Below are 60,948 nucleotides of genomic sequence, written 5' to 3'. Positions count from 1 at the left end.
TGGAACTGCCTATGTCTCAATGTCCTGCAGATAGGTTTACAAAGTAAGCCTTCCTCATGAATTGGATATGAAAGGCCGCGTTTTTTTGTTTAAATAATTCCTCTGATCGCATGCAGACCTGGTGGGTTTCATACAGTGATAATCCAGTGTTCTTCCGACTGCGGAATACATTAAGATGTTTCACTGGGCCTGCGATGGGAGCCCCCCACCCCTGTGTGTGTGTGTGTGTGTGCGTGTGTGTCTCCTTGTGACACTCCCCTTTGAATCAGTGGTACCAAGCTAAACTACCTCAGTGTTTTATTTTTCATAACATTATTTCCACACCTGCAAGGGCGCCGTAAAGTGTGGGTAAGCTGTGGCGATTCAGAGGACCCCTAACTGACAATGTGGAGCATAACTGGACTGGTCTGGGCTGGGGGCCCAATATGATAAGTTTTCATGGGGTAGCGGTTCCCCTGGTTCCGTGAAATGAGTCTCACTGGCTGTTGTCTGTGATCCTGACATTTTTATACATCATTTACAACGATATATCTCATCCATAATTTTATAAACACTTTTTCTTTAAAGCAGATATAGAATACTTTCCAATTTTTGCTTTTGCTGTGGCTTTCAGCAAAATGTGCATCGCTGTCATATTGCCTGTCCTCCCATAGGCTGACTGACTTTTGAACTGACTTTTTTTGACAGCATCTGAACCGTACAACGTCATATCAAGAGTGTGAACTGACTGTACACATCGTTTTCGAGACCAAGATGAGTTTGCAGCGTTCCCGCTCTGGACAGTTAGGACCGTGGCTGTCCGACGTCTCTCCTTTTTCGGAATAACCCTAACCCTAACCCTAACCCTAACCCTAACCAGATGTCCGCGTTTTCTAACACAGGCCCTAAGGCCTTGAAAAGGCCTGGGACACCGGTGGTGTGACAATGGCATGTACAGCACAGGAATAAACAAACAGCCCTTCAGGTGGACACATCCAAGCAAACCAGGATGCTAATTACACCAGCCGCATGTCTCCGGAGAAAAAAAAAAAAAAACAACCAACCCCGTCTGAACATCAGCGCGACCTGTACGTGCTTGGCTCAAAACGTAACGTAACGCTACGTCCGCTCGATGGGGCAGGTACCATCCCCACAGCCCAAAAAAATATACCCTCCGAGCAAACCCCTCCATCTGCCTCGACTCTTGACGCCCTGCAGTGTACTCTGCACCCCTCCCCACCCCCAACGACTGGTGTCAAAAATAAACACGTCCCCCAGTAACAGAGCGCCAATTAACAGCGGGACGCCATTGCCGGACACCTCCCAGGCGAGGACGCCTGCAGCGCAGCCTGATCTTGCGGCTTTAACGGTATGTGGAAAAAGGCCGACGTCGGTAACAGGTCCTCGCCGGGCAGCCCGGCGACAATCCGCACGCCACATGGCGAACGAAGCTAATTAACGATTAGCCAAGATGCTCCGTCTGACGCAGCACCGTACATCATGCCGCGTACGGACGTAAATCAGCGGGAGGGGGGAAAAAAATAGCACCGAATGCAGAAGACCGACCTTAAAGCCATGATGCCGTTATGTTGCCTGTGGTTCGCTCGTTTTAACTGGGAATCTTCTCTAGCGTCTGGGAGAGAGCCATTTGCCGAAAGCCGAAGCACATGCTGGAGAGCTGAGCCGCTCGCCGTCGCTCTCGCGCGTAGGGAGTTCACCGTCCACTGCACTCATCATACCGCCAGCAAGAGAGAGGTATCGGCAACGCGCGGCAGCGAGCGTGACTGCACAGCACAGAGCCCCCCCCCGGCAACGGTGGTGCTGGGTAATGATTCATGAGGGGGGGGGAGGAGGCAGAGTACAAAAAAAAATAAAAAAACAGCTCATTTAAAAACCTAGCAAGCAGGATAATGTGCTTACCATGCATACACCCACACGCCAAACCCAACCCCCCCCCCCCCCCGAACCTACACTCTCGCTCTGAACAGATGAAGAGCCAACCGGACGCAGGAGGGGGAAGCCGAGGGGAGCAGGCGCAGGACTCGCTGCGCTGCTGCTGCTGCAGCTTCCGAGTGATGCGCCGCCGGCAGCCCCGCCCCCTCCTGGGAGGGTGAGCTCATTGCGAGGCTCCCAGCAGCTGCCACCAACGGCCCTGAAAGTGTCAGAGAACTGACCAGGGCCGATGGCATAGTGGGAGGGCGGGGCCAGTATCATTAAATGTGCCAGAGACTCACCCGATTAGCACCAGAGCCCCCCCCCCACACACACACACAGACACACACGTGCTCCCACCCTCAGATGCAGGCCGGTGCAGTGAAAACTGGGAGCAGGTGAGCCTGAATCGTTAAGAGACATCAGAGGAATTCAATTCCATGGGTCCACACGGGTAATGTAACCGTACCTTTGAAAAGTGCTCCCCCAGCTGGTATTTCCAGGAACTACAGCCCTCTGAAAGCCTGTGGGCAGGAACCACATGGGGAGGGGAGGGGGAGTGATAATTCGTGCTGAATGAGATGTAATCCCATCAGTCTAACAGATAAACTCATTTTCACATTATACATGGTACGGTTCTGCTGTGTTCAAGACTATCCTAAAGGCAGCTATTCTTTGGTGGCAATCCAATTTACCTAGGAGAAGCAAGGAGGAATACAGCGCTGCTGTTTTTAGGTGTAGACTGAGGTTTGGAACAGAAAGAGTGTGCTATGTCATACGAGGAAAGGTTATTTGAGCTAAATCTGTTCAGCCTCAAGCAAAGGAGACTGAGGGGGGACATGATCCAGGTCTATAAGATTCTAACAGGTTTGGATGCTGTTCAACCGAATAGTTACTTCAGCATTAGTTCAAATACAAGAACTCGTGGCCATAGGTGGAAATTAGCGGGAGAACATTTCAAACTGGATTTAAGGAAGCACTTCTTTACACAGCGTGTAGTCAGAGTATGGAATAGTCTTCCTGATAACGTAGTGCAAGCTGAATCCTTGGGTTCCTTTAAATCAGAGCTAGATAAGATTTTAACAACTCTGAGCTATTAGTTAAGTTCTCCCCAAGCGAGCTCGATGGGCCGAATGGCCTCCTCTCGTTTGTATAGTTCTTATGTTCTTATGTTTGTAAACACGATTTTAAGTCAAAGAAAAATAAATAACTGCCTAGATTTACACATACACAGTGCAAGATTATATAATGTGTTGTGGAAACAATAGAAGAAGATTGAAGAAGTATAGAGAAGCAAACCATAAAAATAAAAATTACTTTGTCCATCATAATATAAGCACTGGTGCATTTGGTGGGCAGATAGAAAAAAAATAAGCCGGCCCCCATAAAGTTTTAGACTGTTAGTCTAAAAGGGAAGAACACGCCTGGCAATTTAACGAAAAAAGTCCGTCGCTGTCATTATGACGCCATACTGAATAAGTGGCAATGGGATGGATGGGTAATTTTGCAGTTCACGGGATCTATACGGTAATTATGCAACTAGTGCCCCTCTTAAAGTTATTCAATTATAAGCCAGGTCAGGTCATAATATGTTGAGTTCATTCATTAATGTGATACACAAAAATGCATCACTTACCTGTTCTTTTCACCCAGACTTCGTATTTTTTTCTTAAATGCGTTCATGGATCTGCAGGTACAAAACCCAGGAGTCGACTCAAATTGAATCCTTTCCCGGCGGCGTGGCTCCTATTCACCAGGTTCATTCCATAAACAACCACATTTCACATTCATGGTTTAAATCGCCCAAAAGGTATCCAGATTGCATCCTCGCGCCACAACTATCCACACAGAACGGGGTAAAGTGAAAATTGACTACTAACGAAGCATTTAAACTGATGCAAGCCCTGCGCTGCCTATCAACACTGGCGATTCCTGTCCCTCTCGTGGCTGGAAAATGAACTGCAGGAAGTATACACCAACTAAAAAAATTAAACGGGATTAATGTACTGTGTGTTTAAGACACGATTGTGATATGCTATCCATTTCATTTGTAGTGAAATTAGCTTGGACGGGTAAATAAATTATTTAGTTCTGTGAAATTATTGCCATTGCAAGCGATAAGACGAGTTCTAGGTATTTTTAGAGCGTTGTGGGGTCAGCTAATGAAGGAAAAGAATAGGCTTAGCATATATTAGAAAGAAAGACGTTAAGCAGCATTGCTTTTTAAGGATATTCATTCTAAAATCTATGTGTGGGGTGTAATGAGTGGGCGGGGCTAAAATCCATTACGCCTTTGCCCAGTTTCCATAGAAACACTGGCTTCCGTTGCACCCCCTGCCAGATTGGACAGAAGGCATTGCGATCCGTTTTTTCTCCATGATTATATTATAATACGTGTTTCATGTTTATACTTTAATTCATTTACATTTAATATATGCCATACAAAGATACCATAGAACAACTACACAATAATCTTAGCGGGGACCACGCTGAGCAATATATCATTTTCCGCAGAGGTTATATTAACAGAATGAGACATTTTATGATTTCGTATGCTTGACAAGCATCGGTTTAAACCAGGGTTTAAATATTACTCTTCGACACATTAATCCTATAGAACATTTCGTCCACATCACCGATCATCTGCCCACACGTTACTTGTAACATGAGCTGGTAAATTAGCCTTTTGTTTACATTCAGCTCTGGGTGTTCTTCCTGTGAAAATTCGTGGAAAAGGGAGACGGATCGTATAAGCTAGTTACTGGATAACCAGCACTGCAGATGTGCTACATTGTAAATGGAAACAAACATTCAATTGATGTCGCTGATGACGCTACCAACCAAAAAGGTCTCAAATTCCTGAATAGAAAAATGCTTTTTAAACACATACTATGAATGATGTCATTATACATTCCTAAAAATGTATGTCTATACTTTGATTCTGTTGACTTGTGCGTTCTGATTTGTCCAGTCTAAATTTAACAGCACCCTCACTCGGAAAGCAAGAGTTAGGGCTGCCATGTTTTATATGACAAATCCCCCATTATCTTCTCAAGAGCACCGTGTGTTACAATTAGATTTCGGTTGTAAAACCAAAACAAAATATTACCCATCCAGGAAAATATTTCTTTCAAAAATTAAGTAAAACAAATATAAATTGTTCCTCACCGCACCATCAAATAACTTTATAAATACACATATTCAAAAGGGTGATTTCAGCTACATACAATTTACACAACGAACACAAATGTTTATATTCAGATGTGTATTCAGGTAGGAGGGGTTCATATCGGGTAAAGGCTATTAGACCTAATTAAAACCTTACGTAATATGTAACACAGGTTTGTAACGATGAATAAGACGTACAATAAAGACTAATAAGTACTGAATTATTTACATAAATGCACAATGGCATATTTAAGTCTGGGCAATCCAAGTGCAAGTTATTTAGAGTTGTTATCATTCATAATAATAAGACAATCGAGATGATTGCGCGCGAAGCAGTTATGGTTTAAGTTAATGTTTATGCATAGGTTAGAACATAGAATAAGATACCGACTGGAAGGTTAAACCGTTTTATTCTATGTTCTAACCTATGCATAAACATAATCACAATGTTATTATGACGAAGTGAAAATAGCTGTCTAATTCATAGCAAGAACACAATGATTTTGTAAAACTCTCTATTTCATAGGTCTACAGGAGTCTCTTTCTCTATTAATGCATCTAATGTATATATTATTTGAAATTAAGCAGATTTGAATTCGTTTGATTTAGATGGTTAGAAAGTTCTACGATAAATTTTAGTTTACAATTTAAGGTTATGCTTCCCCCTTTGCAACAGATCAATGTATCATATAAGCTGACTACTTCAAAGATAAAAATATTTAAACCAAGTTAACTATATATACTATAGCGATTATATATACACACTGTCATATCAATAAACAGCGTTTTACCCTGCTAAAAATGAAGAACTGGTAAAAATGAGCCCTTCTTAATGACATATCTTTAACCTCTAGCTGTGGAACCAAACCAGGCTGGTTATTATTACAACTTGGCAACCCAAAGCAGTTCCAGTTCCTGTTTTGCAGCAGCCAGACAAGCGTGACTCGCCTCTTTGCGGGGCCAATAACGCCGCTTTCAATGGGCAGGCAGTGAGTTGCGTCAGTGACCGTGTGCAGTTTTTGTTTTTATCAAACGATACCGAGCACGGTGCTGCTCGCCTGCCGTGGCAATAGGAAGAAAGGCGTGGATTTTGGGGCAGTAGAGCCCTTTTGACACCGGTGGGCTTTCGATCCAGAAAATACGCCCAATAACAGGCGGATTGTTTATATTGCTATATTCTGGGAAATTTGCATCGGGATAACATTGTCGTATAGTGTTGTCACCTGACAGTCGATTTAAACAATATCATGTCGACCGAGAAGCAAAGTATCCCCGAGGCCAATTTACAAGGTGAGTAAAATGCGAGGATTTCCCATTTACTTATTATCCGTGCTACCGGGGCAAATCGACATTGGGTTGTAGTTTTTAAAATAATAAACAAAAACGCGTTTCGTAATTCTGTCAACCAAAAATATATAAAATAATAAATTGCTACCACAATCACACCAAATTTGCATACGTGAAAAACTGGTCTGTTTCTTTGCCTATAGTTGTCTGATAACGAATACAGGCATGTCTGTCCGAAACCAATATGTTTATAGCTAGTCTTTGTTTCTCTATCGACCGCATTTTCTGTGTTAGTGTTTAGGCCAATACATTATTACTTAGACGTACATACACATTCAGTGTACAATAAATAAGACGGAGGCGAAGCCTGATCCGGGATCGTTTGTCGTTATCGTCGAAAACAGCTTGTTGGCACTGCTGCATTAGGCAGGTATTTCTGGTATCCTATTGCCTAAGGTGGTTGTGATAAGCTACACAAATAGCTCGATATAGTTGAGTTGGTTCCCCTGTAATAAGTGGGAGGGGCGCTGACGTGATTCTGCCTCTTGTGGGGTTGGGGTTGGGGGGGGGCAGCAGAAGCGCTATTTCTGGATCATCATTGTTTTCCTTCTGGCTCTAACCCGATTAGTTTGTTGTGAAAACATCGTCAAGCAAGGTCTCCATTATTATTCTTCATCATTAGTGCGTGATTATGTAAACATGAGCATATATCGTTTTAAACCCATAACACGGCCAATGCATGACTGTGATTTTATGACCCGCTTTAAATGTGAGATATGCCCGCGATATAAATAAATGGATGCACCCCCCCCCCCCTCCCGTGTGTGTGCATAAGGGTCTTGGGTGGAGCTGCACTTCAGCAACGGGGGCGGCCAGGGGGAAGAGCAGGTGTCCGCCTCCGTGCACAGCGGAGACATGGAAAAAATGCTGCTGGACGCGCAGCACGAATCCGGCCGCAGCAGCTCCAGAGGAAGCCTGCCCTGCGACAGGTGCCGGGCCCCGGGACACGGACACGGACACCGAGCCGCGGCCGCCGGAAAGCGCGGTTATTTTCGTGCACATAGACCGCAGCTGTAGTATTATATGGAAACTTCCAGAGAGAGCTGGTTTTATTACAACGCCCCCTCCCCCATGCAAACACACCTCCCTCATCCTTGTCCTTGAAATAAATGACCTTAAAGTAAAAACGTTTTTAAGATCTTATGGTACAGAAAATCGAGAGACTCTCCTTCACTGAGTATCGCCACTATTTGAACACAGGGATGAGAAACGTTTTACAACGCGTGTCCAGCAAGGGCTGTTTCTGGGTACTGGTGAGGCAATCTCAGATTTTCCTCTAAAGCGTTTTTTGTCTCTCTCACTCATCGCCATGATGATCATGGTCTTGACTGCATTACTGCAATTGTAAACATGGAGTTGCCTGTAATTATAGTGGCCAATGGATTATACTGAAGGTGACTGTCTCTCATTACAGTCCCCCAAGACCCCAGACGCCACAGGCTCAGAGAAGCTCAGAGGCACACAGTACCGGGGAGAAGAATAGTTTTCAGGTATATCACATTTATATATTGGATACCTGACCACGAATGGAGTCTTTAAACACATGATATTATAACTTAAGGTCCAGAACGAGAAAACTGATGCTTTTTAAAATCCAAGTTGGAAGAAATGCAATATGAAGTAAATAACTTACACGTCCCAGGTAACGGATCCGTGTTCCACTTCACTGTGTGACAGTGTCCCTCTGTTTTTGCTCAGTCTGAAGAAGATTATCTCGAGAGGAGACAAGAAGTGGAGACCATCATGAAGAAGAACGCCGACTGGATCTGGGACTGGTCTAGTCGCCCGGAAAACATGCCACCCAAGTATGTGTTCTTTGTGAAATGCACCCCCCGTCAACAGAACCGGTTACACGAAAATCCTTTTTTAAGAATTGCCGTTACCTTCCTGCCCTGAGCCCTCTGCTAGTCAAACATATCACAGTCAGGTCACAAACTTCATGAAATCAAATATGCGTATGAAAATTTAATTAGGGAAACGTGAACCCTTTGATCCCGTGACCTCTTCCCCTACCAGAGAGTTCCTGTTCAGACACCCCAAGAGGTCTGGCACCCTCAGCATGAGGAACACCCGGGTTATGAAGAAGGGAGGCATTTTCTCTGCAGAGTTCCTCAAGGTCTTCCTGCCATCGCTGCTCATCTCGCACATACTGGCCTTGGGTCTCGGGTGAGTCGACGTCATGGGGTCAGCCAGTCTACAGGGATGGCCCTTCGTTCCACTTTATACCCTAGGATTACATCTCCATCTCTAGTTCACCGCTTCAGCCCGACACGGAATCGTAATTCTGCACTTAAATGTCTGTTATGGAACAGTGATTTCTTGCTGCCTCTAAATATTTTCTGAAACAAAGATGCAATATGAAGATATCATAAGCGTCGTAAACATAAAGTCCAGATGATGAACAAACGGACGTCTGCATAAAATTATTTGATAATCTGGGCTAAAAAAAAGTTCAATTACATTTCAATACGTTATGCTGCAGTTCTGTATATAATGGGTGACATGCATTATTTATCTAGTCCCTACGTCACCTGCAGCTTAAGCCAAAAAAAAACCACAATATGAAACAAGTTCTGTAGACTCAAAGCTGCGTATTCACATTCCAGGGTTTTGTACTAACAATGCTAACGCTATAACATTTCTCTTCTCTCTGTGCTTGCAGACTCCCAAAGGAGGTGCAGGGAGGTGTCAGTAAATTAAGCTGTTCTTTGCTCCTCCTTCCCCAGGGTCTACATTGGAAGACGGCTGACCAGCCCCACCAGCATGTTGTAAGGATGCGCTATCCAGGTGGGATGCATCCATCATCGTTCCCTTCGGCCTGCGAAGCACCCCCCCCCCCCCACCCCCACCGAGTGATGCTTTGTAGATTCCAGTAGGCACGGTGTGAGCCAACCCTCCCCCCAAGGCCTTGCAGCGCTCGTGTTCTCGTGGATTCTGTCGCCCCGGTAACCGCTTCGCACTCTCGGGCGGCTCCTCTGTAAAGTCCCCTCATCCACCCCCTGTGCCACCACGCCCCTGAGGGTTCCCCCCCCACCAGTGTCATCTTCAGAACCACCGTCGAGCACTGCCGTTAATCGGGTAAATGTTCGTGCCATTAACGTTGGGTAGAGGGGCATTTGGTCTTGAGTGACATTTGTAATGGGATGCTGGGCTTGATGTTGGGACATTTCTTGCTGGTAAAAAAACAACAACAAATGCCCAAGGAGGTTATAGCACAGGACATGGAGTAAAAGCTACATGTCAAACAACTCCTTCATAATCTCTGCTCCTAAGAACCAAACTCAAACCACCAAAGGATTATTATTACTGAGGAAAGGATGACAGAAGTCTGCCCAGCAACTGAATGGAAGCTGCAGTAGTAACTGGGTCAAATGCGTACCATGCTGGTCAGTCTGGACGTACTTTCAGATGTCAGGTTACAGACTCAGGATTGTGACAATTATCTTATACAGCAACTCGCCAGAAGTCATCTGAATGTTAACTAGCATCATCTGTATAGCAGCCAGTAGTCAGCATATGTGAATGTAAAGCAGGAAGACCATCAAACGCTTTAGGCTTGACGTTTCATAGCAGTTTTGTAGGAATGTTGGAAACTGTAATCGTTACGTAAAAAAATAAAACAAACTGCACAGCAGATGTTGGTGTTAATTAGCCCTTTTTTGGTGGGTTTTTATGAATTTGCTGCAAAAACTGTGGATCAGGTTAACTTAATTTCTAGCAATTATTTCTGGGATATGCAAACTATACCAAATTAATGCACAGTGCTGTTCTATTAAAGGAGGGGGAGGAGGTTCTTATCTTCACCTAAACATATCATGGGGAAATTAAGGCAGCTAATTTCAGGACCATCAAATGAAGTGTTCTAATTCAGGTAAACACAATTAAAATTTATTTAACTTTGGTCAAAATAATCAAACAAGTGTATACATTTCCACCATGTTAGCATCGTTAATCAACAGGGAACAGGGTCAACGCGGAAAACGTTGGGACGAGGGTGACGTTTCCTCTACGCAAAAGTGTCACGACCAACATACAATAACTTTATACCGTGGACTGTGGGGGTGTCTTGGGTGACCCCAGCGACGACAGTCCGCGATGCTCAATGGCCACCCATGGCGAGGAGTGAGGACGACGACAAAAAGAAAAAGAAAAGGGGGAAGGTGGTGGGCAGGCTGTGGGCCGCCTCACGCCGAGCTCAGCGACGGGGGGGCTGGGGGGAGGGCCAGCGAACGCTTCCTAGAGCGCATATACGTAACACCCTTTCCCACATGTCCTAGTAACATTTCTGCTGTAGGATGGACCGCGATGACCAGAGCTAGCAGCAATTTTAGGAATCCAAGAAAAAACCCCTCTTAAAAACAGTATTAAAATGTACGTAAGGTGTGGTTTCCCATCCAAACATTTAGAGAGCGACTTAGACAATCTGTAATTCTTACACCCCCCCCCTCCCCCATGGTTGGGCGGTATTTTTTTGTTCCCAAAAGCAATACTAATCTCACTAATTCACTGACAGGGGGGGGGGGGGCACAATACATTTCACATTGATTAGTATTGACCCCGCTTTATCGTGGAGAACCACCCCCGGCTAATTTTGAAATATCGCAGTAATGCCCAAAATACCGCGCCATACCTTATTACTGCCAAAGGCTACCCCCCCCCCCCCCCAATGGAAAAAAAATTATTACGGTAGCTGATGACGAGAAACAGAGACAGGTACATGACCAACCAGGTACATTACTGCAGCTTCAAGTAGTTCAAGATCCCCCCCCCCCCAAGCTACCAAAATCATGTGTCGCTTTCCGTCTCTCATACCTACGGTGTACATACATGCACGGCGATAAAACGTTCAATACATACTTGTATCAAATTTAAAAAGACATCTCCGTAGTTTTTGTTACTTTTATTAAGTGGTTGACACCAGACGGTGTGGTTATATAGATACAGTCAGTGAGTAAATGTTACTATGCATGGAGGAAAAAAAAATGGAATTGGGGCAAAAAAAAAACAAAACAAAAAAAAACAAAACAAAAAAAAAAAACAGAAAATTGTCCACTGACGAAAAATGAGACCTGTTTTAAGTTCATAAAAGATTAAACACCAGGGCCTGAAACGACAGCTAGGGGAGGAATGTTAACAGGCATCGACTAGCAAATTTTGTATCAGAAAGGCCAGATATTACAGTAGAGACTACATTTTTACAATAAAAATGTTATTCCTTGGGCATTTCATAATTTGGTCATGAAATCATAAAACGGAAGGCTCCGACTCAAATAAATAACACTAACTTTTGACAGTTTGGCCTCTGTTGAGTGTTGTCCATCAGTTCTGCTGTGGCTGGCGCCTTCTCCGTGTCAGGAAATCCCTTGATACCGCCCCGCCCCACCCCACCCCCCCCCCACACCGGAGGCTCAAACACACCACTGACCCCCCCCCCTCCCCCCACCAAAAAAAAAAAAAAAAAAAAAAAAAAAAAACAGGCCCACCTTTTCTCCTTCGGCTACACAAGGAGAAAAAAAAAGACGAGTGCATCGAATTCTTCATTAGGACGACAAGAAGACCCTCTCTTTTACAGATAAACGCCTAGGCTTAACTATGCAAGTACAAGAACCAGCCCGGTGACATGGTGGGCCCTAGTTAATTTTGTCCTGGAATATATACAGATTGTTGGTGGCCGCCACGGCGATGACGTTCTCCTTGGGGTGCCAGGCCGTGTGCAGGATCTTCTTGTTGAAGTCCAGGCTGTCGACGCTGATCTCGTCCTTCTTCCTCTTGCCGCCGGTACACACCTTGCGGGGCTTGAGGACGGCCCGCGGTTTACTGCTCTCCCTGGATGCTTCCAGCGTGACGTCCTTCCTGGTGTTCCTGTCGAACATCCTGAAGAAGTTGTTGTAGGAGCCGGTCATGATGGCTCTGCGGGCAGGGAGACGGGCCAGATGGTCAGGCAGACTCAGAAGGGGGCGTCCGAACGTGGCACAACTGCGAGGTACGAACTACACAAAATGCCTGCGTGTATGACCGCTTCATACGGCACTGAGAGCTACTTTGAATTTTAAACCCCCCCGACACAAGTATTACTCGACTTACCCATCTGAACCATTCCAGCAGCACTCAAATTTGTCAAAAATGCAGTCATTTTCATACAGTGAGCATAACTTGCTACGGAGGTATTCGTGTACCTGGAAGCAGAGTGACAAAAAAGCCATCGTGAGAGCCTTGCACTTAAATGTCCAAAGGAAAACCCAAAAGCACAACTGGAACGATGTTCAGTGTCCAGTCACAGGGAACTGACCCCACTTTCAGATGGCCAGCAGCCTGGGGGGCATAGGGGCGGCAAAAGACGATTCATGGTATATTCAACAAAATAGGGCTGAAGACAAACTAAGACCCCCACAGTACTTATTCTGCTTTCAAACCATTTTCTTACTTTCGGCTTTCCTTATTGTGCAGTGTCCAGTGGAAAATGCAAAAATGAAAACCTCTTAGAATGCGTAAACAAGCTGATCCCTACCTTTTAGCAACTAATAAGAAAAATAAAACCAGAATATCCTTAATGTACAAGACTGAAAAAGACCTCTATTTACTCCTTTTTATGCATGTACATTCACAATAAAGCCATTTCTTTTTCTCTTGCATTTTGTTCCTTATTCCGCAGGATCCAGTGCAAAATGCAAAGCAAACCTGAGATTATGCCTATTGCCCCCTCTGGCGTTAACATTAATGAATGATCCTGAGCCCCAGTGCACTGTTACGCCCCCAGTGGCAGTGGACCTTAGGGCCGGCAGTGAAGCGGTACCTGGTACGTTTCTACGGGCCTGTTCTCCATGTTGAGGTCCCACACCTTGACCGACAGATAGTCCCGAGTCATCATGTAACGGCCACTATGGCTGAACTTGACGTCGGATATCGAGGAGATGATTTCGGAGAAGAAGGACCTGCTGCTAGGGTCTTCGGGCTCCTCAAAGACTGGAAGAGGGTCAGATTGGGGAAGGGGGGGTGGGATGCGTTACAGAGCTGACGGGTGGCGTGGAAAAGGACAACAGACATCTAGAATCACCGACCGCGAGATGAAGAAACAGCAATGATCTCTAAAGACACTACAAAAGGATGAATGTTATTCATTACACTGACAAGGAGCCTAAATTTAAGGAGCATCAGTGCTGCTTAGCATGATATTTCAGCTGCACAACATGCATCTACAGCAGATTAGTGTTACAGGACCTAACAAGGCTTATAGTGTCAGATAAACACACAGAAGCCCTAAAATAAAGGTGCCTCCACAAGAGGAGAACAGCAGAGTCCCCATCATGGACACCGACGAAGGACACAGCCTGTGAACATGGTCACCAGGGCTAGGAGAGGGTGCTCACACTTGGTATGCCTGTCGCACAGGGCTGCTGCCCGCATGTCACACAGCCGGATGGTGCCCTTGCTGCTGCTGTACACGAAAACGTTGCACTGGTGCGGGTGGCACTCTGCAGCCGTGATGACCTCCGTCAGCTCCTCCATGTTGGCCGGCTTGATGTCTACAATGTCTGAGGTCACATGATCAAGGAGGACCAACCAGAAACGGGCACCGGTCATAAAACAGGGACGACTGTCGTTCTTACTCTTATCCGACATGCTCGCCGTCCCGATTCCCATGGAAACGGCCAAGATCTCAGAGGAAAAGGATACTAAAACTCCTGTCTGTGATTTCTAAGTGCCAAAGGTTTATTCTTAGGTCGTCAGCAGAAAGGTAAGTTTCGTGATCGCTATTTACTGAAATGGAATTAATGTGATATGTGTGTGCGTTTGCGAATATCCTCCGAGGGCTGGCCTCCACCATCAGGTCCATTGGCATCAGCACCGGTACCTAGAAGCAGCACAAGGTTACCGAGGGCAGCCTGCAGGCACTCCGTCTTCCTGACTAAGCTCAGCGGCATCTCTGAGGTCCTCGAGCGTGCTACTGAAGTAATTACCTGGATAGCAACTGGCTTTTCAGGGGAAAAAAAGAGGCACTAATTTGACACAAATCTAGCTGATCGTGAAAAAGACCCCACAACTATTTGATTATACGAGATGCTTCTTAAGAGGTTGTTTTTTCAGACTGACAGAGGGGGTAACAGGGCCGGATAAGAATTTTAACGTGAAACGAACCCGTAGTGACGTGATTCTAAAGGGGTCTCGGAGTCTGCCGTCTTCATCCTTCAGGTTGTAGCCCTCCGCCCTTTTGTCCCTTTCGCTGATTTTCCATAGCTTAATAGTTTTATCTGCGAGACACAGGGACCGTTTCCGGCGTCAGGTTCAAACTGTGGAGGGGGCATTTCTGCACAGGAACGGCGGAGACACGCGCAGGCGGAAGAGACTCTTACCGTTTGTAGAAAGCAGGAAGTGAGCAGCATTTTGCTGGGGTAACCACCTAATTTTGTTAATTTTTTCCTCGATTTCTAAGCTTTTCAAATAGTCGAACTCCGGCTCGTGACTCTGAAAAGTGCTGTAGACATTATATTCTCCTCTGGAATGAGGCCGGTTTTTACTCTGGGAAAATTAAAGGAAAAAGCCAACATTTATGACCAGTGTTAAAACACGTGCAATATGGCGTGTGTCGACCCCCCTGCTGGTATGTGACCATCTCACCTCTTGTTCTCGCTGAAATATGACAACTCTGCCCCCTTTGTCTCCCGTGGCTAGCAGCTCTCCAGAGTAGTTGAACTCAACCGTTGAAATGATGTCCGCTGAAATAAAGCGAGTTTTCACAAATTACAATTAAAAACAAACCACCACAAACACACAATGCAATTTAAAGACACCGATTCAGCCACATGTCTTCATAGTGAACTGCTGCTTTCAGGAAAAACAGGCCACTCACACATATCTAAGCCAGAAATCGAACCCACAGACCTGGGGGTTTGAGGCTACAAGTGCTACCACCCCAACCAGCTCTGGACCCCCTAACTCACATACATTTATTGCACAAACAAACCAAAACCAAAGAAAAACTAGCATCCTTCCCACCCTGTTTGCGCTGCACCAACTGTGCCCAGATATTCATTTTATTTATCTGTCCCTGACACCTTTCCACCGACACGCAGCCTCGCATTCCACCCGAAACACGGCGCTGTGTTTACAGCATGAAGGAGCCGGTCATTGGTCGGCGAAGAAAAACAATTTTTCCCTTCCTCACACCGCCACGGGCTGCCAGTGCCTCCCCGCCGGACGGCGAAGCGCCGCGGGGGAAACGGAGACGGCTGTGACTCATTCCGACGTCACTGGATCTTTCAGGCAGGTAGATGGGCGACTCTCAGGTGAGTCATCAGAAAATAATGCACAATTAAAATGTAGGAAACATAACAGGACCTCGGAACATAAACTTAATGTTGAGACGGAGGTCCAGCCACAAAACGAGACGTGCGACGTCCCAGCTTGTCACTGCACGTGCATTTCCCCGCCAGGGTCCTGCTCGCAGAGCACAGTGAAGGCTCCCAGTGATGCAACACCAACTGGCTGGAACGGTTCATATCAAAACCACAAAGAATCCCGCACATCTCCTCACTAACAATTACAAGTTTAAGGACAGCATGACGCGGATAAACCCGATCCTTTACCACCAGCATTGTGGTCTAACAGGCAAATATACAAGATGATTAGCACCATTAAAACCAACGTGTTATTTCAAGTCAAGCTAAAAAAAAAACTATGTAAAGAGAAAGTCTAGCCACGTATTTAATATTCGCAGATAGTTACAGAAACACTGCCAAAAAACCCCTCAACACTATCCTAAGAGATCTTGTTCTTCTCACAGTCTTATAAAAAAAAAAAACAGCGATACGAAAATTGTCATTCAGCAAATTATCTGCTTTCCAGGATAGTTTGTTTCCCCCCTTTGAGCTTCTCCTTACTGTCAGACGTCCTGTCACTGAGGCCAGGAATAACGCGACACTCATCGCGGCGTCGCTGCTGAAAGGAGATTAGCTGAAGGACGAACGGGGGGGGACAAACCAGTGGGGGACAGAGTACAGTGTTCGAGCATCCCAGATGCACAGAGAAACAATATCCCCTTCAATCTGTCACTCGCTCATCAACAGCAACACACAGCTTTACATGCCAGAGGTGCCAAAATATTACAGTGCTTTGGTATAACATGAAGCCAACCACCTGACTGGATGACATTCAGTTGGGTGTCGAAGGACACAGAGCGGACAGGTGATTTACTGCTGAAATTCTCCTTTATGTATCTCAGAGACGAGTCAATCGGACATCTTCTGCAGAGCTGCCTAGCAGACAACTTTGCATAGTTTTGTGATTTAACTGGACAAAAATGACCACAATCACACAAAAAAAAAACCAAAAACAAAGAGATGATTACTTAGACATTACGAGACAAGAGAAAAAAAAAAACAAACAAAAATATCACGTGAAACACAGAACAGACCATCCATCCTAACAGGGGGGATAAATCTGTCCTGAATATAAACTGCGACTGTAGAGCGAAACACACAGACACTGAGACACACGCGCCCTCGGATGCAGAGCCGTGACCACATTACTGAACACGCCTGTGACAAAGGACCAGCGATGAGCACAACAACAAATCAGTGTGGGGGGCTGGGGGCGTAAGGGGGGGCAGCGTCGTACCTTGGTTGAAGGACGCAGCGGACATCAGTGTGGCGGACGGAGGGGCGGAGGTTCTAAACGCCGGCGAGGAGCCGCGGGGGACACATGGCACCGTCGGCGGGAGACAAGCTTGGGGGACACTACCACCCCCCCCCTCCCCTGCTGCCGTTACCCCGTACCCGCAAATCGACAACGATGCATACCGCCGGCTCTCTCTCGGCAAACGGAACCGACGAAACGGACCCTGAAGCAGGCGGCTTCAGCACGGCGACAGCCGGAGGACAGCGATGCAGCTGCGTGTGTGGGAGCAGCTCTCCGCGGGTCGGCCGCGAAACACCAGCTTTAAGCCGCCCGTCTCAGCACAGGCCAATCAGAGAGCGGCTGGCCTTACCACGTCCAATCACGAGGGCCCCTTTAGATCACAGGTAATTGTGAGCCATCTGTGTCACTGCTGCTCCCCCCCCAAAAAATACCCCCCCGACGCACGTTCATTTGTAGTTAAACGGGGGAAAAGCCCCATTCTGACCCTAAATCTACATCTCGCAGACCGGAATCCTGCATGATCACAACCTCAAGCTTAAGAGCTACAAAATTCATGTTACATTCAATCAAAATGACACTAAGAAGCACATTACCAGGGACGTGCGTTTCTCATTTTTACATCTGAATACACAAGTCATTTAGACATCAATGAATTTAGTTACATTTCTATGCATGACGTTGGCTCAGCACACTCAAGTACAATGACTATGAGACGCCATAAACAGAGTCTGATATTACACATTACTGTCATTTCCAGAATGGCAATGCTTTTATTATTTAATAAAAAAAAAATCACTACAAAATAAAAGCCTTTCACGTTATTCAACGACCCGGTTACACTAAGGTATATAATTATGTAAATGAACTGACTTGTTTTATGAAGAGGCAGCTGGTCACAGCGCTGCTGCAAAGGCACAGAGCGAATCGCAGCATCGCCCGCTGGCACATCTTTGATGACTGACCTTTGGAGGTTCCGCCCCCCTCTGCCCCCTCCACCACCACCCACACTGCACAGCGTTGACTCACAACCACAGTGACGTTCACCGCCTGAGAAGCTCTGACTTAAATTCCATGTATCCACTTTGCAGTGGTACCTCCAGTGAATCGACACTGGCATGTGGCTCCATCAGCAAGAACCTCCCATGGATGTACACAAGCGCAGCTGTCACCAGATTATGACAAGACAGTGTTCCCTGAGATGACAATGACAGACCAGGAGGACGGAGACACTACCAACAAGCTTCACATTCGCACAACCAGTGGACATGTGACCTCAAAGGACATGTGTGGTCACAGGTCATCACTCTACTGCCATTTGGTCTGAAGAACATCTCTAAGAGGGGTATCAGTTTCAACATGCACATTAGAATCCCAGACAGGTGAACTGCGGTACACCTATACTCCCATTAGAAGAGAAACTTAGATTTTTTTAAGCTTAATAAAAACAATGAGCAATTCAGAAAGTGAACTACACAGGAAATCCACAAAGAGCCCACCTGTTCATTCATGACTGTAAACATCACCCATCTGAACCATGGCTACTGAACAGACACAAACTGCAACATCTTTCTGAAATATCTTGACCTATCAAAAATCTGCCACGGGCATCCTGAAACCCCATCCAAATGCTTTCCCAAAAATAACTGCAGTTTTTAAGTGAACACTTGTAATTCCAATTCTAAAGTCTTATTAATCTCACTTTTGGCACATACTAAACACATAGACTTCATTTCTCACACACTTAACCTCTTTCGAACGTAGACAATAATGTTTTGTCACACCCTTCCCTTCTGGATAATGACATAACATCACCATCCTTTATGAAGTTATTAATTATCTTCTTTAATAATATGCATCCAAATTTGGGATCTTCAAGTGCATCATTTATATAAAGGAGAACATTACAGTTACACATACATCTTGTCCACAATACTCGAGCACAGTGAAATCACTCGAAGTAAAAATGACTGAACTCATCACTTCAGCTATTAAACTGATATTAACGTACTACTTATTTTTTTTTTACCAATCAGTTGCATTGCCTGGTAGAAAAGAAATTGCATGTACTACAAACCAACGCCATGCGGCGAAAATCATGCAGCGAAGACTCATTAGTTAATACTGGAAATCCTGTCCATTGAAACGCGGCCATGAATCTACATGCCATAAAAACCGCAGACAGAAGGCAGCGGAGCCCATCGCTGTACGTTTCCAATGAAACAGTCATCCATCAAATGATCATCCCAATTACTGGGGAATAATAGTACTCGCCAAACAGGAAACCGCCGTTCGGTGTGGGAGATTAACGCTCAAAAACCTATTATAAGATTTAAAAGCGTGCACGATGATGCTGAGACCGACGCGGTCTTTAGACGTCACCGTCAGCGGCGAAGCCTTTAGACGTCACTCCAGGGGACTCGATTCGTTTCACAACAGCCTTATTTAAACACCGGGACACTGTAACTTCAACATTAACACCCATTTAACGAAGATGCACAAGCACACCAAAAATAAAAAAAAGATTTAAAGAGTCCAAATGACCGTGCCACCCAGTGGGGCTCACTTAGACCCTGGGGCCTGCGAGCAGCAGGCAGCCAGGGAGCTAACCCAGCGCTAATGGGGACTGAGCCGTGAGGCGCTCCAGTCAAGCCGCACGGCTGCCCGGCACCATCGCCACGGCACTGACACTGTCAAATGTGACTGTCGTGCACGGGAGAAAACGCAAATTAAACAACAATAATAAAACTTACCTTCTGCCACATCTTCGTCTATAGCTCCTTTCACTTGGGAAAAACACCACTGGAAGTCGTTCCCTCCTCCGACACCTACAAGACACGGTGCGAGCGCGATTAGTACGTTTCATGCTGCACGTCCGATCGCGGCGCCGCACGTCGCATCTCCCCACGGCTCCCGGCACCAGCCTGCGAGCGGGAGCGAGCGCACGGCTCGCGGTGTGTAACTAGCGGTGTGTAACCAGCTAACTAGGCCGCGCTCCGGAGTGGCGCTAAACAGAGGGCCCCCGCCTATAAAGTTCACTGCCTTACCTGCCATCGCTTATTTTCTCCCGCAGCAGACCTGGCGTCACCGTCGGCCTCTCCTAAGTTTATGTGAGCGACGTCCTTCGCGCCGAAGAGCGACCGATCGGGACAGGAAAAGTGGTCGAAAGAGCGGAGAATCAGAGCCACCAGGCTTGCCCGTGATTTTTTTTCCTCTTTCCAAAATGGCGTACACTGCCAGTCGACATGACACGGTGACGTCATTTAATAGACAGTCTTGAAAAGGGCCGCTTCTTCGCGAGCGAGCACGCGCTTGCCCGCCGTGTGTGTGTCTCTGTCTGTCTGTCTGTCTGTCTGTCTGTCTGTCTGTCAACCATTGGGTTCTAGCTATTGGACAATGTAGTTTTTCATTTCTAAAACATACCATTAAAAAAAAGTCATCACATGTGTAAATCCGATCCACAGCAAATCCATTAACACGCATACAACCTAATTACCAAACGAATATTTCCCGTTTTTTACCAAGTGTAAATGTATTAAAATGCATTTAGTTTGGTGAGGTAGAAGGCATTCGGGTGACGCTCCAGGCGCGATGCATTTCAAACGAGAGCGTCTGATGCTCTGTCGGTCTCTTGCGGAATCTTGTGGCCGGGCCTGGAAATTCAGCTCGCCCATTTGCTTGAGGCGAGTACAAAAAAACAACTGAACACTAGCCCCCTGGCTAGTAAAAAAAAATAAATGCATGTAGGGCTGTCAAAGTTAACGCGTTAGCGTTAATTTTTATGACGTGAAGCATTATAATTTCTTTGCGGCCCATCATGTATTCATTTTGATAGGCCTATCCCAATGGGAGTATAGTATGAGCAAAGAGACCAGTATTGGCAAGCTAGATAGAAAATAAATTGTAAGGGGTCAGTAAATGTAATGCATCGCTGAAGCTTCTTAATGTATACTTACAAAAAGTGGATATGAGAACATTTTTGATTAATTGGATGACGGGTACATAGAGGACGCCTCGTAGATGCATTAGACAGCATTACCAGCACTTGAGGAAGTTTGACAGGGGTCGCATTGCGGGTTTGCGTGAGGCCGGGTGGTCGTATCGTGCAATTGCCCGGCGCGTGGGGCATGCAGGTGTCACAGTCACCTGATGTTGGAACCAATGGGCACATGAGGGCACCCACACGTGAAGGTTTCACTCACCCAAGACAGACCACAACAAGGGAAGATCCTCGTATTGTGCACCAAGCATTACAGAACCCAATGACATCTGCACTTGCCATCTGGAGACAGGTTTTAGACTCTCTACAATACCTAATGTCATCCCGCTCCATGTGTCGGCGACATGCATCTGCCAGACTATGGGTTCACCGTCCCATGCGTAGGTTGCCGGTGACACCAGAGCAGAGACGACGTTTGGAGTGGTGCCGTAACTGGGAGCCATGGACTGATGATGAGTGGCATTGTTCCATGTTCAGCAATGAAGCTTTGTTCTGCATTACTGCGGATGACTGTTGTGTGCGTATGGCTGTGCCGAGGGGAGAGGACCAACCCTGCCGATGTGGAGAGACACACCGGTGTTACTCCTGGCATCATGGTGTGTGGAGCCATAGGGTCTGACATCATGGTGTGGGGAGCCATAGGGTATGACATCATGGTGTGTGGAGCCATAGGGTATGACATCATGGTGTGGGGAACCATAGGTTATGACATCATGCTGTGGGGAACCATAGGGTCTGACATCGTGGTGTGGGGAACCATAGGGTATGACTTCAGGTTCTCTCTGGTAGTGATTTGGGGGACCCTGATAGCACAGCGCTACGTCAGTGACATCCTGTGTCCCCCTCCTGAGACAGCACCCTGGTACAGTCTTCCAACAAGACAAATGCCCATTCACACATAGCACATGTGTCTATGGACTGCCTGCGTCATGTTGAGGTCCTCCTGTGGCCAGCCAGGTTCACGGATCTTTCCCTTGAATTTCCGCATGTACCCAGGCCCGGAGCGGGGGGGGGGGGGGGGTGACATGGGACCAGCAGTGTGCCCATACTGCCAACTCTGTTGTCCGTTTGACCTGATGTAAAAATCATTATGATACAGTCACAAGACCTTTCACCACGTGCAGATTCACTTCATTTCCACTACTCTGTACTCTGTACTTGGTGCTTGACTTTTTTTGTCACTGTGCGTGTTACTATATCTGCTAATTCTGTAAACCTTTGCGAGCTATTGAAGGAACCACTGAAGGAAGTACTGTAGGAACAAATAATGAATAACACGTAAAATATTGAACTTATGTTTGTTCTTCGTTAATGAATTGTAACGCATAATTTATCCCAGGCAGTTACTATAGTCTATTTAATTCTGTAAACCTTCATGAACTAAAGGAATTATTAATGAATAACATGAGTGAAATACTGATCTCATGTTTGTTTATCATTAATTAATCATGACACATCTTCCATCATAGGTAGCGACTATATTTCTTCATGATTTGTACTCAGTAGTAACTGAGTTACTAGCAAGTATTTGTGTCCCCTCCAGTAGTGTTACCATGAAAATTACAGTGTACACTGTGAACTGGTGAAATTATATCTAGGCCAGTACAATTTTTTAATTAAACTATTAGCAAACATTCTAAAGTTTCACCCCTGCATACAAAAAAACATTTTACACAATGCTTGACTTATCAAAGACGAGTCGCCTACTCATATTGTGCATGCTGCCAACATCGACTGAGAGGAGTCTGCTTACTGTACAGGCAAATCGCAGTTTGTTTTTTGCGTCAGTCTTGGAAATAATTCCTAGAGTTAACACCAGCATGTTCACATTGAGATGCTGAGTTTGCACATTTTTGTGTGGCATTGCTGAAGCCGGAATCAGATGTGTGCTCACTCAAAGCCATCTGACTGATAATACTGTATATTACAACACCACTTCTTCCTCTTCGTCTGAGAAGGCGCAGAATTTGCAACCGCCGACGCCCCTGCCTAAGTTCTGAATTACACATTATATATAATTCCTGCCTTTAACATATATTACGGTTTTATATCATTGCATTTTTGTTATGGGTGACCAAACTGGAAAAGCACAATACCTAACTCAGGATCCCATTTTTAATGTATTTTATTAGACAGATTCTACAACTTACATAAATACGGCCGTCTTTGGTTAACACGCTAAACAACTTGTGACTTAAAAGAAAACCTGGTGTTACTCAGGCCCCTAATTCCACTCCACTTTATCATTCATTGTAAAAAAATTAATAGCACTGATTTTGCCATAGTTACCTGTTTGACTCGTTTTAATTAAATAAATGCATATTTTACGTTAAAACGTAAAAACCATGCTTCAGGCTACAATATGCGCAGAGACCCATTTCATAATTTTAATACTTTCATGCTGCCTTAAAAACAGAAAGCTTGTGTTTCTCGCTTTTCATTTGTAAGCCCTGTGAATTTCACAGTTATATTTAATTTAATTTATCGGGAAAATGTTTCAGTTCCCCTTCCTTTCAAAATGGTGAAGCCTGGCTTTTCTACTAAAGGCAGGTTAGGTGTCCTCCAGAATAGAGGGATCGAACCCTTGCTGTTATTTGGAACTGAAAGTTGGCTGCTGTGCCTGTGACCTTGTTTGTAGGTGCTCAGTGCTCACTGACACAGACGCATGATCACCTCCAGCAGTTAAAAAAAAAATCGCCTTGTCAAACAGTTGGTTTTTGGGCCAAAAAAAAGTAGAACTTGCAGGACATTAGGTATCTGGTGGTTAAGGAGAGTAGCTTGTAACCTGAAAGTCATTGGTTCGAATCCCAGGAAGGGTCCTTCTGCAAGCTGCTATTAAGCATCTTTGTATTCTGCCTGATATGTTCCAATAAAAAGCAGGACAGATGAATAATGAATAAAAATGTCTAAATAAAACAATCGTGCAATAATTCAAATGCTGCTTACAGTTGTTTTAGAAAGAAAGAAAGTTTTTATAGCCTTTATAAAATTGCCACACTGTCATCTTGATTAGAACCATGACTGTAAAAGAATTATTGGTATTGGTATTTGGTGTACATATCCATCAGGTTTATGTCACATCTGTCAAGTTGTCTTGCAGAGATGACAGCCATGTTTATAGAGCTGTTACTGACAGGTTTTGTCAAGAAGCTGTCATGTTTTGTACATAAAATGTTCCTCATATTCACTTTTATTACCATTGAGCATAAGCCAGAATCATTTGCTGCATCTTTAGAATTTTGAATGTTCCACTCAACATCCATCCATTCATCAACAGACATACGCATAATTGGGGCAGATTTAATGCATTAACTCTTTTTTTTGGGCCTCATTTTGGTAAATTCACTCTCAGACACATTGATCAGACAAGAATGTTCTGCATTCAGAAGGATCAAGCTGTTGTTTACATGTCCAGAATGTCTATCGGTTGTATAATTGTGATACGCCCTTATGAATTTTTAAACGAGTTCTGTTTTCATTGATATGGAGAACAAGAGAGAGATACGATTTCCATGTTAAAAACAGTGATCATGTTACTTAGTTGTAATTTGTGCTGATTTGATCCCAAATGAAATTTCACACACTTGCCAGTAAGGAATTGCATTTCCTCTTCATATCTAATGTGTAAAATGGCTTTGCTGCTAAGGCACCTACATAAACAATCAAACAAATATGTCAACTGTAAGATTTCCAACAATTTTTAGAACCTGTTTAAACTGAAGGTGTAACATTATTATATTTTTATTGATTTTGTCAGATCAGAACTAAGCCCTGGATGAAACATGCATTTAAACTGCACAAAAATGGAGATCTTGACAGCAGTAAATTTTAAAGAACAAGGCTTTCATTTTGGTAGTAAACAGAAAATAATTAGCCTCTTGAGAAAAGCTTCAAGCCCAGTTAAACAATTTAAGTAGCCTACCTTAAAATAATGATTTGGAAAAAGAAATATTTGAAAGGTCGAGGTTCCAAAGTAACACCACAAATTAAAAAAAAAAAAAACTAGTGATGTTGATTAAAAGAAGCCCAACAGTATGTTATGGAATTTGAGATCAACACCTTCCTAGATCCAACATTAAAAACTGCTCCTGAGTTGTCTTTCCAGTGCTAGGAACGGCTCTTACAGTTTCTCAGTCGGTGGTGTTGTACCCTCCCAGCTCTATTTTCTATGCAGTTTGCATAGTATCCCTTGTCCTTTTCTATTTTGAAGACATGCTATTCAGGTAGATATTTCAGATGTATGGGGATAGAACCGAAGTGTTACCCTGATTTGGATTGACCTGCACCCATTCTCAGATGGGTATTGCTTAACAGCATTTCCTATGCTCCCTTCTCGATTTCTGTAACCTAATCTGGAAAAAGTGATATTAAAATGTATTAGTATCAAATTTAAGGGAATAATCAGCACCGTAACCGTTAACAGGATAATTGACTAGAAAGCAAGGTCGTTTATTCGCCAACAGATGGCAGTATTTAGCTAATAATGGATAAACCTCACGCACACTTTCTATGTTTTCTTTTTTAATGACAAGGCTTTAAGTATAACAATAAAAAAGCAAATAATCTTCAGTGCACTTTATAGTTCTTCAACCCACAAAATATAAAAGTAAAATGCTTGTTTGGACAGCTTGACATAGCTGAAAACAAACCTTTTCAATCTAATTATGGCTTGTTGAAACAGAAATCACGGCTCTTCTGGAAGCCTGGAATTATTTATGCTATTACCAATTTGCTTGTTAGACTTTAAAGGCCGAGAAACAGCCATGGGACTCTTCTGACTTTAGTCAGTCCAGAGATTAACCCTTTTAGTACATGCTGTACATTACTTCTCCTTAGTATCTTCTGCGGTTTCTGGGTACACATCATTAACAAGTAACACGACAGCTCTTCAGGTACACTGCAACCGTAGGGGGTAATGACTTTGTGTAGCCTACACATAACTGATAGGAAGGCTCATTGTTCCAACAAGTTCACAGAGTGTAGAAATCTTCAAGCCAATACTTAATGGGAAACCATTTCCTGCATTAAAATGCACGTGCGCCGCCTTGCATGCAAGGTCGCCGAGAGAAAATGAAATTGCTTAGTATTTACTACACAACAGTGGGGGGAAAAAATCACGCTTGTCTGAAAATATCAAGCTTCGAGATACAATCTTTTCATCAGAAATGTTTGCGGTAATTAAGTCGCCGGTTTTGAAGGAGCTCTCAGCTCATCCATGAGCGCTGAAACGTTTATCTCTGTCAAAGGTTTCCACCGCGGAGTGACTTTATTAGTTACCATCATCATTGTTATAATTGCAATATGCAGACTTTCTTTCCTGATAAGCAGGACGCTTCCCGTGGCTCAGAAACATTTCTTTAAAGATTTTTGATTTTGTCACGGCATGTGAGATCATATTATATGAAGTATAATTTTTGGTCGCGGATCTGGTGACGTAATAATTAGTAATTAGGCCTAATAATATGCAATTGGTAATTAATAATAAACGTAGATTACGTACTGAAGAGAGAGAATTGGGGATGGATTTTCCAGTCAGCGGTAGCGCTTGATATTAAGGGTCCAAAGGAATTAATCAGTGTATCTGAAATCCCATCTATCAGATCATCACAGTATCTTTGTACTAGTTTATACTCTGTTTCTTTAAACCACACATCGCATTGCTGCAAAGACTTTAGTCTTTTCCCACAGCTCCTCAAGACGGACCACGGTTTATTGATATTCTGCCTTTCACCCACGAGTATGAAGCATTCATTTGACCTTTCTGGAAACTGTTCTAACGATCAAGTTCAATGATCAAACGAGGATGCTGGGATAATTGAAACTGGACATTCATAATTTCGTTCGCTCAGAATGGACAAAAATCACTGTTTTGCAATACATCAGGTCCCATTAAAAGCACGATTCCACACTCTTAAGAGAGAGAGTCTATCACTATTCACAAGTTCCAGTAAATAAACACCTACTCAAATTTCAAATATCTAAGTAAACAAGACAGAAATTGTTCCCATAAACCCGTAGTTCCTATAATTGCTTGTGTATGTGAAATGTGCAAGTGCTCTGTTGTGACAGAAGGTGGATGCTTGTAACTGAAAAACACCTTCCGTCTCTGAGTTACCGCCTTGCCAGCACATTATGAAGAATCATTAGTGAGGTCAGATAACAGGATACTTCACCTGAGGAAAAAATGGCAGAAATCTGTCTCACTGTGGGATCAGTCTACAATTAACTCATTCATCTACAAACCGATCCCCAAAAAGATGTTTTTAATAACATTTTCTTTCGTGGTTATTAAAATATGTGATTTCATGGATTATAGCTTAGTGCAGAATGGTTTATCCAAAAAAATTACCATGAAATATTATTAGGCAGGCATTGTTTAAGGGATGTTATGCTAAAAATTAATTTTGAACTAAGGTCATTCTGTTTAACCTTGTGGTACACACAGTAAGTCAAGCTCACAGATATAATGGCTTGGCCTTGAATTAAGATTATTTTCTTGGGGCTTGAGAGTTTATTTGAATATAATGAGCTGATTCTTAATGTAAGACTAGACTTTGGAGACTTGTTTGGGGCTCCAGTGTAAAGCAGTGACATTTGAAGTGCTTATATTGCTGCAGATTTTGTGGCAAATACCTTTTATTTTGCAGTATAAGAAAAACAGAGCAATATGAAAAGATATTTCTCAAAATGTAATTGTTAGTGGATAGTTTATCCAAAATGTACATTTACTCATTTATCAGACACTTTTAATTAATGTGATTTATAGTACCTGCGCTTCCTGGAATTTCAAGTCATGACCTTTGCATTGTTAGCACAGCGCTCTACTTGTTGAGCTACAGGAGAAAAATTCAGATTTTGCCTCAACACGTATTGGATGATGACTTCAGGGCCACAATACTATTACTATAAAGTACTCAGATACTGGACCATATGAAGTGCACAAACCTTCTCGAATGGCCGTGGCCTCCTGGAAACTGCCAGTTGGGTGGGTGCTCTAATTGGAAGATGCTTCCTGTCCCCACTCTCCACGTGCAGTCTGCATGTTCTCCACGTGCAGTCTGCATGTTCTCCACGTGCTTCTGTGAGTCCCCTCTTCCCGGGCATTCTGCACGACTTCGACATTTGTCTCCATTAGAGTTTTTCAGCGAGGACCCTGGTAACGGGGCTGGCGTCCCGCCCTACAAGTGCTCTTCATTATGCACTGAGCTTGCTTCCATATAACCGTGACCCTAATTAGCTAAGCAGTTATTGGAAATGGACGGATGGTCATCTACGGGGCTCCCTGTCTCATAAACCCCGTGCATTTTATCACAGCGTGAGCAGCCTGCTCGCACAGGCGAAGGTGTGATCTCCAACAGGCTGACTTATTTCTGTGAAATATATCATAAGAAAATGGGCCTATTTTTGGCTCCATCTCGTTATATTACATTTTGTCACTGTCCAATGAAAAACACATATCTCCCAAAATCAAGTGTGAAAAGACACATTTTCTCAGAAACTGCTTTGCAAAATAGACCTAAAACAATGTAATGAGACACGCTTAGCACCACAAATAGAAACCTATCTTTACACGGCCGTCAGTGAACGGCTTAATGTTTTAAATGGACTTAATGGATTGCTGTCAGCAAGGCAAATATGTCAGTATCAACAAGATACAAAGTAACCTCACTTTAGATTCACAATTAACAATGATGTCAGGTAGCTAGCTAGCTATCAATGTTGTTAAAATTAGCGTTATAAAAGTAATCCATGCAAATGGACAACAATAATGCAAATGTTAACTAGTATAAACAAAAATATTAGTTAAATAGATGACTTCATAAAACACCCTTTCTTTGGTCAGTTAGATGTCAAATGTTATCAGAAGAGAAAGCATAATTGGCATATTCCATCTATTAGTACAAAAATGACCATAATCACATCTGATAAGAATGATTTACTTAGCACTCTTTTGTCCAAAGTGATATACAACTGAGAAAGCATGTTCACGCGGTCTTTGGCGCACTAGGGGGATAGGCGCCTTCCTTACGGGTCCTCTGGTGAAATAACTTTATCATCTATGGGACTTCAACCATCAACATTCTGATCATCAGCACTAACCTGTAGAGCAGGGGCAGCCAGTCCCACCCGCAAAGGGCCGGTGTGTACGCAGGTTTTAGGGGTATCCTAATATAATATCCTAATCCTAAGATTGCTGCTCCCCCCCCCCCCTGCTGTAGGGGCACACATCATCTCACATCAATTTGCTGCAATAAACAAAAACTACCAAAAAGACCATTTCTGGTCCTAGGCCATATGACTATGTATTAATAATAATAATAATAATAATAATAATAATGATAATAACCAATGGTCACGCAGAACCATCTTCTGAACGATTGCCCAAGTTCCACATGAAGCTTCTCTGATGCCTACACTTAGAACCGCTAGCATTTTACCTCTGTCCTTGTGCAAGTGGGACACCCTGGGTAGACCATGGAGTCTTTCAGGCCTAATTATCTGGACAAACAGCTGAAGATTTGGCTCAGAAATGGACCCAATTTCTCCCCCAACATTAATTAGGTAAGTTTCACGTTTCTGGTTCGCTGGCTCACTTCCTGAGCCTTACACTGTCAATTACTTCATAATGAATGGAACGAGTCTATCCTGAGCCTCCAGACGTGTCCACTGGTAGCACAATTACAGTGCAAACCACTGCGTCCACACCTATCCCCCTTCAGGAGCTGACACTGGGCTGTAGTGCTTGTTCAGCCAGGAAGGTGCATCTGGATGGAAGTGTATCCCATGGGACTGCTCAGGCATTTGAGATTCGCAGCAACAACCCTGGACCTCCAGTTATACACCACTGTGAATAAATGAGGGTGCAGCAGAAAAAAGCAAAACAAAGAAAGGAAATGCCGTTCCCTGATCCGGGGCCGGAACGGGATGCAGAGACACGAGAGGCGAGATCCCAATGTCTGAATGAGAGCCGTATAAATGTTCCAGAGACTGATAAGTCATTTTAACGGAGCTTTGGCAGGGTGAGATGAGTAGATCCACACAGCGCGGCTCGGAATTGCTGATGAGCTGTTATTAAAGCACAGGTAATGCAGAATACTAAGCAATTTTCATCATCTTAAAATGATCCACGTAAAAAAAAAATGGTATTTGAGCTGCAAGTAGCCACTCCAAGAGGCCGCAATGCATTATGGGAGGCAGGCATCGTGCAGGCTTGCCAGTCAGTTTATTGAGGAATTTCATCAGGCAGTCCATAGACTGAGATCTGTTATTGGTAGTAAATGTGTGTTGGGGGAGTATCTTTCTCTCTGAGTGACTGTTTAATTATTTGAATGAGTTGGAGGATGGGCATGGAATTGGAGCAGCAGAAACAACCAGCACCTTCTATATGAAGCCTGAGCAGATGGATCCGTCAAGACTGAAGAGTGTCAGCCTGACTTGATGGATTAAACTCAGCTGCATTTCCCTGTGGAAACCAGCAGCCCTGCCTCAGCGAGGATGTTATCTGTCACTACCCCGCCCCGAACTTTCTGTCCCATCCCCGGTCCCGTGAAGACCACAGGCTGTTAATTCTGTTAGCCGTCACCTGGAATCCACACTAAGCACTCAAGCTCTTGGCAAAAGAACGGTAATGCCAGGTCACGGCAGTGATTCATTGCCCCGAGACACTTCCGTCTTCCGAACTGTGACCTTTTCAGGTTTGAGAATGTGTCCTCCAGTTACCTGGAGCTTTCTGGTCGCGGGCGACCGCAGAAACGAGAGCCGCGGGTGGAGAATTCCCACGAAATGTTCGACCCTGGTAAAGTCGGCTACAATGGCCGCATTTCTGGCTGATGGGAGACGTGAGCAGGTAGTTCTAAAAATAGCCTGTCAAGTGTGGAGTTAGTGGGATGGGCCTCGATCGTTGTGGCTGTGGAAAATTCAAGTGACGTTTACCCACAAACCGACCAGTGGACGAGAGCGTACTGCGATGTTCCTTCATTTTTAACGACAGGGTCTTTCGTCCAACGCCGACCCGAGACAACATGGCTGTTCCGAACGGCCCGGCTCAGAATTGGCACACCTGACTCCTTCTGGTGGCTCCTGTTTTCTGCAAAACACTCACAGGCTGTGATCCTTAGAAGTTCCCTGTGGAATTTAATGAGAGGAACCCACAGAGATGAGAAAAAACATCGTTGCCTTTCAGAACAGATTTTTGCCCCCCTTAATCCTCATGACAATTACTCTAGCAGCACGATGACCCTTAACGCCCGACGGCTGAGCTGCCAGTGATGAACGTTTGTTCTTACGTGAAGAGTGGTGCTTGTTCAGCTGGTGGGGGGCTGTTTGTGTCGTTTATGAAGGGTTCCATTATGTTTCTTTGAATGGCCGCTGAACGAGGCCGCTAATGACTCTCGGCGCACCTGCACCCACAGGAGCCGGCTGGCAGCAGGGGCCGGCCAATCAGGGCTCAGCAAAACTGCAGCAGGCCAGCCACTCACGGAGGAGAAGAACGCGAATGACCATCGATGGAACCATGTGTCCCTATGTGTGAAAAAATATTACAGCTATATTATAGCTCGAGTGCAATCGGTCCATGTCAAACTGAGTTCCATTCTCACGGTAGGAAATTGTCGGGTTTCCTCTTGATTGTGTGTTGGCGAAGACAAAATGTTCAGGGAGTGTACTTGCATTCAAAATGGGCTCGCGGGTCATACTGGTTTAAACATTTAAATAAGTCTGCCTCCTGGAACGGGTGTCTGATGTCGACCGAAGTGGCTCAGCCTCTGCCAAATATCCTGCTGTTTAAATGAGTAGAGCGTAAAAAATCAAAAAGGAATACTGTCTCGATAAACCGTCAGTTACGTGTTTCATGTGGATTAACGACATTAAACCCTTAATTGTCAGATGCTTGCCAGGGTACTTCACTGTACCGTTTCTGCACCTGAGCACTGAACATTTCCAGAAATTAACTTTGTCTTTTAATTAATTATTCTTCTTTTTGCTTTGGCTTCCAGGAAAAAGAGGGAAAACATGAATAATGATATTTGCGCTGTTTTTCTTTAAATAAATATTATTCATGGAAGCTGTGTGGGTCTAACCTATGAATCAGGAGATGCAAATTGGATTATTCTCCAGAATGGGATCCCAGGTTTTAGCAGGAAGCTGCACATGAATACACACAGACATAAGGGGAAATTGGAGTGACCAGTCTCACACTTTTGGGTTGTAGGCAGGAACTAGGTCACCTGGAGGAAGCCCATGTTCATGCTTGGAGAAGAGATCTGGTCCAGGGTTACATCTAAACCCTCGATCCTGAAACTGGTCAAACTGCCCGTGTCAATTACATCGCAGAACATCTTACTTCCCCACAAAAACAAGGTTAGTATAAAATCAAGAAATTCATAACTATTAACGTCATATATTCCTATTGCATATCGTGTTGGATTTTAGCCACGTGACAGTAAGATTGGTGTGGATCATCTGTAATACTGTCTGTTTAGACGACTGTTACTTTGCTTTTTATGGTAGAAGGTGGCATATTCGATAAGGACTTGATGCATTAATGTTCCTTGTTGAAATGAGATATGCAGGGAACTTGCTGTTGTACCTTTGAGTAAGGTAATCTACTCCAGTTATGCTATATAGATAGACAATAATGGAAAGATTAGCGGGATAAAATTCTTAGTAGTACTTGTTCTGAATTTACAGATAGAACATAATGTTATTTTATCATAAATGTACCTAACTTATAGATGGGACACATTCAGTGATGCATTCGGTATATCCAGCATAGTCTGAGAATCTCATGAAAAGACTGAACAGCTGACCTGTACGTAAAGACGCTGGTAACGAAGCGACGCTTAAGAAAAGATAAATAAACAAGCATGCAACGTGGGGAATGCTAATTGGTGAGGAGCGCTAAAAAGAGGGATAAGGTCGGCTGCGATGTAGAGAAATGGACTCACGAAATCGATGTCGGACCACGGCGCACGTCTGGGGAAACACAAAAAACAATTAGGAACCTGAGCTCCCATATGCCGGCGTTTCGCAGCACTGACGATCACACACTGTAGCAGCCAGAGCAATTAGGCAACCGTCGATATTAACGTTAAAGGTTAATAGCTAATTACACTTCTTTTTGACAACGAGACTCACCCAGCAGCCATGACTGCAGAGCTGCTCAGTTCATCGATCAAGTGTACGGGGAAAAAGGGAAGTGGAGATTGATGTCCTGTTAAATATCTCACAGATGTGTAGGTAAAACCTGAAACACACAGGAATGGCAGAGATACCAGAGCTGGCTGTGGCTGGTGGGGGTGGATCAAATAAGCTCAACCAATGGCTGCTAATGCGCAGCACCAGACTTTTTAGTTGATGTTTCCGTTCCCATATCAGTGTCTGTCCTTTTTGTCTTAGCACCGTCCAAAATGGCATCTCGGTGTTTCATGTCCATTTGTCACTGATGAATTCAGCGATGAATTCATTTAGAATGACACTTCTGCTATTGAGAGAGCACTCTGCAATGCTCTCTCCCCCTCTGTTTGACAGTCCACATAATGTGGTTAAATACTACAACGACACACTTTCCTCCTGCCTTGATCAACTTGCACCCGCCAGAACAAAAAATGTCAGTTTCACCCATTCAGCTCCCTGGTATACTCCTGAATTACACAAAATGAAATCCCATAAATGCCGACTTGAAAGACTATTCAAAAAAAGTGGATTAACAGTTCATCTCCAGACATACAAGGACTATCTCCAACAGTATAAGGAAGCCCTCACTGCTGCACGATCTAATTACTACTCACAACTTATACATTCTGGATCCAACAACCCCAAGGCGCTTTTTTCCACCATAAACAAACTATTCAAACCAAATACTGGCACCGTCCAACTTATTCTCCACTGACAAATGCTCAGACTTTTTGACATTTTTCCAACAAAAAATAGAAACCATCTATGTCAGCCTGGCCTCACTGGTAGCGCCCCACACCTCCTCTTCCCCTCTTTCCCTACCTCCTTTCATTTCCCAGTTGGTGTCCCAGTTCTCACCTGTCTCCCTCACAGAACTCACTGAAACCATCTCCAGCGCCAGAACCACTACTTGTATCCTTGACCCCGTCCCGTCCAACCTTATTGAAGACTGCCTTCCAGCTATTGGTCCACTCATTTTATCTATCACTAACTCCTCCCTCAGGTCCACATCTGTACCCTGTTCACTTAAACTTGCCGCTGTCACACTAATCCTCAAAAAACCTGGTCTCAATCCCGACATCATGGCAAACTTCCGGCCCATTTCCAATCTCCCATTTTTGTCTAAAATCCTGGAGCGCGCTGTCGCAGCCCAAATAAAAACCCACCTAAACTCCAACAACCTGTTTGAAACATTTCAGTCAGGATTTCGCTCTCATCACAGCACAGAAACGGCCCTTCTCAAAGTCACCAACGACATTCTCCTCTCTTCTGACACCGGACATCTCAGCATTCTCATTCTTCTTGACCTCACTGCAGCCTTCGACACTGTTAACCACAACATGCTCCTCTCCCGCCTAGAATCGTCTCTCAATATCACTGGCCCTGCTCTCTCCTGGCTAAAATCTTACCTTCTCAACAGACATTTCATCCATTCCAACAACTGCTCCTCCCCTTCTGCTGCCTTGTCCCAGGGCGTTCCCCAAGGCTCTGTGCTGGGGCCTCTTCTTTTTATCATTTACATCCTTCCTCTAGGAAACATCATTCGTCGCCACAACCTCCGCTTCCACTGTCATGCAGACGATGTTCAGATTTACATCACCACAAAATCCGTTACCCCCCAAATCCACTCTACTCTCACCAACTGCCTTACAGAGATAAAAGCCTGGATGCAAGTCAACTTTCTTCAACTAAACTATAACAAGTATGACATAATAATCATTGGACCCAAATCCCTCACTGAGCTCACACAAAACTAATTCCACCTCTCTCTTGATCACTCCAACCTGACCCCATCCCCTCACGTCAAGAACCTTGGAGTCACTTTTGACAGCAACTTGTCCTTCATAACCCACATTAACAACATCTCCAAATCTGCTTTTTTCCATTTAAAAAACATAGCCCGTCTCCGCCCATCACTTTCCCTCTCTGCTGCTGAAACCTTAATCCATGCCTTCATCACATCCCGCCTCGACTACTGCAACAGCATCCTTTACGGCTTACCCTCCAAACTGCTTAATAAATTACAATATATTCAAAATTCTGCAGCACGGCTTCTCACACACTCCTGATTACGAGATCATATCACTCCTGTCCTCCTATTACCCATCGCATACGGTTCAAAATTCTTCTCTATAACCAGGCCCCCTCCTACCTTTCAGAACTACTCCAACACCACATTCCTTCTCGTAACCTTCACTCTGCTGATGCCAACCTTCTACAGTACATCCGCCTTTCAGGACAAAGCACCGAACCAGGGGTGACCGAGCCGCCCCTTCCCTCTGGAACTCTCTGCCACAACCCATCAGACAATGTACAGACCTGGCAACTTTCAAGTCTCTTCTCAAAACCCATCTCTTCAAATCTGCTTATAGCCTCTAACCACTGCTCTCTGACCCACATGCATGTGTTCAACTGGTTCATTCATTTGTTCTTATTTGTGCCGTCTTCCTATGTACGTTTTCAATACGTTTTGTTTTAAACTTTTGATTTTATACAAGTGTTTTTAATGCATATTTTAACTTTATTGTATCTCCAATCTCTATGTAAAGCGTCTTTGAGTACCCAGAAAAGCTCTCTATAAATAAAATGTATTATTATTATTATTTCCGGGGTCTGTTCCAACTGCGCAGCAAGTCTCCAGACAGTAACCTTGTCCCCAAATAAACTGTCGTCCGCTTTCCAGGCCTAATGCTGCCTATTGTGCCAAACCAACTAGAAGAAATTGCCACACAAGTCTTTTTTTTTTTAATACCTTTAATGAATCCTTCAAAGGGTTAGGGTACATTTGTTCACAGATGCTGAGTCAAACCCACACTAGGCGTTGGGTCCATTATATAGAGAACCAGCTGACATAAGCAGCCGTCGCCGAAGTACCGGAAAGACGAACGGCCCTCGAAAGATGAGGCAGCCCAGGCAAGAACTGTTTTTGTTTTCAAAAGCATCGGCTGAGCATCTGAAGGCTAATGCTACCTGGCTCGCGGCTCTCTATCATGCCCGAGGGGGGGGGTCGTATCTATTCGGGGCGACCCAGTGATGTTTGTTTCCTCCGGCCTTTTGGTCCAACAGCTACAGCAGGCATCATTAAAAAAAGAGAGGAACTCAAAACATCCGGAAGTGCGGCTGGCCTTTGCAAAGGTTAGCGGTTAGCAAGTAGCACTTTCCACAAGGCAAGCAGACGACATTTGTTTTTTGAAAGGCAAAGGAGTTTTGGAGGGTAAGCATAGAATATAAATAGCTCATTTTTTTCTGTTATGAAATCCCAAAAAACAAAAGCAGAAACCTTGGACTTCACCAGGACCAGATTTCATGCTGTTTACACTAGAGTATAGTGTAAATGATATATAAGCACATTCATTCAGTAATAAAATGCTCCCACTTCTTTCAAAAGATTCATTGTAAGGCATATAATGTGGTTTAATCTATTAATTTTAATTATTCTCTGGCTTGAAGGACAAAGAAAAATTAAGAAACAGGCCTATTTAATGCTAGAGAAGTTCTTCGGCACATGCATCAGGTAGACGCATCTCGGAAGATTAGTACAGCTAACTAAAAATTCTCCAGGGTTCCATGGCTCTCCCACCGCATGCCTTTAAGGTAAGGCGTAAATCAGAGCGAGTTACAAATATTAAAGGACTGATTAAAGATGCTGCAAAGGTCAGAGCCGGCGTGCGCTGCACATTGCTGCCTAGCGAGAGGGTACAGAAAGGCTGGAGCGACCGCCGTGCTAAATGGCAGTAAGTGCATCACATATATTCACATAACGCTTATTCATCTACCTCACTGCTTCATTGAAAACAGCAGTTTTACCTTTGCATGCATCCATCCAAGCATGTGTGCCTATGACCAGAAGGTTGCCGGTTCGAATGCCATCTTCTGCGGAATAGCCACATGTCTGTTAGGCCTGTCACCCCCCCCCCCCCTGAAATGCTCCAGGAACACCGCAGAAATGTCTGACCCTGCACTCAAACCCCAAGCTTCTCGCTCCACTGCATACGTCTGAGACGACGGGACATGCGAGAACTCAAGATTTGCATTCTACCTGAACTCGAATGTGTGCAAATGAAAAATACAGCATTATTTCATTTCTATAACTGTATATTTATACATAGATACATGCTGGTTCTGCCTCTTCACCTCATGCATTTTGAATTACATCTGCTAGCTAGCAGCCATACAGCGATAACCTCTTAGAACCTCACCTGTTCCCTCCAGAGGTTTGCATGTGTAATTAGAATTGCCTGATCAATAGAGCACACCCATCTAGTCCCCATCTGAGCTTCACCCCATTACCTGACTGGTCCCCAGTAACTCTCCCATCCCACCCGGGTGACTGACGTATCCATCATCCCATGGCCTTTAAGTCTGGTAGCACAGGGTACAAGGTGGGACACAGCTGGGATGGAATACCAGCCCGTTACGGAGAAGATACCTGCATTGGCTCACACACACAATCACACACTAAGGGACGATTGATAGACGCCCAAAACCATTCATGCCCACTGAATCAGCTGGGTCATACACTGGAGCAGAATAGGGTAATTACTTTGGTCGGGTTAAAGATGCTGTAGTCGGGCCGCTTTGGGACCTGAAGCAGCAACTTTGAGGTTACGAGTCCTTAACTACTGTGCTCTCAGCTATTCCCAGCCGCCCCGAGTGAGCAGCGGGTAAGTACTGCCGGACTCCGATGCACTGGCCGTCCTCCAGGCTGAAGATGGATGAGTCTCAGGGACCCACAGCAGAACCTCCACGTTCTCCTCCGACACGCAGATAGAGGGCTGCGGGCGGCCCTCACAGGACAGCCCATGTTCCGTGTGTTTTATGCCGAATTATGAGGTCGTTTCTCAGCCGGGGCAGATCCACAGCACGCTGCCACCGCTAAGTCTTATGGGAAATACGGCATCCATTTCTTCGGAAGGCATCTGTTGGGCCTCAATAATGGCAGCCCTCTAGGAATTAGCTGCACCGGTATGTTTACTTCCGAGCCTGGGATGTGGTCCTTTTTGTTGTCCTGTGACATCCCTGCCCTCTAGTAACTCATTACACACTGTGGAGATGACAGGGGCCACATCACTCAGAGGAACTCTTTAGAGAGGCACTAGACATTCACAGGAAACTGCAGTAATGAGGAACGAGGTCCGCCAGTCCTTACCGAACCACACAAACACAGCTCTACGAAACAAGACTAAATATAGACATCAGTGGTTACAAAGATACAGGAAAACAATCATATAACTGAAGACAGCATGGTTTGTGATTCCATGGATACCAATAATGCAGAATACATGCGTTTCTATAAGTGATGTTTATTAAGGACAACTTAGTGATTGCAGCCAATTGATATGCAGAGAAAACTGAAGCCTACAAGGAGATAGGAAGCGGAGAGGCAGACTAGATGGGAGAGGGAGAGCTTATTGCCAAGGGACGCGGCCAGTGGTTCAGGGCAAAGAGTAATGGGAACCAGTCAGGTAAGTGGGTGAAGTCCATAAGGGACTGGATGGATATCGATCAAGGCGATCTAACTGGATGTGCAATCCTTTGGAGGAAGCAGATGAGGTTTTCAAGGGTTAACACAGTATTTTTAAGCTAGCTAGCTGGTTTAATACGGAGTGCACAAGGTGGAGAGGCAGGCAGACCGGCTCCTTCACCAGCAGGGCAGTGGGTCACGGTCCACCACGCCAATCACGAAAGGAGTCTGCAGCTCCTTGCACCAGCAGGGCAGTGGGTCTCGGTCCACCCCGCCAACCACGAAAGGAGTCTGCGGCTCCTCCACCGGCAGGGCAGCGGGTCGCGGTCCACCCCGCCAACCACGAAAGGAGTCTGTGGCTCCTCGCACCGGCAGGGCAGCGGGTCTCGGTCCACCCCGCCAACCCACGAAAGGAGTCTGCGGCTCCTCCACCGGCAGGGCAGCAGGTCGCGGTCCACCCCGCCAACCACGAAAGGAGTCTGCGGCTCCTCGCACCGGCAGGGCAGCGGGTCTCGGTCCACCCCATAAACCATGAAAGCAGTCTGCACACCTCTCCCCCCATGTTTCCTTTAATTGAATGAAGATGGGATGTTGAGGCCAAACATGCTTTAATGTAAGACACCCTGAGAAAAGCTGGTGTGTGGAACAGCACATGCTTGACTCTGAGGTTCTGCTTCGGCCAGTGCCTAACTGGGAAAGAGGTTATTAGGAATGAGCATGGAGGTGGGATATGAATGATGAAGGGAATAAGCCTGCTACACCCCCCGAATAGCAAGCATCTTTTAGACACTGTTTCCTGATCAGTAATTTTCAACACGAGCTCAGGAATGAAGATCCGATGCACAGAAGCAGGGCCGATCCCAAACGATAATGTAAAGCTTGTTGATATATAAGCTCATACATTAACATAAGATCAGCTGCGGCGTTAAGCCTTGTGCATGAATAGGCAAGCATGCAGATTAGCTACATGTATAAAACATAAATGAATGCACACAGTGCAATACCTGTCCCTGGACAGGAACACATCACTACTGCAAAACAGAATGGTCATAAATTAAAGCACTGGCCATATTTTCCACCCTCGCTATATACATAAGACCCAGAGTCATGGCACAATCACCCCTGTGACCAGACCTTAATTTAATTACTGCAAACACCTGGGCCTAATAGACCAATCTCAAGGGCCGTCTGGAATCGGGCACCGGGCCTCACAGATGGACGGATCTCTTAAACTTTCAGATCGTATCAATTTATTTTTGTTTTTCACTGAAGAAATACCTGTTAAGAGAACATTAACGATGCTACCCGAGGGTTCTGGGCCTTCTGCAAGTTCACAAGTCCACCAGTAGCGGGAGCACATCACATTGCGCTTCAGAATACCACATGGCGCTGAACCATTTTAAAATTCCACGCAGGCATCTCCGCTTCTGCCCGATGCTTTATTAAAAATGTTGCTGTATAATTATATGAGCTGAACATTCTCGGCGCCGATGATTTATAAGTTGCATTCAAGTTTTCCCCGGGAACCTTTTTTTCCCCTCCTGTCAACCATTCTCATCAAGTTTGCAAAAATGTGCGATAATTGGTTCATTACTTGGACTTGCACTTTTAGTCATTCAAATGGCATTTCCAGGAAGACAGATGGATTCCACTATTTAGTGGAATCAATGCGGGCAGCAAACTGCATGAAATTCATTAGGAGTATAATTACTCGGGACATTATTCATTTAAACATGATTAAGACATTATACAACAAAATCATAATTCATTGATAGAAAAGTTCCTGATATTGCTTTGGTGATGAGCCTTCAAACATTCGCATTTGTATACTGAGAGATACAGTACAGTATACAGTAATGAACTAAGAGGTAATTAACCTCTTACTCAGTGTTTTGGGAGGTTGGGAATATACGCACGTGTGTGTTGAAAAGTGCACATTGTAATTAATGTGATTGTTTTTTGTAATTGTTTCTTAAAGCCTGAGAAAGTAGTTTTCCGCATATTCTGTAGGCTCACCATTACGTAAGAGGGTGGTGTAGTGGCTAATAGCATAGCCTTATATAGGCAGAGTGCAGCTTTACATCATCATCTTGCGGCTTTACATCATCATCTTGTGGCTTTACATCATCATCTTGTGGCTTTACATCATCATCTTGCGGCTTTACATCATCATCTTGTGGCTTTACATCATCATCTTGTGGCTTTACATAATCATCTTGTGGCTTTACATCATCATCTTGTGGCTTTACATCATCATCTTGTGGCTTTATATCATCATCTTTCGGCTTTACATCATCATCTTGTGGCTTTACATCATCATCTTGTGGCTTTACATCATCATCTTGTGGCTTTACATCATCATCTTGTGGCTTTACATCATCATCGTGTGGCTTTACATCATCATCTTGCGGCTTTACATCATCATCTTGTGGCTTTACATAATCATCTTGTGGCTTTACATCATCATCTTGTGGCTTTACATCATCATCTTGTGGCTTTACATCATCATCTTGTGGCTTTACATCATCATCTTGCGACTTTACATCATCATCTTGCGGCTTTACATCATCTTCTTGGCTCGCCATGTTTGGGGTTTGCTTATGCTGGGCCCTCTGGTTTCCTCCCAGAGAGTCGTTTCTGTGAACCGGTGTCCCTAAACGCTCCGTAATGTGTGTGTGACCGTGCGCACTATGACGCATTTCCATCCCATCCGGGGCGACCCCTGTCTTGTTGACTATTATTCCCGGGATGAACTTCCAGGCTCACCATGACCCTGTTGGATAAGCAGCCATGGAAGATGGATCATGCAGCATATATGTAACAACAGGCCGGTTCTGCAGGTGAGGCTCTCATTGTCTGAAACACCTTTATATAATATCAGTACCAAACGAAATGCTTCAAGTACTAATAATGAATTAAAGATATATGCCCTTTTGCTAATGGGATGAAAAACGGGATTATTCAAATCCGAAGCTGCTGCTAGTATAGACAGTGGCTTATGCCATGTCCATCCTTGGCTGCGGATTGGCTGAGGTGGTCATGCTCCTGGTCCGCCATACCGCTAATGGCCAACCCTCACCCCAAAGTGTGTCAAATCGACGGCGATGTAATCAGACACCAGAGCATGGTGTTTAACAGAAGACCAAAATCTGTACCGGCTTCAGCTCCCAAGCTATAATACGCACAGCATGCCACCATAATAATAATCTCTGACCAGTTCTGAAGTAAAGGACACAGCAAAACCATTTTCAGCAAGTAAAACAATAGCTTGGGATGTTGTACCTGTGATCAGAAGGTTGTTGGTTCAAGTCCCACAGTCAGCTGAGTGATTTCACTACTGAGCCCTTGAGCGAGGCCCTTAACCCCCAATCGTTCCAGGGACTGGCTGGTCCTGCTTTATGTACATAAATGTACATCACTTTGGATAAAAGCTTGTACTAAATAAATAAACTGTAAATGGCCTTTGATGTAGATGGCACTGGTGGATTGAGTTAGAGTGCAAAGACAAATGTTACAGCTGCCAAAAGATCAGGATGGCCACCGCGGGCTCTGCTGCACTGAGATACTGGTTTAGGAGGTCCTGGGGGCTCCTACCCAGACGCAACATGAAGATGACCGGGGCTGGACTTTGATGACTGTGTTGAATCCAGGCACCAGTGCAGAACTGCAACCACTGTGGGGAAGAAAGGGGTTCGCCCCCATGATAATTGCAACAATGCGATACTTTCACTCATTACTGCATTTTGCCCCAAAAAAGCTGATTGGACACTATTTAAAAAGACTGTTCAAGGGCCACATGAATGATAAAAAAAAATCCATCTGAAAAAAAGCCTATGTAGATATATAACGATAAAACAATATTAACTTTTAATAATTGCCATGATTATCCCATCCATCCATGTTCCGAAACCACTTTTCCAGTGATCATTACTATAAATTTTTTATATTCTCAGTCTAGAAAACTAGATTCCTTATGACTGAGCAAAATTGTGTATTCATTCTTATTAAAATATATTTAATAAAACCAACATCAGGAGACCTTTGTGGCGAAGGAGCAGTAAAGCCCGTGATGATTGGGTACTGTGGGCGGCGCTGTTGTGTCCAGCTTGCCCCAACTCTTCATGCACCCAGGCCAGCGCTCAGCATTCCACCCACAGCAGAGACGTATGTTCCCGGCGGATCGCTCTAAATTGCCCGTAATGTCTGACTGTGTATACTTCTGTGTGAGTGCCCAGTGACAAACTGGCCTCCCATTCGAGGTACGGCCTGCCTTTCCCAGATCTCAGCAGCCCACATTACTGAGTTAGGAGGAATTGTATTTTTACTAGGCTATCAAGGTGGCTAAAGGTGTTTGCCTCACGCCCCCCCCTCGCTGAGTCCAATTTTAAGCCTGTCACACAAGTTCACATTTATTTATTTAGCAAATGCTTTTAGCCAAAGCAACATGCAATTGAGAAACAGAGTCAGCCACTTCCTGGAGCAGCTGTGGTTAAGGGCCTTGCTCAAGGGCCCACCAGTGATATCTCTTGGCCGACCAAACGGTTTTGAACCGGCAACCTTCTGGACACTAACCTCCACATCTCAGCCCAAGGTTTCCTTTGGGTACCGCAGTTTCCTATCATAGTCCTAAGGCAGAATTAGGTAATTTGTGTCTCCAGTGTGATGTGATGGACTGGGACCGGTTCCAAGCCCCCCATGGTAACTGGTTAACAGAAATATGTCATGTTATATTATCTATGTATAAGAATTTCTTGTTTCATACTGCTGAAGGTTGTTCTGCAGAAATATGTTCACTCGTGACTCTCCTTTATAATTTCTCTGAATTTCCCTGTTCCTGATAATTAAAACTCAAAACTCCTGTCACAGCTGACGGACTAAACGCACCACCTGAAATATACACCGCTGTCACAAGGCCGGCCCCCCAGAACCACGTGCGGGGACAGCGACCACTTGACACAAGGGGGATTTCATGTGGACACAGGTGCTCGGGTCACGTGACGCGTGTCTTCCAGAGGCCCCAAGGTGGAAAACATCCCTCACCGCCAATTAAACCTGTGGCGGAACATCTTTCCGGCGAGGACGTGGCCAGGCGTGGGATGAGTGATGGCCGTCCACCGCCCACCTCTGCCGTCCGCCGGGAATGCTATATTAAGAGAGTAAATCTGGGATGTAGTCAGGAGCATCCGTGAAGTCGTGAACACATCTAAACAGCTTTGTGATGAACCATGAGCCCTTTCTGAAAACATACAGCTCCGCCACAAGGACAATGGGGCCTGTTTCATGCTTTAACCTTTGTGTTTGATGAAGAATATATAACACAATGCAGAGCCTACATGATCAATCCATCTGGATTGGGAGGCGGGACAGCCAGAGCAGCTGGCTCAAGAACCAGGCCCCCCCCCTCACGACACCGAGAGCCCCTATTCTGACCATATGCAAAACATCTATGAGAAACAAAATCAAACACATCATGTAGTATTCTGACTTTCTACTGTTATATCTCTCATTTTATGTCATAACACACACACACAAAAAAAAACATTGGGTACAATACTTAAAACAATTTTGAAGTGTAATAGTTTGTAATGTTCTGCAGTCAAACTCTGTTGTCGAGGCGTGTATTTCATGAAAAAAGCACATTTGTAGAATTTGCTAGCTACTGCAGTGCATGATGGGTACGACATTTGGGAGCTACTTAAACTTCATCATCTACAACTACTGCAACTGACTTAGGCATGCAGGTCCTAGATGTAAATTTGGAAGGGGGGGGAGCGTGGTCCATTTTTGCCCCAGTGTACAATTGTTCCGCCACTGATCGATCAATCTATCTATCTTTTCATGTTCAATGAAAATGACCACACCTGTATTTTGGCTGTGCAGAACATGTCAATCAGCGTCTAAAGCTCAGTGCCTTCAGCACAATCTGGTCCAAATGATTCATTAAAGGATTACAGAATGTCTTTGCCTGCACATGTTAGTTTTGGTGGCAAAACTAAACAGAAACTCAAATGCATCTTTCCAGATAGTAATCATAATAATAAAAGCTATTTATGCTGTAACGTGGGCATGTGAGGTGCCTTTGGTCTCTTGTATCGAGTTGAGCTGAGTCAGAATAATCAGAACCTTAACACCCACATTGTTTGTGCCTGTTAATTATCGTCATCGCTCAACCAGGCACATTGTGTGTTAATGAACCGGCCGATGGGCTTGGCATGGCTTTGTGTGTGTTTTTATTGATTAGCGTCACATGACCCTTCTGTAATTCAAAACGGCATTCCATGCCTCCCTTAACTGGCGCGCATTTATAGTGAATAATAAGACTGTGCTCTTTGAAAAGCGGACATTTAACGAGCAAACTACATTGTTGCTTTAGGCTGTCAGGCTTCACCTGAAAGTAACAGACACTACATTTGCACAAATACGCTGAGAAGCAAGAACGATTTTGCATTGCAGGGAGCAGGATAATGATGCCCATAAACCTGGAGGTGGAATTACGGCCGGGTATCACTCAGCAGCGGGGATCTGTCATTTAGGAGGCATAATGCCCCCCTGCATTGTGTCATCGCCTCACTCTCTTCACTCCAACATTTAATTCCCTCCCAGTGCTCATACCGTGATGGGGGAGACTAATGTCTGGTCTCGCTGCCGGATCCTGCAGCTGCTGCCTCTTCCTCCCTGCGATCCCGTACTGCTCCCCCCTCCCTCCCCAGTCTGAACACGCTCCAGAAGCCGGTGACTATAAACGCCTCTTTTTGCCTTTAAGTTTCATTTAATTACCGCTTAGCTGTACATTAAAAAGCAAAGGAGGGGAAATCGGGCAGCAAATGACACCATCAAAGCGTAATGTCTGTAAGCTGCCGCCTTGCTCACCTATCGGTGTTTTAATGACCGGCTGGGAATCTATTGCGGATAAAAAGTCTCTAAATGAAACAAAGAGGGGATTATTATTCATGTTCATTAATTTTTCATCGCCTTCCGTGTAAATGCCAGACAGCGAACCGGATTTAAAAGTTTTTTTTTTTTAAGTATCGTTGGAAGTGTCGTTCTCGGTTTGCGATATCACACCGCGAGGATCTTCTAGCGCTGCCCTAGTTGTTGATTTAACTCGTCGATTTAGCAGCAAATGCGGCCTTGGTTAATTAGATAACGTCGTTCTCCAACCCGGATAAAAGTATGTTTTAATCATAGTCGCTAGCTTTGGTCAGCTGGCTGGAGCGAGATTTTCAATTCTAGACAAGTCTGTGCACACATGCACATGTATGATGTATGCAACATTTTTGATGTAGATAATTTTAGGATTACAATGGAATAATATAGACTTGCCGGAAGTTTTCTCGTGTGAATGTGAGAGTCTGAAAGCATGAGTGTCACGCCAGATGTGTGACAGTTGGCAACTCTGCACTATGGGGGAAAAAAGTTCCAGAAGATAGGCGTAAACGGTTATCGCTCAAAATCTTGTGAAGTAGGACGTGTGAGCGTTGTCGCACATCTATCTTCCTCGTTGAGGTTTGGAGTAGGGCAGTCGGGCTGCTTGTGACCCAGGAATATTTCTGCCAACTGGAGCGTTCTCGGTTGTTGTCCCAGAGCTGTTTAAGAGCTGGAAATCCCGCCGACGTCGCCTCTCAGTACGACTCGGGTTGAGCTCCCTGGTCTAAATAAGGCACTGAACGGCTGGCAAAGCTTTAAACGCGCTCAGATTGTTCCGGCATGCAGACTTCTGGGAGCTGCTGTAACATCACCATTAGTTGGTGACATGGAGGCCCAATGCTTAGCGCTGTAGCAGCACACCTCCGGGGTGATGTTTACATGTTCTACATGTATTTGCATGAGTTGTCTTCCACAAAAACATGTTTTTGGGGAAACAATGCTTCGACTAACTATCATGGCCTCCTGGGGGTGATTCCCAGTGCATCCTGGGATTGGCTTCAGACTGGCGCACAGGGTGCCTGCAGCTTGTGGGAGTTTTACTTACACAAAAATGTGCTGAGGGCAGAAAGAAAAATGATTGGTTCAGAGAGATAACCAATCAGATTGTAGAGGCGATGAGTCCAAGCAACTAGAGGAGGTGGGACCAATACATTTGATTGGTTGGACCCACCTCCTCTACAATCTGATTGGTTATCTCTCTGAACCAGTCGTTTCTCATTCTTCTCTCAGAACAGTTTTGTGTAAGTAAAACTCCCATAAGCAAACCTGCACTGAAGAAGAACTTATGAAAGATGCGTGATATTTGTGTGGTATATTATTAATATTTAGCCCTGATTTCACAAAAAAAAAAACATATTCGTTTTATATCACAGCAACTCCACATAGAACTAGTTTTGGTTTTTAACTGGATTAGTACTACAGCTATCAGACACATCTGAAACATTTTCAGGAGACTTGGCTACAGCTTGAAAATCTTTTATGGAAAAAAAAATCCTTTAAAGAATCCTTTACAGTTCTATTCACGGTACAGCAGCCCTGGTGGAACCACACAGTATCCGTCAGGAATCACAAATTGGGTTTTGCAGTTTCTCAAAGAATTTAAAGGGACATTTGTGTGTGTGTTTTTTTTTTGGTTGCAAGCTCTGCCTTTTGGCGGGAGCCAGTGATGTGCTGCTTTTGATTGGTCGTGTCTACCTCAGGGGGGAAAATGCCTGTGAGAATGGAGCTTTGAAAACAAAACAGTGCATCTTCATGTCTGTCTTATCAGTTGTCAAACAGGACGTTAGCAGGAGTGGCATGCTAGCCTAGAGGGCACAGTACTATTGGAAAGGGCTTCATTTTCACCCCCAGGTCAGTATAAGTCAATATAAATAACTTACATTATTGTCACATCCTGCCCCCCACGTCTGCCTGACCCTCCTGTCCCCTCCCTCATGTGGCCCAATGGGCCACACCAGACACTTGTTGCCCCACGTTAGTTTATGTATTAAAGTACCTGTTTGTGTCATCCTTGCTAGTCCTGTCATTAATGTCGTTCCATCTGCAAGCCTGTGTCCTTCATTTTCGTTTTGATCCCTCCTGGTCTTGTTTATTTACAGCCCCTGTTTGTTTCGTTTTGTTCCAGTAAAGCCCCTTTTGTTTCGCCCCAAAACGCCTGCCCTCCAGTCTTTCGTCCTGCAAGATGTGACACTTCATAAACTACATATTTGCAAGATCACTGCGGAGCTGGAAACGAGTTCAGATAAAAGTCCATTAAGGCCCCAATTGCCTCATAAATGGGGGGAATAGAAGTAGAATTAAGTGGGAAATAATCCCACGTCCGCAACAACGGCAGTGAGGAGTTTGCCGGCTGCGTCGGGCTGCCCGGCACAGATACGTTTGTTTGCTTTGCGGAAATGCATTAGTGGATGTGGTGCAGGCCTGGCGATGGCATCGGAAAGACAAAGAAAAACAAACAGGCGAAAATAGATGCACTGACTCTGGCTGGGAATAAAAAACTAGAGAATTAGCACATTAGTCCGGGGCTTGGAGCCAGAGATCACTACACCGTGAAGTGCACGGTCACCCTCCTCCCAATGGATAAACCAGCTTCCAAGTGGTTCCGTCAGACCCTTTTTCACTGTCGTGCGTGTCTGTGTGCTACTGAGAGATAAGGGCAGTGAAAGAAGCGGTTCTGCTGGGATAGCAAGGGCAGCTTACTGGTGTTCTGTGTTGGAGATGGACAAGGACGAGAAGACTTTGGCTAGATCACGGTTCCTCTGCTTTCGTTCCACCATATGCTGTCTTCGTCTCCTATTCAGACGTCATCACATATATATATATATATATAAAATATATGTGTGTTAACATGGCATGGGTTTTTAAGCTTGCGAAGTTTGTCCTCCTGTGGCATTTTGCGTGCATCTTCTGACCTAAATGCATTTGTAGGGCTAAATCGTTACATCGGAATCAGGTGACGTCTCGTTTTGTTCAAGAGAACATATAAAGCGTGTGATGTTTCCTGTGGGCAAGTTACATCCCGGTTTACACATCCGTCTTACTTATGACCTCGAGAGGATTATTATGCTATTTACAACACTGCCAGTGGAAAATGCTGTGCGTGGGGTTTGGCCATGACTGGCAAGGTGGTATCTCAGCCTTCTACTACTAGCAATAAGCACCAAGAACCAAGCCGTACCCGAGCCGCACCCGAGCTGCACCCGAGCCGTACCCGCGCCGTACCCGAGCCGTACCCGAGCCGCACCCGAGCCGTACCCGAGCCGCACCCGAGCCGTACCCGAGCCGTACCCACACTGACGTGGCCCTACTTACTAAGAGGATCGAAAGCGTGACCAAACCAAGCCCGTTACGTGACCACCATCTGATTGGTCGGAATGCACATATATAGACCTTAATGAAAAAGCATATATTCTATATATCGTTCATCATTAGTAGTACCACACATTGCAATTAATTGATGAATTTAGGCCACAAACAGCCAAATAGACACAAGTCAAAGCCGGGAAATACTTTTCCCTCAGCAAGTGTTTAATGATAACTGACATTCATCCTTGATAACATCACTCGAAAACAGCCAAGAAACCGACGCCAACTGAGCTTCCTCTTCTGAGATATAGAAAAGAAATGAAATGGAATTAATGGTGTAAAAGAATGAAATAGCTATAATCTTTGCACTGGATCATAAACGGCTCAGCAGATTGTGTGAAGTGACGTTTTTCTCTGTCTGCCTTCCAAAGTAACAGTTTTGAAAAGGAGATGGTGGGTAGTAATTCTCATTTGTGGAATAACCGCTGCAGTCAGTGTGGTAACGCTCATTAAGGAAGGGAGGCGAGGGAAGCTGTCAAATCGCTTATTGATTTGTGAATCCAACGGGGCCCCACCTGCATCTAACTCAATCCCAGCAGTTTAGGCTGGTACCAGGGTAACGTGAATCGGAGTCCAGCAGCCGCTGCTCTGTCTCCCCCTGGCAGCGCGACGCGCCGGCACTCCGGGGCGCTGGGTCACCAGGGACCACGGGGAGCGCGTGGCACTTAGAGCAGCTTGCTGAAAGGCATTCTGGGAGCTCTGCACAGATGCTCTCCCCATAGCCGGTTCTCCCGCTGCGCTTCCAAGCAGCTGGGGCTGTGACATGCATCTGCGTATTTATAGAGAACAGAACTTCCAATGCATAAGCACAATTATTCCCTATAAATGCGCAGTTGGTAATAGTTTGACTTTCAGTGCTGCGGCCTGAGGGTTTTGGGCTTTGGGCTTTGGGGGGGGGGGGGGTGGACGGGGCAGAGGATAAAGATGAAATAATAGATAGTCACAGCTTGATATAAAAGGTTACTGTGGGCTTCACTTCACAAGATGATACAAATCAATCTGATGAAAAGCTTTTTACAACTTGGCCCTGGCAGTTCTCACAATTCAATCCAGCTGAAAATGTGTTCTGGGGGTAATAGAAAATACATACTCACACCCTCGGATATTCTGTGTACACTGTCAGAAAAAGGGTACCAATTTGTACCTTTGCTTCTCACTGGTGCTGTACCCTCACGGATCTGCCAGTTGTACCCTTAACTGTAGCTAAATGTACCTTTTTAGTCTAATTTAAGGTACAGAACAGGACTCTGAGGAACATCCCCAAGGTACAAACAGCATTAATGTACCATCAATGATACAAAAATGTTGCTCATAATCCATTTCTGCATCATCAAAGGTACAAATATCTACAGCTAAGGGTACAATTGGCAGACCCTTGCGGGTACAGCCCCAGTGACAAGCAAAGGTATAAATTGTTTTTTTTTTAGGTGGCAGTCACACAAAGACATGGACTGGAATTTTCTTATATAAAAAAGAAACCTAGTGCAAATGCAAATGTGACATTGAAATACGGTGTCCCTCGCGATAACTTCATTTTCCTGTCGCTGAATCCCGGGAACTGTTTCAAAGGTCTTAACGGATCACGGCAAAATCCAAAAGGAAACCAGCGTTCCTCTTTGTTCCTCGGATTCTCTCTAACTTGGGCGCTCCCCAGATCTACGGGCTGAGAATATGAAAATACGAGCTGCTTCCTCTAGCAGAGCCACCACTCAGTGTTTTGATTCAGCCGAGTTTGAGCGTGACAGCGATCTGCTCAGAGGGAGCTGTCCAAGACTGCTAGTTCTGAAACATCTTATATGACGACTTAATCATTCAATAGCATTTAATCACCAGCCATTTTCCCATAGGATCTCCGGAAAACACACTACTTGAAGGGACACAAGTAACTTTGTAAATTAGTTACTACTCATGTAAAAATAATGAACAAATATAATATCTGTTATTATTAATTAATGATTAATCGATTAATGAAAAGATAAAGATTAATCGCCTAATAACACTCAGCTTTTACACTCAGCAATTAGCTGTAGCTAATTATGGATGTTCGGGGTCAGTCTGCGGAAAGGCCCCACACGAGCACAGTGCCTAGTTTTTAAATCTTTTTCCCAGCTTTTAAAGGAGCCTTGGGCCCATCATGTTGGCTATTTACCTCAATTTTACTAGATCGTTTGAATTTATCCGCGGTGACGTCCTCCCCCCAGTAGATAATAGCAGCGAAACTTTGATAGAGCATGGCACTTATCATCAAGTGTAATTTTTAAAGGGAAAAAAAGAAGATAAAAATCATAAAAATGTCTAGAATGATTCGAGCCCTAACATAATAACTGCAATATCAGCGTTTAATGATGTTAAATAACATTCTCTCGTTTCAGTTTGACATTTAAAGCTTTAAATGCATTTTCAGCCATTTCCGGAGAAGGTGTCTGTGTTCTTTTGATTCCAGTTTAAATATCAGTTTTAATGGGTCCAGTTATTTCCAATGTAAATGCACTTTGTTTAGACCGCTTTCAGGCGAGTTATGTTGTTAGTTAAGGTTGCATTTTGTGTTACAGTGTTAAGGATCTTAATCAGGATAAGTGATTAGAAGACGGCTGGGCGGATTTTATTTCACAGGAATGTTTCAGCCTTGCACACATCACAGCACAAAATCTTTGGGAGTCCGAGCTATGCCCTCAGCCCCTCTCAATATTCCACGACATGCGTCAGGACCTAAATTGCAATCTTCCCAGCATGATTGCATTGTGTCGTGTACAAGCTACGTACTTCAGTGAAGTCTTTAGGCTGGCCATAATGTAACCAGTCCACCTTCCGCTTAAATTAGAAAGACATAAAGGGGAAAAAATAGCTCATAGCTCCCTCAGAGACCCTGTTGAGTCAGACAGGACTGGGGAGAGTATACTCAGCCAGGTGTGGGGGACCAAGGGGACAGAGCACACAGCATTTCCACAGAGAGACAGACAAACCAGGGAGAGACTGCAGTGATACCTTTGCAACCTTTCTTGGCTTGTGGGAGTTTTACTTGCATAAAAATGTTCTGAAGGCAGAACGAAAAAATGATTGGTTCAGAGAGACAACCAATCGGATTGTAGAGGAGGTAGGTCCAAGCAACCAGAGGAGGCGGGACCAAGACATCTGATTGGTTGGTCCCGCCTCCTCTAGTTGCTTGGACCTACCTCCTCTACAATCTGATTGGTTGTCTCTCTGAACCAATCATTTTTGTTCTATCCTCAGAATATTTTTGTGTAAGTAAAACTTCCTTGAGCCTTTTCTTGAGGAAAGAGTGAGCCTATGCAGTTCCCCTGCTATCCTCATAGAGTCACACCACTAGGGGGCAGTCAAGGTTGACCTCCAAGTTTTTAAGCTGGTTCTGTCCATGTGAGGCTTTTACAACCAATCATCACAAAGACTGAAAGGGTATATGTACTTCAGTGTCTATTTTAATTGCAATTGTTTTTGAATTTTAAATATATTTTGATTTAAATTCTAAAGCCCCCTTTGAAAATACGATCTGACAGACCCTACTGAGTGAAAGCAGATCAGAGTTTCCGGGTGGAACTTCTGCATATGTTGATTCACACAAAGCTCATTTGCATGCACATGCATATTCATTAGGATTCCTGTGGCATGCGACACACAGTGTTCTTTAGAATCTTATTTCACTGTTCTGTTCTTTCAGCTATAATGCCATGGAAACACATGATGCACCATTCTGATAGGGGGTGCACTCGCTGGCCTGTTTTGTCAGCAATGACGAGTGGAGAGTGAGTTGAAATGGGCTGCATTAAGATAAACAAACAGTCATGAATTTGATTATATGACCGTTGGTAAACTGTTAGACTTTTGTGGACATTCTAGAGTCTGGAAGTATAAAACGATTGCTGTCGCCTTTCAAGGTCACAAAGCAGGATCTTTGAGTAGTGCTGTACCAATGTTTCTGAAAGTTCAGGAAAATCAGTTAAGCACAAAGCCAGTGTACGGGAATAATACAGTTAATCTCTTGAGTGACAAGGCCAGATGGCATTCAAGTGTGAGGAGGGATTCGCTGGCGACGTGGTTTCAGATTTTAAGAGGACATAACCCAGAAAAGGCCACACGCAATGCAGATTCAGTGACATTTCTCTTTGAGCTGGTTTCCGTAGCCAAGGTACTGGATGACTGCCCAGAAATCAGGAAAGGACCTGTTGATCAAGCATAAACGCAGATCTGTGTTTATTTATTTCCCCATTCCTCTTTACAGGCTATAATGAATGAATTTAAAATCATCGTTTTGTAGTTTTGGCCGTGTTGTAGCAAACCTACTGCATCACTGGGAGAACCGTCACAAACAGAAAACGATGCAGCTAAATGAAAGCTGGATTCTTCATGATGTTTAGTAGATAATGGTGGAGCCCCTTCATCATCACTGACCTTCTAGCTAATTATATTAATTCCATGAATTATTGATGAATTAACATCACTTGCTTTTCTGCAAAAACACAAATAGGTTGTCTATTTGTTTAAGGACCCGATTCTCTAAATATGTGACAATAACAGGTTCCACTCTGACCCTCTTAGCATTCTGTAAATCTAACCAAAGCAATGCAAAGCCATCCATCCATCCATCCATAACCCCTTGTGCAGAACAGGGTCATGGTAAACCAGAGGTTGACCCCACGAAGCTCAGGCACCTGGAAGGGAGTCCAGTCTATCATGAGGCACATCCATAGACATAATCACACACTAATCAAACACCAGTTCACCTCTTTTCAGCGTGTGAGAGGAAACCACTGAGCCTTCATACTGCTTGTTAGAATAAAATCACTTTAAAACCACCCGGACATGATCATTACTGATGCCAGTGAAGTAGCGAAAATAGATAGATAGATAGATAGATAGATCACACTAGGCTGCTGGTTCTTCTTTTTTCCCAGAAAATTAAAGCTGATTAACAGGTAAAAAAAGGAAGATTTGAACCACAGACTGAGTGACAAGTAAGGAGTGACAAGTATTTAAATTACAAAGTTAGATTAGTGATTATCAAGAGCGTCTCATTCATTGGCAGGTTTAAAAAGTGTCTGAATATTTCATTATTCATTAGCTGACAGTGCAGCACACACCAAGTCATGCTTCTCAACTAAACTGTTGGAATCTGAATGTTCCTGACACTTCACTTGATTGCACAGACGGTTGCTAAGGAATTTTTGACAGCTGCTGCTTTAGGGCCCAAAACCAGCAAGCATAGCTGGGTACTCTCATGAGTTCCCAGGGCTCCCAGAAGGTGGCGCTATAAAAATAGAATAGAAGGACCCAGCCCACCTTGGGGTTTAAATGCTGTTCCGAAACCGTACTAACGCGGCCTCTCCTCATCGTGGAATGACAGACAACCAAGATAAAAATGAAGAATCTCACATCTCACGACGATAAACACAAACTAAGCGTTTTGAAGAAGGCTGTAAAGCAGCTATACATAAAGCTGTGAGCTATATTTACCCAGAATGCACCACAGCAGTAACCCGCTGGGGAAGTTGATTTATCTATATTATACTTTTAATTGCTTTTGGTTTCATGCTGCCTTGTAAAGCAGACCTCAGCCAGCATGTAAATCAATAGTCTTACTCAAGCCTTCAAGCTAAGAAAGACGGAAATATTTCTGTAAGCATTACAGGGAAATGGGTGATTCATTTACATGGATATCATTACTACACTTCTGCAATAGACATTTCCTGTGGGGCAAATGTCAAATCTTGGGTATGTCTGCATATAATTTAACATTTATTTATATTGTATAGAAGTAAACTTTTCAGTCTGGGATAAATTTGGAGAAAAGTTCCTTTTCCTCCTGTAGTTCTATATAAAGACTTTCGGTTAATTTAGTTTTTAAGCCACTTAAATATGGTAAGAAAAAAAAAAAAACACATGAGAAACCCCGAGAGGACAATTTTAAGGGAAAATTTAAGCATGAATCATAAGGTGATTTCATTATTATGGGGTCTGCACTTTGAATTGTTTCTGGGACAAATATAAAAACCCAACAAACCAAAGCTTTAAACCACGCTATGAAAACGCTGTGAGCTGGCGCATGTGCCGCTGACCTATTCTTACCAAAGCGGAAAAAGCAGAACTCAGCTGAGCCACTTAACCTTAGTTATAATGAGGCTGATTAGGACCAGCCGGGTTGTATTAAGCTAGCCCACCACTTCCTGTTTGCGACAATACGAAAGGGATGCAACCCAACCCTACGCCACGGCTCGGCCTCCTGCCAACAGCTACATAATTTAATTCAGATATTATTATACACAACATAAACTCCAAAATACAAGACAAAAGTGTCCTATTAAAGATTATATTCCCCACTCCCCCTTTCACTCATTTCCTTCCATCCATAGACAGCCACCATTTTGTCTAATTGTTTATTAAACCTCAAATTGTTCATAGAATTCTGGAGAAAGATCAGGCGTAAAATAAATAAAGAATGAGATCCATTGCTAATCGTGGTGATTAATTTAAGCACGTCTTCAGTTTGTATAACGAATGGAAGAAAATCTGTGACATTAGCGACCTCGTTGCTTTGCATCAATGGATGATATCAGCTTTTTCACACCGCAAAATTGCATTCCTGCATCAACATTAATTAAGACAATCATATATATGTCTCACTGTGATAAACAAGTGTCTGGTGCTTGCACTAATGACGTGCTGTCGAGCCTCTTAACAATTAGAGTGATTCCACCTTGTACAATTAGCCACGAGATGCAGTTGCCGAGAAATGAGGATGCGAGGGCTGTGGCACCATGGCGACAAGACGCCTTCCCCTTTCAGAGGAGTTTTGCTGTGTGAATGATTGCTGCAGGATCAAAGAGCACAGAACACACAGCATTATCTTACGCTGCCTTGCAGGCCTGCTATTATGTTACATCATGTGGGCTGTTTTCGCAGCAAACAAGCTAAGCCTGAGGACAAGAATCAATAATGGGCAAAGCAGTTCAGCCTTATCAAATTTAGTTTTATTTTGGGCTGCAATAATTTAAAATATGCCAGAAACATGCAAAAAAATAAAATAAATAAAGGTACGGATGCCTCAGAAATGTTACTGAAATGTATTTGATTGATGGCTACACATGTATTCAATTAATTCCCTAAAAATGAGCCATTGATTAATTTGATTCAGAAAATAACCTGGAAAGGAAATAACATTGTTTTTTTTTTTTTTTTGCGCGAATATGCTGGCAGAGTTGCGTGGCTCTTAAGCTCAAGTCAGCAATTCTGTCTCATCTACTGCTTGCTGGGATTTGAAGCTGATTTCTCAGGCTTTCATCGAGGAGGACCAGACCAGGCTTGGTTTGAGAGCATATTGATGTAGGACACAATTCTGAGTGATATTCCTCAGGTCCCCCTGCAGATGAAAGAGCACGTCGCGCTTCTTATTAACGGTATGCCACTTATGGCCTGGGGCGCGTTTCTCGAAAGCTCCTGTTTCCAACATACATAGCTGGACCCATTCACTTGCATGGTCCCAACCATGTAAGCTGCTAGCGTAATTAGCAGCTATTCTTTTGGGAGATGCATCCCGGGATGCTGCCTTCGGCGTTGTGTTTCGTCCCTTCTTTGCCGAAGACCGAAGACAAAAGTTGATGTCCGCGCCTGGCTGAAGCACACAAATCTTTGTCCACGAAAAAGCCCTTTTTGTCGGTGCTGATAAGTAGCCTGTGATTAGGTTCTGACCTTAACAGCTAAAGAGGTGCCGGGCTGACTTTAAAAGGGCGACATCATCGTTTTTTCCTGACTTGCCCTTAACTATACTAGATAACCAATTCTTAGTAAGTAATCTATTGCTTCAAAATAGACAATGGCTGTCATTGGACCTGGAAATGCTGCCTAATGTCCTTTGTAGGCAGGGTATCTTTCGCCGGGGTTATCGATTTACAGCAGACTCATCGCTGAAGAGTAAACCGTAAACAGATTATCACTGCCATCACCGTCCTACTATCACCCAGCACGTCTGTATTATTCTCTACCTGTATATCTGCTTTCAGTCGCTGCTTTTCCACAGAAGGTCACAGTGATCCAGTGTCACAGCTGCTTGATGGGGACAGAAATACATCTTGAGACCCTTTTCACACACACTGTCAAACAGGGAGCTCAATGGACTCTCTAAATCGCCTGAAACGTTGTCTTTGGACAATGGGGGGAGTGGGGGCGAGTCTGAAGAGGACTGCCTACAGATATAAGGGGAGAGTATGCAAATCTGGGCAAGAATCAAGCCCAAAAATCAGTATGCTACCTGTATGCAGATATAATAATATAGATCCGTGTTTTCCAATCCGGTCCTCCCAGACCCTCATACAGTCCACGTTTTTGATCCCTCCTAACTCCCAGTAACAACTGATGTAAGGGGAATATTTGGGCCAGTAACTTCAATGAATTAACCAGGATACTTTCCTAGATAATAAAAAAGATATATGCTGACTAGCTAATGTGATTCAGTTCTAGTAACCTTATTAGATATTAATAGATTTTATAGTTTTATTTAGCATGTTACTAGGGTGACCACCTAATCCATGTCAGGGGGGACAGTATGGGCCAGGACAGGGTTTGTAAACTACCATTTCAATTAAAAGGACCTGGATTTCACTTTAGCACTGACTTTTTGCTGTGTGCTGATTGGTCAGTCTCCTATAATCATGCGTGTGTCACTAATGTTAATGTGGAACAGCTGGATGAGTCTTTCAATCAAGGAAACAAACCAGTCAAAGCGCAAGAAGAATTGAACGAATTAGATGAGCACAGGAGCCTATCTGTTTTAAAGTAGTTGGTAAAAGCTGAAGTAGCCCAGCGTGCCCCCCTGGCATGCGTTAGGTGGTCACCTGACATGTTACTCTGATATACTAGCTAGGTGGTTTATAAACAGTGACATGGGTACATTTAAAGATCATAGCTCCCAATTATGCCATTTTCTCATTTTACTGGCACTGTCTAAACCAGGGTTATTCAACTCACGGTCCTCGAGGTCCGAGCACTGCTGGTTTTCCAGCCTTCCTTTACCTGTCAGTCAGGTGTGAAGCCTCTGACCAATCAGAATCAGTAATTATTAAACAACTACCTGGGAGAACTGAAAACACGGCCTGGATTTGGAATCGAGGTCCAGAGTTGAAGAACCCTGATTTAAAGAATGGTTTGGTAATATATTACCAGCAATTAAAAAATGCGGTGGGGTATAAGTCTATTTATTCAGCTTCATAACATTTTAGCATATTCGATTGCCTTTGCATGCCGAACTTAGCGTATACATTTACGTTAATTCGTGTAGAAGACGCTTTTATCCAAAGTGACGTACAAGTGAGGTGAATAGCACACAGAATGGTATAGGGAACTTAAATCACATGTTTGATAATAACTTCTCATTGGAGGGGGGGAGGGGGGGTATTGTTTTGTCTGGGACAGAACCTGCAACAGCACATGCTAAGACGGGGGCCTCATGTAGCAGACAGACCTTGTGCTTTAGACCCAGCTAGTACATCTGAAATGAAATATTTCTGTTTCTAGAAGAATATCAGTTGATCATACGACACATTTTCAAGAACATCTTAAGGCGTGAGTCCTGTTTATTTGGACGGGGGGGGGGGGGGGGGGGCAATAATAAAGAGAAAACAGGAGCCAGTGTAGACGTATGTGTGTAAAGATCGTAGGCGATGACGATCTGGTCCCCGTCGGCTCTCCCGGGCTCCAACTCCATCCCACTTCCCATATAAATGAAGCTGGTACTTCCTTCATGGTTCTATACTACTGTGTCCCAGAAGCATTACTCCCAGATAAGGAATTTAGGACGCAGTTTAATAGTCGTGCTAAATGCACGAATGACAACTGTTCCCATAATTATGGCCTCATCACACATGGCTCTGCCCTTTTGGGACCCACAACTGCGCTCGTAAAAGGACTCAGATAAAGTCTTCACTGCCTGTTTTCTACCTCTGGGGTATTAGTTCTTTGAAAAGAAAGCTTCAGTTCATGGAGGCATGAAATATAATAATTACGTATTCATTTATCAATCCTTATTGACATAATTTTTTTGTTATCTGAAGGTCTTTTTAATATGTAAAACCTCAATGTTAGCGAAAATTAAGCGACTAATTAAGCAAAAATAAAGAGCAGAGTGTCAGGCTAGCTGCCACATTGGACTCATAATGTGTGTTTGCTGGGACTCCTACAATTATCTTCATGTTGTTTCTCATCAGTTTTCTGGCCTCTGGCTGCTACAGTACATCTACATTTTAGCGTGAAGGTCTCCTGCCTTTTTGGAAGGAATCTACATCCAGGATTTATTAGCGAGAAATAGCTAATTGGGGAAAATATATTTAGATGAACCTCTCTGAACCTCAGACTAGTATTGTCAAGAGAGATATTAAGACTGGTGCACAAAGTCAAACTGCAGAGCCTTCAAAGCGTGATTCCAAATGTCAAGGGAATCTCATACTGCATATTTAAATTAATGCTGCTTTTAGTGCCATCTAAGTGTTTAACTAAACAAGTTTACTGCTGAAGATGTTTATTTAAAAGAATTGGCATTTACTTTCTTTTTTAATTTAAAGCTTTGAGGTGTCTAGGTGCCACAGCTGTACGTTTCAACATTAAAGGCTCCTTGAAGTTTGAAAGAAGACTCATAGAATTGGTAAATAAGAGGACATATGTGGTTTAAGTAACAAAAAACAGATGTTATTTTGAAAAATAGATCCATCCATCCATCCTTTAACTGTTTATTCTGGTCAAGGCAGAAGGGATTTCGATTATTTATGTATATTAATGGTTAATGAAGTTAATTTAATTTTTGCCACACTTGCTGTAAGAACTCTATTGGGCTTAATACAGTAGTGCTTTAAAAATTGTTGAACTGCAAGCAATTAATTTATCCAATAGTGCTTCTGTGGCAGATATTTTGAAAATTGCCGTACCGTATATCCTCACAGCTTATTTGTTTGCAAAGCAAAATATGGAACAGGTTTTTTTTTTTTTACAACCGAAATGGATGACATCAGTTTGGAAACGGCACTACAGTAAAAATCACAATCACAGCAGCTAAGTTGTATATGCGTGTGTTTGTGAAATGTATATTTTTCTGATGTGAAGTACTGTATCGCTCCAAATATAAATGTGACACACAGAAATGGATACAGTAACATATTTAAAAATGTAACAAAACAACATATGAGGCCTTGCAAGCAAGTTGCATGCAAGGTAAAAATAATAAAAATAAAATCACAATAATGCAGAGGAAATGAATAAAAGGAGATGAATAATGAAAGAAACTTGTGTAAAATAACTACCTGATTCAAAGGAACACTGTGGTAGGACCAAGATGTACTGGGAACACACAAACTCTCTCTCTGACACACACACACACACACACACACACACACACACACACACGCACATGTAGGGTAAACATATCCTTATGGGGCCCGCTCATTCATTTCAATGGGAAAAATGCTAACGCTAACTATGACAACCTTAACCCCTACCCTGTCCTAAACATAACCATAAGTAACCAAACAAAATACAAGAGTTTATGCATTTTTAGTTTTTTCATAGCAGTCACCTATTTTTATAAAATAGAGTTTTCCCTTATGGGGACCAGGAAACCGGTCCCCATAAGGGAAAAAAACCGGATATTTATCATGTTATGGGGACATTATGTCCCCATAAGGATAGGTAAACCCGCTCGCGCACACACACACACGTGACTCTGGATGTGTGAATCCACCCCTCCATTTCCAGGAACCACTCACCCAGTCTGAGCTACATTCATCTGGAACACGGTTCCACAGGCCACTTACGGACGACGGCTCAGAGGAGGAAATCACGGGCAACATCACGAGGAGCAAAATCAACGTGAAAGCCAGCAATGATCCGGGGAACCTGAAAAGAAAAGCTGGCACTAACTACCTGCCACCGTATTCTCAGACTGTCCTTCTCCCAGTGCAAAGTT

At 44.1% G+C, this 60,948-nt stretch overlaps 2 protein-coding genes across 2 annotated transcripts; one reads left to right on the top strand and one right to left on the bottom strand.

The window, feature by feature from the left end:
• The first annotated feature begins 6,015 nt into the window (after positions 1–6,015).
• Positions 6,016–10,060, top strand: bnip3 (BCL2 interacting protein 3). The gene is made up of 6 exons (XM_023820333.2): positions 6,016–6,369; positions 7,202–7,355; positions 7,841–7,916; positions 8,125–8,231; positions 8,443–8,592; positions 9,153–10,060. The coding sequence occupies exons 1-6, from the start codon at positions 6,327–6,329 to the stop codon at positions 9,196–9,198; spliced, it is 576 nt and encodes a 191-aa protein (XP_023676101.1). The 5' UTR covers positions 6,016–6,326; the 3' UTR covers positions 9,199–10,060.
• A 1,823-nt stretch (positions 10,061–11,883) lies between these two features.
• On the bottom strand, positions 11,884–20,345 carry ppp2r2d (protein phosphatase 2, regulatory subunit B, delta). The gene is made up of 10 exons (XM_023820619.2): positions 20,106–20,345; positions 19,812–19,886; positions 15,043–15,140; positions 14,778–14,943; positions 14,563–14,675; positions 14,101–14,278; positions 13,794–13,958; positions 13,220–13,389; positions 12,511–12,602; positions 11,884–12,336 (listed from the first exon to the last, which is right to left on the bottom strand). The coding sequence occupies exons 1-10, from the start codon at positions 20,110–20,112 to the stop codon at positions 12,057–12,059; spliced, it is 1,344 nt and encodes a 447-aa protein (XP_023676387.1). The 5' UTR covers positions 20,113–20,345; the 3' UTR covers positions 11,884–12,056.
• Between the last annotated feature and the right edge of the window lie 40,603 nt (positions 20,346–60,948).

The sequence above is a fragment of the Paramormyrops kingsleyae genome, chromosome 20, assembly GCF_048594095.1.
Source record: "Paramormyrops kingsleyae isolate MSU_618 chromosome 20, PKINGS_0.4, whole genome shotgun sequence".
NCBI classification, from domain to species: domain Eukaryota; kingdom Metazoa; phylum Chordata; class Actinopteri; order Osteoglossiformes; family Mormyridae; genus Paramormyrops; species Paramormyrops kingsleyae.
This window is presented reverse-complemented; position numbering and strand designations above follow the sequence as displayed.

Coding starts and splice junctions, on each gene's coding strand:
- bnip3 (XM_023820333.2), top strand. CDS start 6,327: ATGTCGACCGAGAAGCAAAGTATCCCCGAGGCCAATTTACAAG. Junction 6,370..7,201: donor CCCCGAGGCCAATTTACAAG/GTGAGTAAAATG, acceptor TGTGTGCATAAG/GGTCTTGGGTGGAGCTGCAC. Junction 8,593..9,152: donor ATACTGGCCTTGGGTCTCGG/GTGAGTCGACGT, acceptor CTCCTTCCCCAG/GGTCTACATTGGAAGACGGC.
- ppp2r2d (XM_023820619.2), bottom strand. Junction 13,959..14,100: donor AATCACAGACAGGAGTTTTA/GTATCCTTTTCC, acceptor ATGTGACCTCAG/ACATTGTAGACATCAAGCCG. Junction 12,337..12,510: donor TGCTGGAATGGTTCAGATGG/GTAAGTCGAGTA, acceptor CCCTGCCCGCAG/AGCCATCATGACCGGCTCCT.